Source organism: Hippoglossus hippoglossus, chromosome 4, assembly GCF_009819705.1.
Source record: "Hippoglossus hippoglossus isolate fHipHip1 chromosome 4, fHipHip1.pri, whole genome shotgun sequence".
Taxonomy (NCBI): Eukaryota; Metazoa; Chordata; class Actinopteri; order Pleuronectiformes; family Pleuronectidae; genus Hippoglossus; species Hippoglossus hippoglossus.
Window position 1 is genome coordinate 24347287 of NC_047154.1, and position 72089 is coordinate 24419375.

The following is a 72089-nucleotide window of genomic DNA, read 5'->3' on the forward strand; positions in this document are numbered from 1 at the left end:
TTGACTTTTACAGCGGGGACAAGAGGGGTCAACATCAGGGAAAATCTTGGCAAGTTTAGCCCTGGTCCAGTGAACTCTCAAGAGGATTTTAAGTTGAATTAAGCTATGTCTAGCGCATGGGGATGATGTGTGTACTAAGTTTAGCGCAGCCTCCCATTGATCCTCTCTCATTACTTCCCCTAGGTCTTCTTCCCAGAGTGTTCTAGTTTCTTGCAGTGACTGGGGGGAGATGTTGCAGATTTGCTTGTAAAGGACTGAAATTAAGCCTTTACGGTGCGGAGACAAAGTGAGAAGATTGTCAGTTGCGTTATCTGATGGTAAATTTGGAAATGAGGCAATGTTTTTCTGCACAAAATGTCTTACTTGGAGATATCTAAAAAAATGTGATTTTGGCAGGTCAAACTTCTCGGAGAGTTGTGCGAATGATCCAAATTTGCCCTGAAAAAAGAGGCTAAGTGTGGAAGTAATGCCTTTTGCCATCCAGATTTTAAAAGCTGAGTCCAAGGTAGAGGGTGGGAAATTGTAATTATTGACAATTGGGGAGTGAATTGACATTGTAGACAGGTTGAAATGTCTTTTAAACTGTGACCAGATTCCAACTGAGTTAAGGACAATTGGGTTGGGGAAAAATCGGGTATGTGGGGTCGGAGGGGACGGAGCGCATAAGACAGAGCGCAAATGGACCGGGCTGCCTGTGCACTCAAGATGTATCCAGGCCTCACTGCTGTCAGGTTGATAGTCCTTCATCCAGAACAATATTTTCTGGATATTACAGGCCCAATAATAATACATAAAATTGGGCAAAGCCAAGCCAGCAAGCCCTTTGGGTCTTTCAAGCGATTGCCTTTTAATCCTGTGTGATTTACCATTCCAGATGAAGGATGCTATGCATCGGTCCAAAGTTTTAAAAAAATTTTTCCTTATCAAGATGGGAATGTTTTGGAAGAGGTAAAGAAATTTTGGTAGCACAATCATTTTAATTAGGTTAACTCGGCCGACTAAGGAGAGTGGCAGGCTGGACCATCTCACCATATCCTGTTTACACTTTTCCAAGAGCACCCCAAAGTTCTTTATAAATAGCAGTGGAAAAGAGGGCGTGATTTCTACTCCAAGGTACTTAAATCCCTTCTTAACTACTTTGAATGGGAAATGTGATGGGGAAATTTGAGAGGCCGCCTGATTGAGAGGGAACATTTCACTCTTCTGGAGATTAATTTTGTAGCCAGATATTTTCCCAAACTGATTTAGAGTCTTGACAATTGAGGGAACTGCAGTTATAGGGTTAGATGTATATAATAGCAAGTCATCTGCATAGAGGGATAACTTGTGAGTAAGTCCACCTCGCACTATGCCTGAAAACTCATCCGATTGCCTAAGGGCAATGGCTAGCGGCTCTATTGCAATGGCGAAGAGGAGGGGCGACAGGGGACAGCCTTGGCGGGTGCCTCTACCCAGAGAAAAATATTCAGACTGCTGACCGTTGGTAACTACTGCGGCTAAGGGTTGAGCATACAAAAGTTTTATCCAGGATATAAAAGCTTCACCAAATCCAAATTGCTTGAGCACTGAGAACAGGTAGTTCCATTCAACTCGATCGAACGCCTTTTCGGCATCAAGTGAAATCACCATTTCAGGAACAAGTGCTGAAGGGGAATACACGATATTTAGGAGTCTTCTCAAGTTTGAGCTAGAGTGTCTATTTAAAATAAAACCTGTTTGATCTGTGGATATTATGTGTGGTAGTAACCTCTCCAGTCTAGCGGCTAGGATTTTAGACAGAATTTTATAATCGCCATTCAGTAAAGAGATAGGGCGATAAGAAGCGCATTGTAGTGGATCTTTACCTTTTTTAGGGATAAGTGTAATAGCAGCTTGTCGTAGGGTTGGTGGAAGCTCTTTAGACGACAAGGATTCATTAAACATGGCTTGAAGCAGTGGGGATAGTTCAGGCGCAAATTTTTTATAGAAGTCTGAGGTAAAGCCATCTGGCCCAGGTGTTTTATTGCATTTTAAAGATTTAATAGCTTCTAAGATTTCTGTGTTTGAGATCTCTCCCCCAAGTGGTGAATTGTGCTCCGGAGGGATAGAGGGAAATGTGAGTTTATCAAAGAAGCTCTCAATTTTTGGGGAGTTTTCATCTTGCTCAGAGCTATATAGGTCACTGTAGTATTGTTTAAAGACATTGTTAATCCCCAAATGGTTGGTCATGATCTCACCATTTTCACCATGGACCTTAGGTATGAGGCGAGAGGAGGCGGATTGGCGGGCTTGTTGGGCTAACAGTTTGCCAGCCTTATCACCAGATTCATAAATATTATAACGGGCCCTGGTGAGTAGATAAGTGGCTTTGTCTGTGGTCAGTGTATCGTATTCTGTCTGCAAGCGCAGCCTTTCTTTATAAAGACTTGGAGAGGGGGATGAGGCGTACTGTTTGTCAATATCAGCTAAGGCTTGGGAGATGGTCTCAAGTTTGGCCATTCTTGCTTTTTTTATTCTGGAGGAGTACTCAATTATCTGCCCTCTAAGGAACGCTTTAAGCGCCTCCCATATGGTTGAGTGGGACACATCTGGGGTAGTGTTAGTTTCTATAAAGAAATTAATCTGGGAGGAGATGTGATTTACAAACTCTTCATCAGCCAATAGAAGTGGGTTAAGCCTCCAATGGCCAGAGGGTCTGAAGCAATTGGGCAAGCTCAGTTGAAAGGATAAAGCTCCATGGTCTGAGACAGAAATGGAGTGGTATTGGCAAGAGTCTGCATTCCCCACTAACCTGTTATCTATCAGAAAATAGTCAATACGGGTGTAAGTATGATGGGCACTGGAGAAGAAGGAGAAGCCTTTTTTATTGGGATATTTAAATCTCCAAATGTCTGAAAGACCAGATTGTGCACAAAAACCATTGATGACCTTGGCTGATTTGGTGAGAGCCTGAGGTCTAGCTGAGGATCTGTCTAGTGTGGAGTTGAGCACACAGTTAAAATCGCCTCCTATTATCAAGTTGTAATTGTTATGGGCAGGTATGGCAGAAAAGAGTTTAGTAAAAAAGTTGTGGTCATCAAAATTTGGGGCATAAACATTGACAAGAATTACAGGAAGATAGAATAACTGACCAATGACAATGACGTATCTCCCATTGGTGTCGGCAATCACCTCTTCTGCTTGAAATGCAATATCTTTATGTATAAGGATTGCGGCCCCTCTGGCTTTAACGTTAAACTGTGAGTGGTACAGTTGTCCAACCCATCTTCTTTTAAGGTAACTGACAGCATCAGTTTTTAAATGAGTTTCCTGTATAAATGCAATATCCGCCTTTAGCTGCTGGAGATAGGATACTATTTTCTGTCTTTTCACTGGGTTATTTAGTCCTTTTGCATTAAGTGAGACACACTGTATGGAACGACACTGAGTGTTAACTCTGGATGTCATTTTGTCTAGCACAGGAAATGAGGTTTGAGATCAATTGAGAGTTGTGGGAAGCCATAGTGAAGTGAGATGATGGCGAGGGGTGAGGGTAATGCACAGAGAGGAGGGAGAGGGGGGAAATAAAAAATACAAATGAAAGAGAAAAAATAAATAAATAAAATAAAATAAAAAGGCTGGGCTGAAAAACTTGCTTTAGCAAAAAGCACAAAGAACACGTGCTACCTATGCTTAAACTCTACACTTTGTACTCTGTTATTACAGAAAATATGTTTTTCATTAAAAGGGTATGTGCACAACGCAAAGTCACTTGGAATAACACCTTTTAAGAGTATCAGGAACAGTAACAGTAAGAGGCACAGTTTGCGGGTGGCGTGTGCCACCCTTTCTAGATTTTGAAAGATAAAATAGCCTAACTATGAAGATATAGTATAGAATAGTCTATTTAGCCTCTTAAAAAATGTAGTACAACATAGGAAGGGAGAAAAAGCGTTTTTCAAGCATCTGTACATAAAACGAAGTTAAACGACCAGAATTAAGTCACATTAACATAGTAGACAACCAAACTTGGCATATAACTAGAGCATTTTCTTAACTTTTTTTTAAATCCAACAGGGCTTTTTATGCATCACATAGCAGTCAAGGTAAGAAGAAGAACGACCATTTATAATGAAAGTTGACTAATATGAAGTCTTATGGAGTAAGCTACGGTCAGAGTTCGTATAATAAGATGCATCTGGAGTTAGCTTACTCACCCACGCTATGTTTCAGCCTGCGTGGAATTATCCCAGCCCTATTTGCCTGTACGTCTTTCCACAAACAAGACAGCTTCGTCGGGTGAGAGAAAAATATGCTTCTCCTGTCTGTCCTTGTCGGTAACCTGGAGCTTGGCAGGGAACAGCATCCTGTAGTTGAATCCCGCATTTTTAAGTTGCGACTTCACTGGGATGAATGCAGCTCTCTTCCTGGAGACTTCAGCGCTGAAGTCCGGGAAAAAGTGAATTTGTGATCCGCGGAAAGAAACGGAGGTGTCCTCTCTTGCTAGCTTCAGAATGCGTTCCTTGGTCTGGAAGTGGTGAATTCGCACGATGAGGGGACGTGGTCTGGAGTCAGCTGGATTCTTCCTGACCATGGCGATCCGATGAGCCCTGTCAGCGATCGTTGGGGTAGGGAAAGCCTCCACACCAAATGTTTCTCTCAGTAATGTGTCAATGAATGAAGTGGGATGCAGTCCTTCAACTTTTTCAGGCAGTCCTATTATGCGAATATTGTTTCGCCTGGATCGGTTTTCTAGGTCATCCAGTTTAGCTTTCAGCTCATCGTTGTCTTTTGAGAGCGCTGCACAAGAGGATTCAAGTCTCTCAAGTCTTGTGTGCATGTCGTTGTGCGAGGTTTCCAACTGTTGAATGGTTTCGTGGTGTTGGTCGATAATAGCTCTCTCAGCCGACAGTTGAGTAGAAAGTTTTGCTATAATGCGTTCCTCCATGGACGTTAGCAATCTCTCCATATCTGGCAGGGTTAGCAGGTTGCTAGCCTCAGAGTCCGGTTGTTCCGCTAGCTTATCTGAGTCGGCTTGTTTTGTCTCTTTATCTTGTTGGTCTGCCGTTTGGCCTGTTTTTCTATTCGTCTTTTTCATACTCTCAGCTAAAGTCAGCGTTAGCACCAATAGATGAATGGAATTAAACGGATTAAAAAAGGATTTTGACCGAATGTGAACAGAGTATTCCCGGTTTGCAACCTACTTCGCCATGCGTCAAACCGGAAGTCAGAATAGATATAATGATAATAAACTGTAGAGTCAAAGCATGTAGTTCAATAATGTAGCAAACATTTTCTTTGACTAAGCAAGTTAAACCACTACAGTTTAGTAGGCGCGGCGCTTCAGAGCCCGGTGTAAACCCGGCGTCAGTGTACCATAATCTGGATGCCAGATTGGCAGGCTGCAGAAAACATACCAATGAATATCGGCCAATGTTATCGGTGAAAGTCAAGTTTATTGCCGATACGCCGATAGCAGTAAACGAGGCGAATATCGGCCGCTACCGATATACGGCCGATACATCGGTGCACCACTACCCTCCATACTGTTATCCCTCCTTCCTTGTTTTTAACTTTCAAAATAAACCGAGGATCAGAGAAACAGATGATAACAGTTAAATGTGCAGTTAATTGTTTGTTTTCTTCCTCTCAGTGCAATAAAAAGTCAAAGTGGAATACTACAACACACTTTCTTGTCATTTTGAGCCAGAACAGTTTTTATTAAAATGACACACAGCACGATGACATACATCAGTTCCAGTAGTTATGACCGGACCGATTCACGACCCCTCAGTGTTTATCACATCCATTGGACTGGAAATCCTTTATTGGCACGAGGGCAGGTGCACCACGCCGTCCACGCACATAGGACGCATCCCCAGGGAGCCGACAGGTCTTCCTCTGGTGCAGCTGAACTCGATCACATCACCGTGGGTTGAATACAGTTTATCCTTTCGGCCGTATCTGAACCTAATGTTACGTCCCCTCATAGCTTCTTCGTCCACAGTGCAGGGTCCTGAAACAGATCAAACACATCAGACTCCAAATACATATATATATATATATACACACAATATATATATATAACCACTGCTGGACTCAGTTCAAGAAAATAAATTAGAGTGGGAAACTCAAATCCACTGACCCTCATGTAATCAGCAACATTTTCTATCACAATACTCAACATATAGAGCGTAAATTATATATCAGATTATATATCCTTCATTCCAAGCATAATATTATGACTTTTTCTTTTTTATTATGACTTTATTCTCATTACTTTACATTTTCATTCCTGGAACAAAAATATGACGTTTTTATTTTTTGTAATATTATGACTTAACTTCAGTTTGTCTGTGTTTTGAGTTCACTGCCTCTCCCGTAGATTTGCTATGCAGCAGTCATCCAAACACTGGAAATTAAAACTAGTGCTACCTGTAAAAGATGTGGTTGTGACTTACTGAGGCATATTATCTCTCCGGTCCATTCACCGTTGTTGCACGTTTTGAAGGGTCCTCCCTGCATGGTGTAGTAATTCTGACAGATGTATTCAACCCTTTCATTGTGTCTGTAGCTGAACTTCATAGAGTTCTTGGTGTCTCCATTTGCAAGAGGCGGTGGTTGCTCACAATCCAGAGGAGCTGAGGGAGTGTGGCACATGACAGAGAGAACACGTTTGGTTGTTACACTTTTAATATTAAGACATTTTACAACTGTCTTTGAGGCAATAAAAGCAACTACTGGCAGCTACTGCCCTCGATTGAATGAATTCTGTGGGAGATGCTGCAGAGAAAGTAGAAAATTCCTGGATCAGCCCAACTGTTCTGATCCACACCAAAATTTTCCTTTCACCAAGTTACGCACAAAATCTGTTCAGTAGTTTTTGCGTAATCCTGCAAACTAACTCAACAGGGAAACAACACGAAAACATGATCTCCTTAGTGGAAGTAATGATTAAGATCACGTTTGAGATCTGTCTCACAAATAAACATCTGGGTTAACTTTGACGTAACAAACCACTGGATCCTGACAGAGATCCTCACCTCCACATGTTGGAAAGTGATCACTCCACCGTCCATTTGCCAAACATTGGAACACACTGGAAATTAAAACTAGTGCTACCTGTAAAAGATGTGGTTGTGACTTACTGAGGCATATTATCTCTCCGGTCCATTCACCGTTGTTGCACGTTTTGAAGGGTCCTCCCTGCATGGTGTAGTAATTCTGACAGATGTATTCAACCCTTTCATCGTGTCTGTAGCTGAACTTCATAGAGTTCTTGGTGTCTCCATTTTCAAGAGGCGGTGGTTGCTCACAAGCCAGAGGAGCTGAGGGAGTGTGGCACATGACAGAGAGAACGTGTTGGTTGTTACACTTTTAATATTAAGACATTTTACAACAAAAAAGAAAAAAATCAAGATTCATGAAAATGGTGCGGTTTCCAGTCTTTATGCTAAGCTAAGCTAACTGTAACTCACTGTAACTTAAAGAGCAGACGTGAGATTTGTTCTTCTGAACTAATTCTTATCAAGAAGTTGAACTCAAATGTCAAACTATTCCTTCGAGATTGATTTCTAAGTCCAATCATTCTTAACCAGTTCTGTGATCTGTTAAGTTTATAGCTGTTATCTTTTCACTCTCTTTGCACTTTAGCCTTAAATTGACAACCAAGAAAAACCATCACAGCATCTGCAGCAAACTGGAGATTCTTGGTTTCGGCTCCAGAAAGAAAATAATTCAACACGCTGTGTTGTGACTGCCGACTCTAACTGGATGATCTCTCACTGGTTCCTGTGGGGTGTTACGGTTTCCACACGGCGGCCAGCAGGTGGTTACCGGTGGATTAGTCGTGGCTCATGCATGTGTGCGTTTCTCTCTCACCGTTACATGTCGGAGCTTCTCCGCTCCACTCTCCGTTTTCATTACAGTAGATCTCTTGTGATCCACTCAGGATCTCCGAGTTGGACTTGCAGCTGAATCGAACAACGTTGCCAACGTTTGCTTCCTCCGGGTCCCCGATCACCTGCACGTTGTTGCTCACGTGGATCACTGGGCACTGTTGGGCTGGAAGGGAAAACACGATAGAGAAATACATCGGATGAGTGGAAAACCTTTGAAATGGAGGTAAGCGGTGCACTACGGATAAATATTTCCAAAGGGGCTACACAGAAAAATAAACAGTAAGATCACATGACCACATGACCTCGCTTGAAAAAATACGAATGAGAGAGAAAATCAGCTCATGAGAAAAATTCCTTTCATGTATGAAACGTACTCTAAATTCAGCGATAACTGGACATTATAATTTAAACCCAACACTGTAAATCAAACAGAATAAACTGAAATACTTAGTTTGGCAAAAGTTTATAACTTACGTTTACATTTCGTGCCTCTCGACTGCCATTTACCCTCGATACAGAACAGTAGGAAAAAACCACTGTAACCAGTACTGCAGCTCACTCTTATTTGTCTCCCGGCGACGTAACTGGCCTCCAGACCAGTTGTGTCGAAATTGGAATCAAACAAGGGCCCATTTAGAAAATCTTGAAGTGTACAATCTGGGAGAGGTTCTATAGAGAGAAATACATAGTTGTACAATTTCTGTGTTCAGCATCGATAAAATCAAGGAATTACTTGAATAATCAATAATCAAGAAATCCTTGGTCTTACCTTGACTTTTGACGAAGGTCAGCGTGTGCATCCAGAAAAATAGGACACAGCTTCTGGTTATTACGTGCATTTTATCCTCATTACCCTGAACTGCCAAACAGAAGAAGAAACTGGAGACTGCAACACTATAATACACAGAAGGAACTGTGCAAAAAGAGGCTGCTCAATGATTTACACAAGTCTGATCCTGCCTCCAAATATAAACTCAGGCTCACAGGGGAAAAGAAAATAGAGGAAACACACACACACACACACACACACACACACACACACACACACACACACACACACACACACACACACACACACACCAGGATATGTTCCTAATAATATGGCTCTGTACATATACAGCATACGATTTATATTGTAGAATGTTTTAAATGAGTCAGAAATTCACTAAAGGAAAAAAATAACATGATTGATTAACTAAAAGTAATTCTATTTGTCGTAATCTTTCTTGTTTAACATCTAGTTTAAAAAAATAATTCCTGTAAAAGTTTGTTTTCTCTTCCCTGTGAATCATTAGCTTGAATCAATTGAGTAAACAAAATACACTGCATTTGATCAAGTCAGCTCAGACTCGCAACGCTCGATGAAAAGTACGATCGTTCTGTCAGAAAATCAGAAAATAAACTTCATTTCCTCAGATTCAGTTTATACAAATGTGTTGTTGGCCTTGTGTCGGTGGAAACATCTGCCAAAAAACTGAGAGGGACAAATATTGCAGCTGCTGCCTCAGTTTGGACAGTTCAGCACAGTTAAGCAATGCAGGACTCTCCTTCATTTCTCAATGCGTCTTTATGTTATTCATCTGTTGGACAGAAGCTGTTTGTACAACTAACGCAAGTTATGACTATAACTATGGATCTATGAGACTGAACGATGACCGTCACCACGGTCTTTACCTTGAATGATGTCCTCATCTCCCTATCCTTGAGACCATATATCAACAATGTCACGTGAGTGACCTTAGGGGGCTGCGCTCGCCGCCCATAAAGCTCCCCGGTGAGCGCGGCCGCCTCCTCCTTGTCTGAACGCCTCAGCCTGTTCTGAGTGACAAGAGAGGGTGACGGTCATCGTTCGGTCTCATAGATCCATAGTTATAACTTACGATCTATTTTACGATCTAACTTACGATCTATTCTCAGGGTTGCGAAGAACAGAGGACTCCACTGCCTCACATCCTCGCCCAGCAGCTGAGAGCAGCACCGCGGAAGCTAGTGGTGTGGGGGAAGCCACGTTGATCCTGTAGAACCTAGAGAACGTGCAGGGAGCACTCCATGTTTCTGCTGCACAGATTTCTGAAAGAGGGACCCCCTTCAAAGCAGCCCAGGAAGTGGCCACACTCCTGGTGGAATGAGCTACCAAGGAATCTGGGAATTCTTGAGATAGTGCATCTACGCCTAGAGGACCTCCCTGGCCTTTCAGAGAGAACCACATCCTGCAGTGGGTTGTCTCTGCTGATGCGAATAGATCGGCCCGAGCCATGCCAAACCGACTCCATAAGAGGGATACAACTTCTGGATGAAGCCTCCACTCTCCTGGGAGAGGACCAGTCCTGGACAGGAGGTCTGCTGCTCGATTTACAATCCCTGGGATAAAGATTGCTTTGAGTGAAGCCAGATGCTGAAAGGCCCAAAACAGATGTTTCTGTGCCACCTGGAGGCAACGCAGGGACTTTGTGCCTCCCTGGTGATTTATATGATACACAGTTGAAGAACTGTCTGTTCTTATCAAGACATGCCTGCCCTGAATGGAGGAAAGGAGAGCCTTCAGAGCAAGGTGAACCGCTCTCAACTCCAGAACATTGATGTGTTCGCCACCCCAAGGGGGTATCCACGAACCGCGCACCATCCTACCTTCCCAGACTGCTCCCCAACCTGTGACGGAAGCATCTGTCGTCACCACTGTCCTCCTCGATGGAATGTTCCCGAGGGGGACTCATTGGAGCAGGAGCACCCGGTCTGCCCATGGGCGTAAGGCTTGGAGACATGCACGTGTCACACGAAGTTTCACGTGTCTGTCCAGCTTCGGGTCGCGCTTGAAGGCATTCAGCCACCTCTGCATTGGCCGGGCCCTGAGGAGGCCCAGAGGAACAACAGATGCTGCGGCTGAAATCATCCCCAGCATCCTCTGAAAGTTGATAAATTCTAGCTGCCTGCCGAGACGGAATCATTCCAGGAAGGCTAGAATCCTCCTCACCCTCTGAGAGGTGAGGGATGCAGACATCGTAAGTGTCATGGTGTGTGAGGCAGTTGGACCCAGACGCAGAGTTTAAACTTAAAAAGTGTAATTTTAATACAAACGAGTCTTTAACGGACAACACAACTGGGAGCACAAAGGGAGAAAACACAGGAAGCTTACACAGGGGATTCAGAGGTGCAGAGGCTCAGGAGACACGGGATACCGAAATACAGGGAGAGCAGGGCAGGAGATCTGGACAGGAGATTAGGACGGGTAGACACGAGTACACAACTACATACGACAATAGACAACGATCCGACAAGGACAAAGGGGAGCACAGAGACTTATATACACACACAGGGAAGGCAGAGGCAATTGGACACAGGTGGACTGGTGCAGACAATCACAGACAGGAAGTGAAGAAAGAAAACACAAGCAACAGAGACTACAAAATAAAACAGGAAACAGAACACGGAGTGTGAAAACATGAAACAGGAGGAGATACTAAATAAACTGAAAACACCTTGGAAATGGTGGAAACTAAGCACTGGAAAATACCAAACCCTGACAGTAAGGGAATTCAAACAAAGTCCCAGAAAAGTCACCTGCTACCTTGGCTCGAGGTTGCTTTTTGCATTTACCTTGAAACCCAAGGACCGTACATGCGAGATCACCCTCTGGGTATCCTCTACAACTTGGCCAAGAGATGGAGCACAAATCAGCCAGTCGTCCAGGTAGGGAAGGATTTTTATTCCTGACATCTGGAGAGGAGACAAGGCAGCCCCAACCACTCTGGTGAACACCCGTGGTGAGAGGGAAAGGCCAAATGGCAGGACCTTGAACTAATAGGCTTGCCCCTGGAATGCAAACCGAAGAAAGGGTCTGTGGTTTGGACAGATGGGCACATGGAAGTACGCGTCTTCCAGGTCTATCGAGGTGAACCACTCCCCTTTTTCGATAGATTCTAAGATCTGACCCGTGGTCAGCATCTTGAAAGGAAGTACCTTTATGAAGGCGTTTAATCGCCTTAGGTCCAAGATGGGACGTATTCCGCCATCTTTTTTCGGCACGAGGAAATACGTGGAGTAGAAGCCAGTGAGCTGTTCGTCTGGATCTACTATCATAATTGCATCGTTCTCCAGAAGGGTTAAAATTCAGGATTTGAGCCTGGACTGGGTCCCTGACCATCGTCATGCGGAGCCTGGAGTAAGGGGGGGGGGGGGGCGAAACTGAATTCTGTACCCCTTTGATACTGTAGCAAGCACCCATGGGTCTGACAGTTTCTTCCCAGCTGCCCAGGCATAGCTGAGAATGAAATTCGGCGGGTGTCCCCCCACCCCTAGGCAGTACCGCCCTGAGGTCCTGAACCTCTGGGGGGGGCGCTTCCACTGGGGTGCATCCCTAGCCGAAAAACGGGGATGGGACCCACGTCGACGTTGTGAAGGCTGTTTGGAGTCACCAGAGGCTGTGAATCCTGTAGCCTGTCGCCTGCCATACACCCATGGCTCCTTACGAGCCCAGGATGATGATTGGTGGGGAGGCTGGGAGCCCCTAAGTTTATACCTGGTAGTCACAGCCCCTCTGAACGTGCGCTGTACAGACTCTCTGGTACGCCGAGACTGTTCAGCCTTATCTAACACACCCTGGGAGTCAGGATGAAAAACGTGTGCTGGCACGACTGGCATATTGGTCAGTTCTTTCCTGATATTCTCGGGAAGAGTTGTCTGTGCCAACCAGATCTGCCTCCGTGACATCATGGCAGATGACATAGCTGCACCAATGTCCCTTGTAAGTTGGGAATGAGTGACAAGGGCAGAGTCTATCAGGCTCATGGTGTCCTGGTCCTCTGGGTTGGCTGTTCTCCTAAGAGCTGCCAATAAAATGGTGAGTGCATTGCCCGAACGGGCTGCTCGTGTGGCTGTAGGGCATTCACGGTGGCCATCACCGGCAATAACGACACAAATGTGAGGACATTTGTGTCACTTTTGTGAATTAAGAATGAATAAATAAATAAATAGATAAACAATAGCGCCCAGCAGCTACAGATAGCTGATAAAGGGGATCTAATAAACAGGCTGATCACAGCTGGCCACTATCACATAAAACAAAGGAAGGGGTGAAATAAATGTAATTCACCTGAAAATGCCCACTGTATGCCTGCAATGGCAGAAAAAAAGGGGGGGGTGGAGAGAGACAGTCCAGCCACTGCGAACAGGGCTTAAGGGAAACAAAATTAGCACCTAACAAAAGGTGATAACTAAGAACCAACTGTATTTTATACAGGGAACACAGGTAAACAGCGTGATTTAGTGATCATGCTTCCAAACTTTTCTACTCACTCCTGTTAGAGAAAAAACTCTGTATGGAAAAAAACAGCGTGAGATGAACAACACTTACCTGAAGGTGCAAACAAGAGTAGTTAGTACCAGGTGCAGCGAATTAAGCTGCCTGAAACAAAGAGCAGAGTTTAACACATGCAGTGTAACCCTCTGCCTCGCTATTAGAAAAGGGGGAAACCACATACAATCCTCAGGGACACAAGGCGCCTGCACAAAAGTGGCGGATTGATAAAAGTGGAGTCCCAAAATATATCACTTACCTGCCGGTCTCGGATGAGGCGAGTGAAGCAAAGAGGAGGCGGCCGCGCTCACCGGGGAGCTTTATGGGCGGCGAGCCCAGCCCCCTAAGGTCACTCACGTGACATTGTTGATATATGGTCTCGAGGATAGGGAGATGAGGACATCATTCAAAGTAAAGACCGTGGTGACGGTTTGAGTGAGGTCGAAATAGATCTAACTAAAGCAAGTACCCCTGACTAGTCAACTGAAGGACACAGCTGTGGAGGAGTTGCTCAGCAGTGACCCCTTGAGGTTCTGCATAGACATTGCTCCACAGAGACAAAACAGAATAGATATAATGATAATAAACTGTAGAGTCAAAGAATGTAGTTCAATAATGTAACAAATGTTTTCTTTGACTAAGCAAGTTAAACCACTACAGTTTAGTCTTTACCGTTGTATTTCCATATGCAGCTGAATATAATCTTCGACACTGATGAAGAAATAATTCCCAGTTAGAAGAAGCTAATGTTTCTTGAATCTGGTTGATGGAGTCAATCGTTGGAGCAGAGAGACCGGCGGCGAATGCACGGAGCAGACGTCAAGACAGATGGCGCCGAATATTCAGATGATGCGAAATTACAGACGAGCCGGATGCAGCCAACACTCGGATGTGTTCGGTTCTCTGGAAAAAACAGAGTTCGTTTGAATGCAGTTATAGAAACTATGTGGTAAATGTTGGGTTTATTCATCATTGCACTGGTTCCTCTGAATGAAATGACAGGATGATATTTATAAGAATAGAATAGAAGATATTTATCTGGGCAGAAATTTGGCTGCAAAGCAAAACACACGTTGTGATAAAATGGGTTTAAAGACTGATCATTAATTCAGATATACATTCACACATAGATACATACTACTAGTAACATAGATGAAAATACAAATAAATTGAGTTTATAGATGTAAACATCTGAGGAAAAAATGTACAAAGTAATAATGTCTCCAAGGTTGATTGAACAAGGGTTTATATCACCAACAAACACAAACTTATCCCATCTTTTTGAGATACGACACTTTTGCCTAAAGATCAATGATAAAAATTTTAAGCAAAACTATGCAACTTAAAACAGCAGCTTGATTAAAGTGAGTTTGATGTTTGAGTGAGTGTGAACATGCAGAATGTTTCAAAGAAGCCATTAAAATACGCAGAGTTCTGAACAGAGTTTGGTGGATTTGTTACAGCAGTAGCTCCTCGGGATCAGGAAGCAGAGGATCATGGGTAATATCAGTTTGTGTGGGACTACGCAGTCAGAGCCATTGATTCCTGTAAGTTTCTGTCTGTTGTGTGTCTTTAATCATTTTGCTGTGTTGTGGTGTGTTTGTGTTATTATTTCTGTTTTCAAACATGGACATTTTAACCCTTGTGCTGTTCCTGGGTCGGATTGACCCAGAGTGTGTGTGTGTGTGTGTGTGTGTGTGTGTGTGTGCGCGTGCGCGTGGATGAGTGCGTGCGTGTGATCATACGCAAGCCCTGGCCGGTTAGGGTTAGGGTGACCCAAGGATTGTCATTATCCAATTCTCCTGGGGTAATTGAGACCAATGGATTGTCATTCTCGATTGTCATGGGAGGGGTCATTTAGACCCCCAGAGAGGGCGCTGTGGTGCTCTGTGGGGTCATTTAGACCCACACCTGATTCCAATTGAAATCAAGGGGGGGTACATTAGACCCACATATAAGTCTCAGTGTGCCACTCTCTCACGGACCATGGCACGATGTCGCGTCAGCAGCGTTTCACCAGAGAACAGGTTCTCCAACAGCTATTCTCCCAGCAACCATCCTCTGAACCCGAAGAGGACGCGAAAGAGCCAGACCGAGAAGCGGACGGACAAGGAGATGGAGAAGCAGACCGAGAAGCAGACAGAAAAGCAAACCGAGAAGAAGACAGAGAGGACGGAGACGGAGACGACGGCGACGAAGACGAAGACGACGACGGTGACTACGAAGACGACGACGGTGACGAAGACTACTACCCAGTGGGTGATGCTTCTGCAGATTCTTCATCCTTGGAAGAAGAAGAAGAAGGAGGACAAGACCACGGCGACACCACCACCGGACTCGTGGAAAGAGAGACCTTCCCGTCAAGAAACGGGGAAATAACATGGTCCTCGAGGGTGTACGGCAGAGAGGAGGGCCACTGCTCCTCCTCCTCCTCCTCCTCCTCTTCCTCCTCCTCTGCTGCGGCTCAAAGCGGGGTCCCCTGGGGCCCCACGATCCACGCGACATCCCGCACCGGTGACCTAGCCTCGACGTTCCGCCTGTCCGCAAATACGGTGACGAATGGAAAGGGATGGACGAGACCGACCTGCGCGCCTACGTAGGGCTGCTGATCTTAGCGGGCGTGTACAGGTCCCGGGGCGAGGCCGCCGCCAGCCTGTGGGACGCCGAGAGCGGCCGGGCGATATTTCGTGCCACGATGCCCCTAAAACTCTTCCACACGTACTCCAGACTGCTGCGCTTCGACGGCCGCGAGACGAGACGCATGAGACGAGCCACGGACAAATTGGCGGCCGTGCGAGAGGTCTGGGACGCGTGGGTGTCACGGCTACCGCACCTCTACAACCTGGGGCCCGAAGTGACCGTGGACGAGCAAATGGTTCCGTTCAGAGGTTAGTCTTTTTTTAAAAATATATTATTATTATGTTATGTTATGTTATGTTATGTAGATAGCGGCTGCTAGTCCTCATCCTCATCTCATCTCCTCTCATCTCTTCTCCTCCTGTTTTTCTCCCTAGGCCGGTGTTCGTTCCGTCAGTACATGCCCAGCAAGCCGGCGAAATACGGGATCGAGTCGTGGGTGGCCTGCGATGCGAAATCAAGCTACGCTTGGAAGATGCAAGTGTACACCGGAAAGCCGAGCGGCGGACGCCTAGAACGGAACCAGGGGTTGCGGGTAGTGCTCGATGTAACGGAGGGACTGCACGGTTGTAACGTCACGTGCGACAATTACTTCACCTCCTACGAACTCGCGCGGCAGCTCCTGGAGAGGAAGCTCACCGTGGTCGGCACTGTTCGGAAGAACAAGCCCGAGCTCCCGACCGGGCTGCTCGCGGTCAAGGGAAGAGAGGTGTTCTCACCCAAGTTCGCATTCACGCCCACCGCCACTCTTGTGTCCTACATCTCAAAGTAAAACAGGAATGTGGTGCTCCTGAGCACACGGCACCCTGAGGCCGACATCAGCGACTGCGAGGACGGGAAACCGGTCATCGTCCTGGACTACAAACGCAACAAAGGTGGCGTGGACAACCTAGACAAGGTGATCGGAATGTACAGCTGCAGGAGGATGACCGCGCGCTGGCTCCTGGTCATCTTTCACAACATTCTCGACGTCTCTTCCTACAACGCCTTCGTGATATGGAGAGAGATCAACCCAGACTGGATGCCGGGCAAGCGGAACAAGCGGAGGGTGTTCCTAGAGCAGCTGGGAAAGGCTCTCGTGACTCCGTTCATCGCACGAAGGGAGCGCATCCCCCGCACGGACGCGTCCGCCGCGGTTGTGAAGGCTGTAAAAGCCGCCGCCGCCGCACAGAGAGCTGTAGACTACGACGCTCGACCCGAGTGTCCGGCCTCCTCCATAGCCCTAGCAGCAGCCCCACTCTGGGCGAGTAAGAGGAAGAGGTGTCAGATATGCCCCAGGAAAAAGGACTGTAAAACTCACACCGTGTGCCGCGGGTGTAACAAATACATCTGCAAGGGCTGCTCATTTGTCTATTGCCCTACGTGTGCATCCTAATATGGGGTGGGCTATGTGAGGGGGCCAACAGCCGGGGGAAGCAGGGACAACACAAGGGTTAAGATCCAACATTTATCCCCATGAACCAAAGAAGAAGATTATTAATCTCAAATCAATAAGTGACCTTGACAAAATCTAAGATTTCTTTATTGACAGAAATTCAGTGTAGCAACAATCCTGAACTGTTTATATCACACAAATGCCAACATGTTTGATCTAATATATATATATATACTCACATTATTTTTTATTAATTTGCAAAAATAAAACCTGCTCTCTGGGACGTGACATACAGTAATTAATGTATTTTTTCCAGTATGAAGCAAAAACCTAAGCTGTCACCTTCTCCCCTTTTAAACCAAATCTACACCAAAAGTCTTAATTTCTCAGGGAATCTCACATTGAGAAATGTCTGGTTGGACTTTGTGTGTCTGTTTCCAATAAATACTCTTTGACAACTGGACGTTCCTGTTTGTATTTTGCTGTCCACAGTTTGTCTATCGATTTCTACCCCAGTGGGTTTTTCTGCTGTGGCCTAATAAAGGACGGTGTCAGACTTTTCCAGCCAAAGTCCATTTCTGTGCGCTGGTCCATTTCCAATGATCCCTCCGTACTGTTATCCCTCCTTCCTTGTTTTTAACTTTCAAAATAAACCGAGGATCAGAGAAACAGATGATAACAGTTAAATGTGCAGTTAATTGTGTGTTTTCTTCCTCTCAGTGCAATAAAAAGTCAAAGTGGAATACTACAACACACTTTGTCATTTTGAGGCAAAACAGTTTTTATTAAAATGACACACAGCACGATGACATACATCAGTTCCAGTAGTTATGACCGGACCGATTCACGACCCCTCAGTGTTTATCACATCCATTGGACTACAAAGCCTTTATTGGCACGAGGGCAGGTGCACCACGCCGTCCACGCACATAGGACGCATCCCCAGGGAGCCGACAGGTCTTCCTCTGGTGCAGCTGAACTCGATCTCTTCACCGTGGGCTAAATACAGTTTATCCTTTCGGCCGTATCTGAACCTAATGTTACGTCCCCTCATAGCTTCTTCGTCCACAGTGCAGGGTCCTGAAACAGATCAAACACATCAGACTCCAAATACATATATATATATATATACACAATATATATATATAACCACTGCTGGACTCAGTTCAAGAAAATAAATTAGAGTGGGAAACTCAAATCCACTGACCCTCATGTAATCAGCAACATTTTCTATCATAATACTCAACATATAGAGCGTAAATTATATATCAGATTATATATCCTTCATTCCAAGCATAATATTATGACCTGTTTCTTTATGAATTGCATCTTTATTCCTGTAATATTGTTACTTTATTCTGATTAAATTAAATTTTTATTTTTGTAAAATTATATTATTATATATATATATATATTTGGTTCTGCTGTGCAATGCAGCTCTTGTGCTGAAGTTCTTAGGCAGGCTCTCACGTCGCTGCCTTTTGGAAGCTTTTAGCAGTCTGCTCCAGGCAGGCCTGCTTGAAGGTTGGTAGAGCTTGTGGTGAGGAAGTTTCCCTCACTGGGTGAGTGGAAAGCTGCACCTCTCCTCCACTGAAGTTGAGCAGAAAGAGAGGTGAGCTCCTCTCGGAGAGTTGAGTAGAAGGAGTTGAGTCGAAAGAGGAAGAAGAGAGAGAAGAGACGGGGGACTGGGCTTATATTGGCCTGGTGACCTCATGGGTCATGGGGCCCAGAGTGACCAATAGTGGTAGAAACTTGTGTCGAGGGTCAGTTTTCACACCTCTGTGTGACGTTGAAGCATCCTGGGAGACAGAGCTCTGGAGGCTCTGGTTTGTCTCCAGAACAAAGAACATGTGGTCAGGGTTTGACTACACATGTAGGCCGAACTGTAGTTCACAAATACCAGGTCCCAACACACTGGAAATTAAAACTAGTGCTACCTGTAAAAAATGTGGTTGTGACTTACTGAGACATATTATCTCTCCGGTCCATTCACCGTTGTTGCACGTTTTGAAGGGTCCTCCCTGCATGGTGTAGTAATTCTGACAGATGTATTCAACCCTTTCATTGTGTCTGTAGCTGGACTTCAAAGAGTTCTTGGTGTCTCCGTTTTCAAGAGGCGGTGGTTGCTCACAATCCAGAGGAGCTGAGAGAGTGTGGCACATGACAGAGAGAACGCGTTTGGTTGTTACACTTTTAAAATGAAAACATTTTAAAACTGTCTTTGCGGCCATAAAAGCAACTACTGGCAGCTACTGCCCTCGATTGAATGAATTCTGTGGGAGATGCTGCAGAGAAAGTAGAAAATTCCCTCAAATGAAGTTATGTTTTATTTTGGTCATGTTTCAGTCTCTGTAGATGTTGATTAACATTGAAAAGTAATTTCTTTCCCTTCACTCCTTTGTGCAGCTGAGAAACTGAACTTAGACCCTGGATCCTACAGTTTAAATACAGTTTCTAATTGAAATAAGATTCCTGGGTCTCTGGTTGGTAGATTACTGATGAATAAAGTGGCTGATATGAGTTTGATGACCAACAGTTATTCCTGTGTTCATGTTGCAGGCACTTTGGGATCGTGGAGTAAGATGCAGGGTTTACAAGGCAAATATCTACTGTTGCAAAGATTCAAACTATAACAAACGAAAATACTTTCATTCGTTTCTTCCTTTCATTGACTTTGTTCTGGAAAACAGCCGTTAGAGTTAAACACATAAATCCTGACTTCACCAAAATCTCAATGAACACATTCAGTAAATTACTTAAATTGACATTTGCAGAAGTTTAACTTGATGATACCTTCACACAATGGATCTGGTGTCCAGCCCTCTCTGGTGCACGTGGCCTTGGTGGCACCACCCGTTCTCGTGTAGCCTCTTTTGCACCGATATCCAACCTCATCCCCCAATTTCTTCTGTTGTCTCCAGTAGTTGTCGTACCACCTATCCACGAGCGGATCTTGTCGATTGCTGCATGTAACCTCTAGAAAAAGAGAGGGACTGGTTCATCTCAGGTGATCGATATGACACTCAGAATCATTATCTCCGGTGAGTTAGTCGAGAGGCCACATTGTTCCATACCTTGGCATATGGGGCTGAGAGACCACTGTCCACCATTTTGGCATGAGACCACTTCTGATGTTCGCAGGGGGTCAGAAATCCAGTGTCTCTGTCCACATGTCACTGTGACTGTGTCCCCAGGTGAAAACACGCTTTTGTCAGAAGAGTCATACTCGGTTCCATGGAGTGACGGCAGTTGCAGTTTGCATGTTATCGCTGCGTTTGCTGGGAGATGAAGTACATGTTCTGGTTAGTTTGCTGTAACCATGACGTCCATGCATCCCTACAGCACCAGTCTTCACCTGTAAGGGTGCTGACATGACACATTTGGGTCATTGACTTCATACTTACGTTCACATGCAGGAGTGGGGCTCCACTCGGCTCTTAACCCGAGTTTTGTGCACATTGAGGGTCTGTCTTCAGTGGGCTGGAATCCTGGATTGCACTGGAAAGGCAGGATGTCATCTTCCTTGTACTCTTGGATGTCTCCAGGCACTCTGCCATTTTCAATCACAGGTACCAGACAACCTTTCCCTGTTGAAGAATAACACACAACATTTGCTCACAGAAAAGCCAAATCAAATTGTGACCACAATGCATCGGCTATCTGCTTTTTAAAAATGTGTCTGCATTCATATGCACAAAGCTGTTGATAGAGATTAACCAAAATGTCGCCTGGGTCTAAAACACCTAGAAAAAGTATCACTGTTTGTATTTTGGGCAGAGAAACATTTGACTTGTGTGATAAAAGAAATTCTCCGGACGCCAAAATATTGTTTGTTGGTCCGAATATTGTTGACGTCGTCGGGCACAGAGATTGAGTCAATGGTAACCTCTGGCCTGAGTGAGTCTGAAATGAGTACCTATAGAAATAGGTGAAAACAGAAGTAGTGTAGAGTTTGCATGGTGTAAAGTTGTGTATTTAACTATTAAATGCTGTGATTTCCTCACAATAAAAACTAGAATGGTCCGTAGAGCTCATACCTCCAACAATCCCCTTATAAAACCACTTTTAAATTCACTATATCCAGAATTTTATTTGTATCTGCACCAAATCACACGCACTGATTTAAAAATCAAGATTCATGAATCGTTTTTGAGAAAATGGTGCAGTTTCCAGTCTTTATACTAAGCTAAGCTAACTGTAACTCGCTGTAACTTAAAGAGCAGACGTGAGATTTGTTCTTCTGAACTAATTCTTATCAAGAAGTTGAACTCAAATGTCAAACTATTCCTTCGAGATTGATTTCTAAGTCCAATCATTCTTAACCAGTTCTGTGATCTGTTAAGTTTATAGCTGTTATCTTTTCACTCTCTTTGCACTTTAGCCTTAAATTGACAACCAAGAAAAACCATCACAGCATCTGCAGCAAACTGGAGATTCTTGGTTTCGGCTCCGGAAAGAAAATAATTCAACACGCTGTGGTGTGACTGCCGACTCTAACTGGATGATCTCTCACTGGTTCCTGTGGGTTGTTACGGTTTCCACACGGCGGCCAGCAGGTGGTTACCGGTGGATTAGTCGTGGCTCATGCATGTGTGCGTTTCTCTCTCACCGTTACATGTCGGAGCTTCTCCGCTCCACTCTCCGTTTTCATTACAGGAGATCTCTTGTGACCCACTCAGGATCTCCGAGTTGGACTTGCAGCTAAATCGAACAACCAAAGTTTGCTTCCTCCGGGTCCCCGATCACCTGCACGTTGTTGCTCACGTGGATCACTGGGCACTGTTGGGCTGGAAGGGAAAACACGATAGAGAAATACATCGGATGAGTGGAAAACCTTTGAAATGGAGGTAAGCGGTGCACTACAGAGAAATATTTCCAAAGGGGCTACACAGAAAAATAAACAGTAAGATCACATGACCACATGATCTCGCTTGAAAAAATACGAATGAGAGAGAAAATCAGCGACTCTGCACTAACGAGAAAAATTCCTTTCATGTATGAAACGTACTCTAAATTCAGCGATAACTGGACATTATAATTCAAACCCAACACTGTAAATCAAACAGAATGAACTGAAATACTTAGTTTGGTAAAAGTTTATAACTTACGTTGACATTTCGTGCCTCTCGACTGCCATTTACCCTCGACACAGAGCAGTTGGAAAAAACCACTGTAACCAGTACTGCAGCTCACTCTTATTTGTTTCCCGGCGACGTAACTGGCCTCCAGACCAGTTGTGTCGAAATTGGAATCAAACAAGGGCCCATTTAGAAAATCTCTAAGTGTACAATCTGGGAGAGGTTCTATAGAGAGAAATACATAGTTGTACAATTTCCGTATTCAGCATCGATAAAATCAAGGAATTACTTGAATAATCAATAATCAAGAAATCCTTGGTCTTATTTGTATCTGCACCAAATCACACACATTGATTAAAAAAAAAAAAATCAAGATTCGTGAAAATGTTGCGGTTTCCAGTCTTTATGCTAAGCTAAGCTAACTGTAACTCGCTGTAACTTAAAGAGCAGACGTGAGATTTGTTCTTCTGAACTAATTCTTATCAAGAAGTTGAACTCAAATGTCAAACTATTCCTTCGAGATTGATTTCTAAGTCCAATCATTCTTAACCAGTTCTGTGATCTGTTAAGTTTATAGCTGTTATCTTTTCACTCTCTTTGCACTTTAGCCTTAAATTGACAACCAAGAAAAACCGTCACAGCATCTGCAGCAAACTGGAGATTCTTGGTTTCGGCTCCGGAAAGAAAAGAATTCAACACGCTGTGTTGTGACTGCCGACTCTAACTGGATGATCTCACTAACGAGAAAAATTCCTTTCATGTATGAAACGTACTCTAAATTCAGCGATAACTGGACATTATAATTCAAACCCAACACTGTAAATCAAACAGAATAAACTGAAATACTTAGTTTGGTAAAAGTTTATAACTTACGTTGACATTTCGTGCCTCTCGACTGCCATTTACCCTCGATACAGAACAGTAGGAAAAAACCACTGTAACCAGTACTGCAGCTCACTCTTATTTGTCTCCCGGCGACGTAACTGGCCTCCAGACCAGTTGTGTCGAAATTGGAATCAAACAAGGGCCCATTTAGAAAATCTTGAAGTGTACAATCTGGGAGAGGTTCTATAGAGAGAAATACATAGTTGTACAATTTCCGTGTTCAGCATCGATAAAATCAAGGAATTACTTGAATAATCAATAATCAAGAAATCCTTGGTCTTACCTTGACTTTTGACGAAGGTCAGCGTGTGCATCCAGAAAAATAGGACACAGCTTCTGGTTATTACGTGCATTTTATCCTCATTACCCTGAACTGCCAAACAGAAGAAGAAACTGGAGACTGCAACACTATAATACACAGAAGGAACTGTGCAAAAAGAGGCTGCTCAATGATTTACACAAGTCTGATCCTGCCTCCAAATATAAACTCAGACTCACGGGGGAAAAGAAAATAGAGGAAGTGACCACACACACACACACACACACACACACACACACACACACACACACACACACACACACACACACACACACACACACACACACACACACACACACAGCAGCGGCGGCCTCACATGACGCATACAGCTTAACAAAAGCTTGGAAGTCCAGGATATGTTCCTAATAATATGGCTCTGTACATATACAGCATACGATTTATATTGCAGAATGTGATAAATGAGTCAGAAATTCACTAAAGGAAAAAAATAACATGATTGATTAACTAAAAGTAATTCTATTTGTCGTAATCTTTCTTGTTTAACATCCAGTGTAAAAAAATTATTCCTGTAAAAGTTTGTTTTCTCTCCCCTGTGAATCATTAGCTTGAATCAATTGAGTAAACAAAATACGCTGCATTTCAGCAAGTCAGCTCTGACTCAGCCAATCTAAAGTAAATATGAAATAAAAAATAAAAATAGGCAAAGCAGCTTTTCAGCGCAACACTCGATCAAAAGTACGATCGTTCTGTCAGAAAATCAGAAAATAAACTTCATTTCCTCAGATTCAGTTTATACAAATGTGTTGTTGGCCTTGTGTCGGTGGAAACATCTGCCAAAAAACTGAGAGGGACAAATATTGCAGCTGCTGCCTCAGTTTGGACAGTTCAGCACAGTTAAGCAATGCAGGACTCTCCTTCATTTCTCAATGCGTCTTCATGTTATTCATCTGTTGGACAGACGCTGTTTGGACAACTAACTAAAGCAAGTACCCCTGACTAGTCAACTGAAGGACACAGCTGTGGAGGAGTTGCTCAGCAGTGACCCCTTGAGGTTCTGCATAGACGTTGCTCCACAGAGACAAAACAGAATAGATATAATGAGAATAAACTGTAGAGTCAAAGCATGTAGTTCAATAATGTAGCAAACATTTTCTTTGACTAAGCAAGTTAAACCACTACAGTTTAGTCTTTACCGTTGTATTTCCATATGCAGCTGAATATAATTTTCGACACTGATGAAGAAATAATTCCCAGTTAGAAGAAGCTAATGTTTCTTGAATCTGGTTGATGGAGTCAATCGTTGGGGCAGAGAGACCGGCGGCGAATGCACGGAGCAGACGTCAAGACAGATGGCGCCGAATATTTATTTAAAAATAAAGTGAGTTTATAGACGTAAACATCTGAGGTAAAGCAATATTTTGTGAGTTTGATGTTTGAGTGAGTGTGAACATGGAGAATGTTTCAAAGAAGCCATTAAAATACGCAGAGTTCTGAACAGAGTTTGGTGGATTTGTTACAGCAGTAGCTCCTCGGGATCAGGAAGCAGAGGATCATGGGTAATATCAGTTTGTGTGGGACTACGCAGTCAGAGCCATTGATTCCTGTAAGTTTCTGTCTGTTGTGTGTCTTTAATCATTTTGCTGTGTTGTTGTGTGTTTGTGTTATTATTTCTGTTTTCAAACATGGACATTTTAAGATCCAACATTTTTCCTCATGAACCAAAGAAGAAGATCATTAATCTCAAGTCAATAAGTGACCTTGACAAAATCTATTAAGATTTCTTTATTGACAGAAATTCAGTTTAGCAACAATCCTGAACTCTTTATATCACACAAATGCCAACATGTTTGATCTAATATATATATATATATATATACTCACATTATTTTTTATTAATTTGCAAAAATAAAACCTGCTCTCTGGGACGTGACATACAGTAATTAATGTATTTTTTCCAGTATGAAGCAAAAACCTAAGCTGTCACCTTCTCCCCTTTTAAACCAAATCTACACCAAAAGTCTTCATTTCTCAGGGAATCTCACATTGAGAAATGTCTGGTTGGACTTTGTGTGTCTGTTTCCAATAAATACTCTTTGACAACTGGACGTTCCTGTTTGTATTTTGCTGTCCACAGTTTGTCTATCGATTTCTACCCCAGTGGGTTTTTCTGCTGTGGCCTAATAAAGGACGGTGTCAGACTTTTCCAGCCAAAGTCCATTTCTGTGCGCTGGTCCATTTCCAATGATCCCTCCGTACTGTTATCCCTCCTTCCTTGTTTTTAACTTTCAAAATAAACCGAGGATCAGAGAAACAGATGATAACAGTTAAATGTGCAGTTAATTGTTTGTTTTCTTCCTCTCAGCGCAATAAAAAGTCAAAGTGGAATACTACAACACACTTTCTTGTCATTTTGAGGCAGAACAGTTTTTATTAAAATGACACACAGCACGATGACGTACATCAGTTCCAGTAGTTATGACCGGACCGATTCACGACCCCTCAGTGTTTATCACATCCATTGGACTGGAAATCCTTTATTGGCACAAGGGCAGGTGCAGCACGCCGTCGAGGCACATATGACGCATCCCCCAGGAGCCGACAGTTCTTCCTGTGGTGCAGCTGAACTCGATCTCATCACCGTGGGTTGAATACAGTTTATCCTTTCGGCCGTATCTGAACCTAATGTTACGTCCCCTCATAGCTTCTTCATCCACAGTGCAGGGTCCTGAAACAGATCAAACACATCAGACTCCAAACACATATATATATATATATATATATATATATAACCACTGCTGGACTCACTTCAAGAAAATAAATTAGAGTGGGAAACTCAAATCCACTGACCCTCATGTAATCAGCAACATTTTCTATCACAATACTCAACATATAGAGCGTAAATTATATATCAGATTATATATCCTTCATTCCAAGCATAATATTATGACTTTTTCTTTTTTATTATGACTTTATTCTCATTACTTTACATTTTCATTCCTGGAACAAAAATATGACGTTTTTATTTTTTGTAATATTATGACTTAACTTCAGTTTGTCTGTGTTTTGAGTTCACTGCCTCTCCCGTAGATTTGCTATGCAGCAGTCATCCAAACACTGGAAATTAAAACTAGTGCTACCTGTAAAAGATGTGGTTGTGACTTACTGAGGCATATTATCTCTCCGGTCCATTCACCGTTGTTGCACGTTTTGAAGGGTCCTCCCTGCATGATGTAGTAATTCTGACAGATGTATTCAACCCTTTCATTGTGTCTGTAGCTGAACTTCATAGAGTTCTTGGTGTCTCCATTTGCAAGAGGCGGTGGTTGCTCACAATCCAGAGGAGCTGAGGGAGTGTGGCACATGACAGAGAGAACGTGTTGGTTGTTACACTTTTAATATTAAGACATTTTACAACTGTCTTTGAGGCAATAAAAGCAACTACTGGCAGCTACTGCCCTCGATTGAATGAATTCTGTGGGAGATGCTGCAGAGAAAGTAGAAAATTCCTGGATCAGCCCAACTGTTCTGATCCACACCAAAATTTTCCTTCCACCAAGTTACGCACAAAATCTGTTCAGTAGTTTTTGCGTAATCCTGCAAACTAACTCAACAGGGAAACAACACGAAAACATGATCTCCTTAGTGGAAGTAATGATTAAGATCACGTTTGAGATCTGTCTCACAAATAAACATCTGGGTTAACTTTGACGTAACAAACCACTGGATCCTGACAGAGATCCTCACCTCCACATGTTGGAAAGTGATCACTCCACCGTCCATTTGCCAAACATTCAACTTCTGATTTGCCCCGAAGAGTGTGACCACGCAGGCGGCAAGAAAACATCAACTTTTGTCCTGGTGTTAGTAGATTGCCTGGAATGTGGACGTTCACGTTCACTGGGGCTCCTGTGAATTTACATGTGTCTGATTTGGAGAAAGGAATTAAAGTGTTATCAGTTGGTTAAAATGCAGCATTAACACTCGGAGATTGGACTTGAGGTTTTGGGTGTCATGAGCCCATGTGTTGAAAATCATTGAAATGTTACCTCTGTATAGAAATATTATGGAACTATTCAGTAAAGTTTAAATCTAGATGTTTATTAATGATCCTCCAGTGAGAGAGGACGTACCAGAGCAAGTTGGAAAGGGGGCGCTCCACTGCCCAGTCTCTAAACACTCGATTTGTCCAGAACCTTCCAGAATGTACTCATCGTCACAGTGAAATTTTAACTTATGTCCAATCTTCAGTGTTTTATTTCCTGGTGATAATCCATATGCCCTGAGACTAGGATGCATCTCTCCGACTTCACAAGTGATGTCTGAAAAGAGTGAAAGAGATTTTACAAAGTTGAAATTTCTCCAAGCTTCATAAATCATAAATCATAAATATTTTGTACAGTATAATGAATTTTTTAGGGTTAGTTTAAAAGAAGTTTAACCTTCACAAGTGGGGACCGGATGATTCCACTGTCCGTCTTTCCCACATATCAGCATCGCGCTGCCGTTCAGATATTTCCCACTGTTGCAGCTAATTTTGAGGAAGCGGTCAGGAAGTATGGGACCGTCGTTCTCTGGTAAACCTATGACTGTGATCTCTCCATCCGCAGGGGGCTCACAGCTCAGAGCTGAGTAAACACAAACAGTCAGTCAGGTCCCAGAGGAGAGGAAACGCTCAGGGAGGCAACAACGGGATGGAGAAATGAAAAGAGCTGCTTTTATCAATAAGAATCAGAGATTTAAGAATGGGAGAATCTGAATTTTAACGGAGCCGAGCTGCAAAGAGGTTCCACCTTCCCTTTTAATCAAATCCTCAACGTTACTGTGGAAACATGAGCTTACAAACTACTACAAACCTATCATTTATTTCAATGACGTCCAGTTTTAACCATAGGCTGTTAATAAAGATGGAGGACGTGTCTCCACTGTCTAGAAATGAAGCCTGTTCCATCAAATAACTAATTCAATCCCAAATTACTGAATCACTGGGATAAGAACATCTAAGATGACAGAAACCAGCTTTTGGCCCATGTCCCATCCACTAACATAGAGGACTCTTGACCAATACTGCAGCCAGACACCAGGGGGCGATGGAGATGCTTTGGCTTCTCTTTTGGGAGCTGTCACGTTGTTTATCTTTATTTTCAGTCTGTGGTTTCAACATTATTTTTCCAGCTTAGTTTTATTGAAATGTAAATGCTGCGCATGGTGGACAGGTCAAAACACTACAATACCCATAAGCCCCGGCTGGCGCATGTGCACGAATCACAGAAAGGTCAAAGCAGTTGGAGTTGGGACCAAAACACAACAAAATAGGTGCTGAACAAAATGTATGATACAGATTTAGTCAAACTTAAGCTTCCACACACCAATAGACAGATACTTAACTGATCCTGAGGGAAATCAAAGAAAGTCAACGGCAGGATTCAAACCCACGTCTCCAAGGTTTTGTAGCACGTCGTGATGATTGGATGTTTTCATACTTATCGTCTACGTAATGTTAAGTTTTCCATTTTTAAAGCAGTCGTTCCAGAACAAGAACCATAAGTAAAAAGTCTGCTGTTGCATGTTTACATTTTCCAACAAATATTTCTCCTGCACGACGACAAACGTTGGACTTACGATCACATACTGGCACATGATTGGTCCATTTGTCCAGATAACAGGTGCGCGTGTCCACCTTGCTCACCATTTGATACCTGCAACACACACAGAGGAGACGCTTTCTGCTTTCAGGGGAAAAAGGAAAACAACCTCATCCATCAGACAAATATAAAAAGGACTGAGCCGTGTCGACATCATTCCACGTCCGCCCACCCTTCATTGCAGAAGTATTTGATGGTTGCTCCGAAAACAAATTCGTCGCCGTGGGTAATCTGATAGTAGCCGTTGGGAGTGTCGTCAGGAAGTTGACATGGCTTCACTGGAAAAAAGAAAAATGAAGAACTGTATCGACCAGTTTACACAGAATAAGTCATATTCACGCACACATTCACACAAAGCACAGAGAGTACACAACTCTCTCCACCCTGTCACACTCATGACCTACGTCAAACAAGGGCAGGAACCAAATAACTCTTTGGCAAGGAGACAGCAACTTGTTCATTTTACACATGAAATACTAACTAAAGTGCTTGAAACTTAATCCTGCAAGTGCACAATAAAGAAACTCAAACATCATCTGCAACAATGCTCCAGACGGTTGTCAGGAGCCATTTGGTGGAAGAGCTGGGGATCAAACCACCGACCCTCTGTTTGGTGGACGGCCCTCTCTACCTCCTAAACCCCAGTCAGCGGATTAAAACATTATTTATTAACCAACTGGTTCCTAAAATATTTTTTTCTTTTTTTGGGGTCAAGTGACAGTGACGTGATTTTGTTCCGACTCGTCGTGATAAAAACATTTATTTTGTGCAGCAGCCGTGTTCCTGGTCTGTTGTGTTGTTGGAGAAGAACAATAATCAGAATCTTACGTCACATTTGTTTTCGTTAAATGAGACAAATGTATTTCAGATCCGACAAACGTCTCTTTGAATCTCTTTCATGTTTCCCTCCGATCAGAAATCGATGGATCTCGTGTGTTGCAACGAAATGCAGAAGGAGAGAAATTGAGTGAACTCACAGTAGCATGGTCCCTGGTGAATGTCTATCCAGCCGTCGCTCGAGCACATATATCTGATGGTTGGACCTGATATATAACCAGTTTCACATGTGAAATGGATCACGTGTCCTTGTAGGTACTCGGCTCTTTTGGTCTCGTCTGTGGCGCTGGCGTGAGGAACGACTGGGGGCTCGGGACATGCTGACAGACAAGGACATGACAACACGGGTGAGGAAGAAACGTGTACAGATCCCAGTATTCAAAGTCTTTTCTAAACACGCGTACAGAAGAAGTGATATGTGAGTGGAAAACAAATGGGCAATTTTTAATAAAAATTATGAATTCTCTCATTGCTTCTCGGCTCCTCGTGCGAATACAAATTCAAACCACGACACCTCAGTATTTAGAAAAAGTCCGACTTACCATTCTGTGACAGAGAAACCTCCACGTTGCCCCACAACTGGAGCAGCACAAGAATTAGAGACAGTCGCATTTCAGTGGTGCGGCTGTGCCGAGTCCAGCTGTTTTCTGAGCTGAATTCGTGTGTGTGTCTCCTGAGGGAGCACAGGGGGTCACGGCATGGGACTGCCCAGAGGGAGCGAGGCAGCATGAGCACAACATGACGCGTAATCAGAGTTAAGTTGTGAAATATTCATGATTAATCAAATTAAATTTGTCGCTTTTTGTTCCACGGGGGTTTTGATAAACGTCACGTTAAACAATCCCATTCAATAAAGACTTTAAAGTTTAATGTCTGATAGGATTGTGTCTAAAAACACGTTGCACTCAATGTGGCAATAGCATTGATTCCACGGTGCAAAGTCCATTGTTATCAGCCAGTGAACTGTTTATTTACACTTGATTGATTAATAAATCAAATATAAATGAGATTTTCTGGAAACCACGTGAGTGTTGTTTAATCTTCGTTAATCCAGGACTTTGTGTCGACCTACATTCACACATTCAGAGAACATGTGACTGCAGTTTCAGCTTCTCTTCATTGGCCTCTGATGAATGTTAGATGTTAGAATGAATTGATTTTATTATTTTCATGACCTTCACCCAAGTGCATTTAACTTGAGCTGGCAACACGAGGAGCTCGGGTCTGAATTCACTGTTTAATGTTGATCTAGCTTTGAAAGTTACCGACTGGATTCAACTTTTAACATGTTTTATTTAAACAGTTTTCTCCTCTGTAACATTTGTATTCTGATATTTGTGCTCTAACGCTGTTTAATCGCTTTTAATTGTTTTTTTGTTGTCTCCCCTTAATTATTCAGTTTTATCTTCTAATTTAACTTTTATTATTATTCAGTTTTTTGTTGTTGTTGTATCCTTCACCTAGAATGAACCGTAAAATCCCTACAGTCAGTTATTGCATGTGTTCTCCCCCCCTTTAGTTTTTATTACCACAGTTTGTGTAGAAGCAAAACAAATAAAATAAAATCCTCTGGAAAATTTGTGTTGTGCGTGTTCTGTAATTTACTTTTGTGATTTTCCTTTTTCCTGTTTTTGAAATTTGCAAGATTATTATTTTCTGCCGAGATGAAACCTGTTAAAAAAACCCTGTTGACAGACACACACTCTCAGTCCCACTTCCTCCCACTGTCAATAATTTAACTTCCTAATTGTTAATCATTCATTTTAAGTCCATTTTCATCTCGCGATGAATTCCATCTGATTCTCTCTCATTATCATTATTTTGTATCTTTTATACAAAAAGAATTCTTGCAAAGATTTTGATTTGATCATTTCATCACTTTGTTTTTATTCATACTTCATACACACACACACACACACACACACACACACACACACACACACACACACACACACACACACACACACACACACACACACACACACACACACACACACACACACACACTTTCCATACTGAAATAATTAAACCACCAAACAAATCCTTAATTCTTAAAATTCACCTCTTTTATTCAACACAAGCTTCACGACATCAGATCACATTATGGCACATTCCCAGTGGGACACATGGACACTCCAGCGGTTGCATGTAGCAGGATCTCATGACGTTGGTATGAAAAACAAAACGTGGTTTTCTTTCTCCTTAATCTGATCAAACAACAGATTTTAATGAATTATTCTTTTCACTTCTTTGAACGACGTTGAAAATCAGGATCACTGGTCTGGAACAGCTGTGGAAGAAGATTTCTATGTTATATTTTTGACAAGTTTTACAACGCTTTATTTTGTCTAGATTAAGTCAAACTGTCATATCTCCTCTTTAAAGAAAATGCTCATCACACCATTTTTCCTGGGTCATTTTAGACATCCTGGATCCTACAGTTTAAATACAGTTTCTAATTGAAATAAGATTCCTGGGTCTCTGGTTGGTAGATTACTGATGAATAAAGTGGCTGATATGAGTTTGATGACCAACAGTTATTCCTGTGTTCATGTTGCAGGCACTTTGGGATCGTGGAGTAAGATGCAGGGTTTACAAGGCAAATATCTACTGTTGCAAAGATTCAAACTATAACAAACGAAAATACTTTCATTCGTTTCTTCCTTTCATTGACTTTGTTCTGGAAAACAGCCGTTAGAGTTAAACACATAAATCCTGACTTCACCAAAATCTCAATGAACACATTCAGTAAATTACTTAAATTGACATTTGCAGAAGTTTAACTTGATGATACCTTCACAAAATGGATCTGGTGTCCAGCCCTCTCTGGTGCACGTGGCCTTGGTGGCACCACCCGTTCTCTTGTAGCCTCTTTTGCACCGATATCCAACCTCATCCCCCAATTTCTTCTGTTGTCTCCAGTTGTTGTCGTACCACCTATCCACGAGCGGATCTTGTCGATTGCTGCATGTAACCTCTAGAAAAAGAGAGGGACTGGTTCATCTCAGGTGATCGATATAACACTCAGAATCATTATCTCCGGTGAGTTAGTCGAGAGGCCACGTTGTTCCATACCTTGGCATATGGGGCTGAGAGACCACTGTCCACCATTTTGGCATGAGACCACTGCTGATGTTCGCAGGGGGTCAGAAATCCAGTGTCTCTGTCCACATGTCACTGTGACTGTGTCCCCAGGTGAAAACACGCTTTTGTCAGAAGAGTCATACTCGGTTCCATGGAGTGACGGCAGTTGCAGTTTGCATGTTATCGCTGCGTTTGCTGGGAGATGAAGTACATGTTCTGGTTAGTTTGCTGTAACCATGACGTCCATGCATCCCTACAGCACCAGTCTTCACCTGTAAGGGTGCTGACATGACACATTTGGGTCGTTGACTTCATACTTACGTTCACATGCAGGAGTGGGGCTCCACTCGGCTCTTAACCCGGGTTTTGTGCACTTTGAGGGTCTGTCTTCAGTGGGCTGGAATCCTGGATTGCACTGGAAAGGCAGGATGTCATCTTCCTTGTACTCTTGGATGTCTCCAGGCACTCTGCCATTTTCAATCACAGGTACCGGACAACCTTTCCCTGTTGAAGAATAACACACAACATTTGCTCACAGAAAAGCCAAATCAAATTGTGACCACAATGCATCGGCTATCTTCTTTTTAAAAATGTGTCTGCATTCATATGCACAAAGCTGTTGATAGAGATTAACCAAAATGTCGCCTGGGTCTAAAACACCTAGAAAAAGTATCACTGTTTGTATTTTGGGCAGAGAAACATTTGACTTATGATAAAAGAAATTCTCCGGACGCCAAAATATTGTTTGTTGGTCCGAATATTGTTGACGTCGTCGGGCACAGAGATTGAGTCAATGGTAACCTCTGGCCTGAGTGAGTCTGAAATGAGTACCTATAGAAATAGGTGAAAACAGAAGTAGTGTGGAGTTTGCATGGTGTAAAGTTGTGTATTTAACTATTAAATGCTGTGATTTCCTCACAATAAAAACTAGAATGGTCCGTAGAGCTCATACCTCCAACAATCCCCTTATAAAACCACTTTTAAATTCACTATATCCAGAATTTTATTTGTATCTGCACCAAATCACACGCACTGATTTAAAAATCAAGATTCATGAATCGTTTTTGAGAAAAAGGTGCAGTTTCCAGTCTTTATGCTAAGCTAAGCTAACTGTAACTCGCTGTAACTTAAAGAGCAGACGTGAGATTTGTTCTTCTGAACTAATTCTTATCAAGAAGTTGAACTCAAATGTCAAACTATTCCTTCGAGATTGATTTCTAAGTCCAATCATTCTTAACCAGTTCTGTGATCTGTTAAGTTTATAGCTGTTATCTTTTCACTCTCTTTGCACTTTAGCCTTGAATTGACAACCAAGAAAAACCATCACAGCATCTGCAGCAAACTGGAGATTCTTGGTTTCGGCTCCGGAAAGAAAAGAATTCAACACGCTGTGTTGTGACTGCCGACTCTAACTGGATGGTCTCTCACTGGTTCCTGTGGGTTGTTACGGTTGCCACACGGCGGCCAGCAGGTGGTTACCGGTGGATTAGTCGTGGCTCATGCATGTGTGCGTTTCTCTCTCACCGTTACATGTCGGAGCTTCTCCGCTCCACTCTCCGTTTTCATTACAGGAGATCTCTTGTGATCCACTCAGGATCTCCGAGTTGGACTTGCAGCTGAATCGAACAACGTTGCCAACGTTTGCTTCCTCCGGGTCCCCGATCACCTGCACGTTGTTGCTCACGTGGATCACTGGGCACTGTTGGGCTGGAAGGGAAAACACGATAGAGAAATACATCGGATGAGTGGAAAACCTTTGAAATGGAGGTAAGCGCTCCCCTAATCCCCTAATTTAACCACTTTTAAATTCACTATATCCAGATTTTTATTTGTACACCAAATCACACACACACTCTAACTGGATGATCTCTCACTGCTTCCTGGTTCCTTCGAGATTGATTTCTAAGTCCAATCATTCTTAACCAGGTCTGTGATCTGTTAAGTTTAAGTTTATATCTGTTATTTTTTCACTCTCTTTGCACTTTAGCCTAAAATTGACACTTCTTTGGACGACGCAGAAAATCAGGCTCACTGCTCTGGAACAGCTGTGGAAGAAGATTTCTGTGTTTACTATCACACCGCAGCAAAGAGTAAATCATGCATCCACTTCTATGTAACAATTTGAGGTTGAAATTAACAAGACACGTTATATTTTTTAAGTAGGTTAAGTAAGTTTTACAACGCTTTATTTTGTCTAAATTAAGTCAAAATGTCCTATTTCCTCTTCAGACGTCAGATTCAGACTGATTCAAGTTTTAAATCAATTTATGTCACATTTCATATTTTCACAAAGGATCTTTTTCATTTGAAGAAAATGCTCGTCACATCTTTTTTCCTGCGTCATTTTAGACATGACGCACTTTAAAAACATTTTCCCGACTGCGTCTGAACCGAAACTATTTTAACTTTGTACAACACAATAGAGACATTTTGAAATGTTCCCAAAACTAAAGGTTTCATTAGCTTATGCATCATTTTATAATGCACTCTTGCAGAGACAGCGATTGGGCGAGTGGGCAGTGACCTTGTCTCTCGTACCCGATGGACAGAAGAAAAGGACAAACTAGTGGAATTGTGGCAACTGTATTAGTACTTGTTTAATATGACACATATGTTTGTGTGGCCCTGCGATAAAGATCCAAAATGTTGTAATGTCAGATTTGAAGCTTTATGTGGAATTAAAGATTAAAGATACGTACGTGCACACGTGATGTTGTGCATCTCCCAATTCCCATCGTTGCATCTAATCGCGGCGTCTCCCTCCATCTGGTAATTGTCCCGACACTGATACGTCACTTCAGAGCCGGACAAGAACTCCTTCTGATACAAACCCACAACAACAGCGTTTTGAACCTTCGGTGGAGGGCTGCAGAGCTCGGCATCAGCTGAAAGAGACAAGATAACATGCACAGTTACAAATGATGTTCCTCCTACAAGTGCTTACATCTGATAAGACAGCAGTGGACTCACGTGCACAGATTGTTGTGAGTGACAGTCCTTCTGAATTCCATTCTCCATCGTGACAGGTGAAGCTCTCCACCTGGCCGGTGAATCCCGTCTTACAAGTAATCGTGACACTTTGGCCGTCTGCATGATGACTATTTAGAGACCCCACCTCCCCGTGAGAGATCACAGGCACTTCTCCACATGTGTTGTTCTCTGGAGGCGACACCATAACAACCAGGTTTGTATGTTGTTAGTAAGTAATAATAGTTATTTGTCTATGTTCACAGTTATTTTGCATCAGCGCTTGTAAGAATTAGGCGTCCCATGGGGGTGCGGTAGTGTGCACCGTCTCAAAGTCACCGGTTTGAATCCCGGTTCGCCTGGGGGTCCTTCTCTGTGGAGTGTTTTGCAAGAATTTGAAGACTTGACAAAATCAGACATTCTTATTGACGAGAGAGAAACTCCAATGTTTTCTACAGAAAATGTTGGATTGTGGTTGTTTTGTTGCCACAAACTAACATTTTACCATAATTTTGTCCTAAAACACCAACTTTTTAATAGTTTTGATGGTCGGTTGACTGCTCATTTTTGCATTTTATAACTTTGTTGAGCGGGTGCTTGGCTCAAACTGCCAGAATCAACCCTAGCAAAGACATAGAAGTAATTAAAAACCAGCATTTATCTCCGATAGTCAGAACTGAAACTTTAGAAATGTTAAATTCAACTTCTGGTTAAGGAATATAAACCGTCCAGCTGTACATGAAAACTGCTAAACTGCTTGTACTTTGCTTTAAGCTGGTTATAACAAGACATTGTGTGTATTACCGATGCATAGATCAAGTCCAGACCACAGGCCACCATGACACTCAGCCTCAGCCCACCAGCCGTTGGTGAGAAACTTATAACCTTCATCACAGGTGTAGTACAGTTTGTCACCGTACGGACCGGCAACAAATCCATGAGGAACTTCAGCTTTCGGACAATCTGTGAGAAAACATACAGAATCAATCAAAAGAAACAACACCCAGTGGTTCCAGTGGTTCCAGTGGTCCCAGTGGTTTGTGGCTCAAGGGAGGACAGTGTTGGTCACTTTGTTGCACATGAAACTATTTGAGAAACTACGAGATAGATTTTCTCTGTTATTTGACAGGAGCTCGGAAGAATAGTCCCTGTGTCTGTGGTGAGTTTTGCTGCAGCGCCACCAGCAGGTCAAACCTTGCACTGAATTAGAGTGAGGATACTCAACTCGAGCATATATAATAATAATAATAAAAATAATAACACACTTTTTTAGCACTTTTCATACAAGAGCTGCAGCTCAAAGTGCTTCACATACAATATAGATAAAAATAAAACATGTTAAAATGTGAATCATATAAAAGAACAGCTTCTTAGAAATATAAGAAGATGTTAAATGACATTTAAAAAAAAAAAGAAATTTAAAAAATGCCCTCTCCTGCGTGACCGTCGAGTCGTATGGTCTCACCTGTGCAGCTCTGAATCCCGGTCCAAACACCTTTGTCACAGACGATAGTGAAACTTATCTCGACATCTTTCCTGCAGCCGTACTGGACTCTTTCACCGTGCCTGTAACTTTCCCTGTCATTGTGGATAATGTCTGCTTCTCTGATGTCTTGTTTTTTACACTTTTTCTCTGCAAGAAATTAATTTTGCCGAGATGTTAATTTGTGGATATTATACTAAATGCATGTGTGTAAAACATGAAAATAGTATTCAAAGGGAAAAGCAGACAAAAAGAAACACTAAATGTGTTGTGTATTTCCTCACCTCTACATTGTGAGGATCCGCTCCAACCATTTTCTCTACAGGTGCGATAAAACTCTCCCTCGTAACCGTCCTTGCAGACATAATTGGCTCGATCATTGATCTTGTATTTGTCTTGAGGGTCGATAATATCTGCATTCGCGACATCATGTCTGTCACATGTGATAGCTGAGAAAGTAAGAGTGAAAAATCCATGATATGTACATTGTTGTCCACGTTGGCTGTGTTACCGTCAGTCGTATGAAAATCACTCCTTCAAGGAAGCTACTTCCTAATTATGATGTAAAGAATGTGCCTGTAATGTTGAAATTACATAAATGAAGTTATGTTTTATTTTGGTCATGTTTCAGTCTCTGTAGATGTTGATTAACATTGAAAAGTCATTTCTTTCCCTTCACTCCTTTGTGCAGCTGAGAAACTGAACTTAGACCCTGGATCCTACAGTTTAAATACAGTTTCTAATTGAAATAAGATTCCTGGGTCTCTGGTTGGTGGATTACTGATGACTAAAGTGGCTGATATGAGTTTGATGACCAACAGTTATTCCTGTGTTCATGTTGCAGGCACTTTGGGATCGTGGAGTAAGATGCAGGGTTTACAAGGCAAATATCTACTGTTGCAAATATTCAAACTATAACAAACGAAAATACTTTCATTCGTTTCTTCCTTTTAATTGACTTTGTTCTGGAAAACAGCCGTGAACACATTCAGTAAAAAATAATTAAATTGACATTTGCAGAAGTTTAACTTGATGATACCTTCACAAAATGGATCTGGTGTCCAGCCCGCTCTGGTGCACGTGGCCCTGGTGGCACCACCCGTTCTCTTGTAGCCTGTTGTGCACCGATATCCAACCTCATCCCCCAATTTCTTCTGTTGTCTCCAGTAGTTGTCCCACCAATCCACGAGCGGATCTTGTCGATTGCTGCATGTAACCTCTAGAAAAAGAGAGGGACTGGTTCATCTCAGGTGATCGATATAACACTCAGAATCATTATCTCCGGTGAGTTAGTCGAGAGGCCACGTTGTTCCATACCTTGGCATATGGGTCTGAGAGACCACTGTCCATCATTTTGGCATGAGACCACTGCTGATCTCTGCAGTTGGTCAGAAATCCAGTGTCTCTGTCCACATGTCACTGTGACTCTGTCCCCAGGTGAAAACACGTTTTTGTAAGAAGGGTCATACTCGGTTCCATGGAGTGACGGCAGTTGCAGTTTGCATGTTACCGCTGCGTTTGTTGGGAGATGAAGTACATGTTCTGGTTAGTTTGCTGTAACCATGACGTCCATGCATCCCTACAGCACCAGTCTTCACCTGTAAGGGTGCTGACATGACACATTTGGGTCGTTGACTTCATACTTACGTTCACATGCAGGAGTGGGGCTCCACTCGGCTCTTAACCCGAGTTTTGTGCATTTAGAGGGTCTGTCTTCAGTGGGCTGGAATCCAGGATTGCACTGGAAATGCAGTAAGTCATCTTCCTTGTACTCTTGGATGTCTCCACGCACTCTGCCATTTTCAATCACAGGTACCGGACAATTTATCGCTGTTGAAGAATAACACACAACATTTGCTCACAGAAAAGCCAAATCAAATTGTGACCACAATGCATCGGCTATCTGCTTTTTAAAAATGTGTCTGCATTCATATGCACAAAGCTGTTGATAGAGATTAACCAAAATGTCGCCTGGGTCTAAAACACCTAGAAACAGTATCACTGTTTGTATTTTGGGCAGAGAAACATTTGACTTGTGTGATAAAAGAAATTCTCCGGACCCCAAAATATTGTTTGTTGGTCCGAATATTGTTGACGTCGTCGGGCACAGAGATTGAGTCAATGGTAACCTCTGGCCTGAGTGAGTCTGAAATGAGTACCTATAGAAATAGGTGAAAACAGAAGTAGTGTGGAGTTTGCATGGTGTAAAGTTGTGTATTTAACTATTAAATGCTGTGATTTCCTCACAATAAAAACTAGAATGGTCCGTAGAGCTCATACCTCCAACAATCCCCTTATAAAACCACTTTTAAATTCACTATATCCAGAATTTTATTTGTATCTGCACCAAATCACACGCACTGATTTAAAAATCAAGATTCATGAATCGTTTTTGAGAAAATGTTGCGGTTTCCAGTCTTTATGCTAAGCTAAGCTAACTGTAACTCGCTGTAACTTAAAGAGCAGACGTGAGATTTGTTCTTCTGAACTAATTCTTATCAAGAAGTTGAACTCAAATGTCAAACTATTCCTTCGAGATTGATTTCTAAGTCCAATCATTCTTAACCAGTTCTGTGATCTGTTAAGTTTATAGCTGTTATCTTTTCACTCTCTTTGCACTTTAGCCTTAAATTGACAACCAAGAAAAACCGTCACAGCATCTGCAGCAAACTGGAGATTCTTGGTTTCGGCTCCGGAAAGAAAAGAATTCAACACGCTGTGTTGTGACTGCCGACTCTAACTGGATGGTCTCTCACTGGTTCCTGTGGGTTGTTACGGTTTCCACACGGCGGCCAGCAGGTGGTTACCGGTGGATTAGTCGTGGCTCATGCATGTGTGCGTTTCTCTCTCACCTTTACATGTCGGAGCTTCTCCGCTCCACTCTCCGTTTTCATTACAGGAGATCTCTTGTGACCCACTCAGGATCTCCGAGTTGGACTTGCAGCTGAATCGAACAACGTTGCCAAAGTTTGCTTCCTCCGGGTCCCCGATCACCTGCACGTTGTTGCTCACGTGGATCACTGGGCACTGTTGGGCTGGAAGGGAAAACACGATAGAGAAATACATCGGATGAGTGGAAAACCTTTGAAATGGAGGTAAGCGGTGAACTACAGAGAAATAAACAGTCAGATTCCTCAGCTCTCACCTTCACACGTAGGTACAACGCCATCCCAGCCTTGTGCCAAGCAACGCCGGTGGCTAGTCCGACTGACCATTTGATAACTACGGCGTAGAAAATGGATAATAAATAGTACTGAAAAACACAACATGAGTTTATGACTGTAAATATTTCCATACCCCTTTTGGCAGGTGTATAGAACTTGTGATCCAAAGACGAAATCATCTCCTACCGCCAGTTGAAAATCGGCAAACGGGGTGTCACCGGGATGACCGCATGACCTCGCTTGAAAAATTACGAATGAGAGAGAAAATCAGCGACTCTGCACTAACGAGAAAAAATCCTTTCATGTATGAAACGTACTCTAAATTCAGCGATAACTGGACATTATAATTCAAACCCAACACTGTAAATCAAACAGAATAAAACTGAAATACTTAGTTTGGTAAAAGTTTATAACTTACGTTGACATTTCGTGCCTCTCGACTGCCATTTACCCTCGACACAGAGCAGTTTGAAAAAACCACTGTAACCAATATTGCAGCTCACTCTTATTTGTCTCCCGCCGACGTAACTGGCCTCCAGACCAGTTGTGTCGAAATTGGAATCAAACAAGGGCCCATTTAGAAAATCTTGAAGTGTACAATCTGGGAGAGGTTCCATAGAGAGAAATACATAGTTGTACAATTTCCGTGTTCAGCATCGATAAAATCAAGGAATTACTTGAATAATCAATAATCAAGAAATCCTTGGTCTTACCTTGACTTTTGACGAAGGTCAGCGTGTGCATCCAGAAAAATAGGACACAGCTTCTGGTTATTACGTGCATTTTATCCTCATTACCCTGAACTGCCAAACAGAAGAAGAAACTGGAGACTGCAACACTATAATACACAGAAGGAACTGTGCAAAAAGAGGCTGCTCAATGATTTACACAAGTCTGATCCTGCCTCCAAATATAAACTCAGGCTCACGGGGGAAAAGAAAACAGAGGAAGTGTACACACACACACACACACACACACACACACACACACACACACACACACACACACACACAGCAGAGGCCTCACATGACATTCCAGGATATGTTCCTAATAATATGGCTCTGTACATATACAGCATACGATTTATATTGTAGAATGTTTTAAATGAGTCAGAAATTCACTAAAGGAAAAAAATAACATGATTGATTAACTAAAAGTAATTCTATTTGTCGTAATCTTTCTTGTTTAACATCCAGTGTAAACAAATTATTCCCGTAAATGTTTGTTTTCTCTCCCCTGTGAATCATTAGCTTGAATCAATTGAGCAAACAAAATACGCTGCATTTCAGCAAGTCAGCTCTGACTCAGCCAATCTAAAGTAAATATGAAATAAAAAATAAAAATAGGCAAAGCAGCTTTTCAGCGCAACACTCGCTCAAAAGTACGATCGTTCTGTCAGAAAATCTGAAAATAAACTTCATTTCCTCAGATTCAGTTTATACAAATGTGTTGTTGGCCTTGTGTCGGTGGAAACATCTGCCAAAAAACTGAGAGGGACAAATATTGCAGCTGCTGCCTCAGTTTGGACAGTTCAGCACAGTTAAGCAATGCAGGACTCTCCTTCATTTCTCAATGCGTCTTCATGTTATTCATCTGTTGGACAGACGCTGTTTGGACATTTTGTTTTCAGCGTGTGTCGCTGACATGTTGTACAAACTCATTCCTCTCAACATTTGTTATCTATTTGTGACAGAAACCACAGAAACCCTCCCTATAAATTCCTAAAAGTTCTTATTAACCACTCTCAGGGGTTTTAAGTTGGTTTCTAACCAAACATCTGTATTGTCTAATGAAATAGAATTTACTACAGGAGGTCAGGGCAGCATCACAAGCATCTTTATATACATTTCTATACTTGGAGCTAATTGCTCAAAGTACAATTAGCCCGGACTTTGAGGCATATTGTTTTATTTTTATGAAATGTTTTTGGCCAATTTAATAAACGACCTTCCAATAAAGCAACAAGTCTGGTTGATAAAATAAATAGAAAAGGTGCAAAGATAAAAGTCAGTTAAAAGGTTAATGTTTGCACAAGTGTGTGCGGACAGAGAGAGAGAGAGAGAGAGAGACTCATGTCGGCCATCTTCCATTTTACTGATCCTCAGATCTGTTCCTCTTCACTCTGACATGTTACGAGCTAACGTTAGCTACACAGTCGCCACCTGGTAGAAACTGTGTGTGTGAATCTATAAGAACTAGTTTGTGTCGTGTGACACACAATGAATTAGGTTCAAGTCAATTCACACACCACAACTAACACTTGGCCTTTATCCTGTGAATAAGTTTGAATTTACAAAATCTACAATTCTTTCTTTTTTCCATTTACTTTGTCTAATTAGATAATAAATTCGTTCAATTGACCGAAATAATAATAATAATGATATAATTATGAGGACAATAAAAATGTATAATCATTTTGCTTTGTTATTCATGTTAATTAAGATCAGGTGGGTGATTATATGTTTTCAAAATGTCAAAAAGGAAGAAAGAAGATTTACTTTAAAATAATTGTTGCCATGATTTTTGTGTACAGTAGCATCTGATTATTTATTGTCAGTTTGTAAAGGTGTATATGTCCCATATTTGTACACAATATATGTTAGTTATATATATATATATATATATATATATATATATAGAGAGAGAGAGAGAGAGAGAGAGAGAGAAGCACTAACTAAAGCAAGCTCAGCAGTGACCCCTTGAGGTTCTGCATAGACGTTGCTCCACAGAGACAAAACAGAATAGATATAATGATAATAAGCTGTAGAGTCAAAGCATGTAGTTCAATAATGTAACAAACATTTTCTTTGACTAAGCAAGTTAAACCACTACAGTTTAGTCTTTACCGTTGTATTTCCATATGCAGCTGAATATAATCTTCGACACTGATGAAGAAATAATTCCCAGTTAGAAGAAGCTAATGTTTCTTGAATCTGGTTGATGGAGTCAATCGTTGGGGCAGAGAGACCGGCGGCGAATGCACGGAGCAGACGTCAAGACAGATGGCGCCGAATATTCAGATGATGCGAAATTACAGACGAGCCGGATGCAGCCAACACTCGGATGTGTTCGGTTCTCTGGGAAAAACAGAGTTCGTTTGAATGCAGTTATAGAAACTATGTGGTAAATGTTGGGTTTATTCATCATTGCACTGGTTCCTCTGAATGAAATGACAGGATGATATTTATAAGAATATTGAATAGAAGATATTTATCTGGGCAGAAATTTGGCTGCAAAGCAAAACACACGTTGTGATAAAATGGGTTAAAAGACTGATCATTAATTCAGATATACATTCACACATAGATACATACTACTAGTAACATAGATGAAAATAAAAAATAAAAATAAATTGAGTTTATAGACGTAAACGTCTGAGGTAAAGGAATATTAACAGCTCATTAGCTTATTTGAATTTCATCTTAACATGTTTTTATTGGTATTTATACTTCATGTAAAGCACTTTGAGCCACATAGACAGAAGATAAGAGATCACTTCAAGATGTATATGAATTATAACATATATTTAAGTATAAATCAGTTGATGAGTGATGTTTTAACGTGTCAAGGTCAGAGACGCAGCTGAGAGGAAAGCATGAGAACAGTGGATTTAAATCCCACTGGGCCGCCCACACTCCCACAGGGGCAGAAGCACTGACTGTGGGTCTGTGGTGATGGTAGATGTGTTGTTGAAGCTACAAACAAATCCCAATCAATAAAATAGTAAATTAATGTGTGGAGAAAGGGAAAAAATACTTAATTTGCACATGTGGCTGCAAGCTGATGAGTAAAATCTTCAGGGATCACATCTGTCTGCATCCTCTCCATGTTTCTCCACTAGAGGACAGAATCGGTCCATAAGGACGGCGCAGCAGCAAACTGAAGGGGAAATGTGGCAAAAAGAAGAATAAGTAAAAATGCAAAAATCAATTGGAATATTTTAAGTTACAGATTTCCTATTATTAGAGCTGCGGTTATATGGGAATAAAAATGCACAACAGCTGTTTTTTTTACTTCCACTCACCCTGTAATTTACCTGAACTCCGCCGGGTGGTTGTGGTCGCAAGTCAAGAAGCTAAATGTAGAGAATATAAAGAGGGAAACACAATAATAATAATAATATTTAGTACATTTCCTCTCCTCTATTCCAGCAACTCTGTGCTCAACACTCATTTTATACTGTTTATTCACACAGAGAGAACTGAGAGCTGAGTTCTGACACCACATCTGAGCTGCGTGCAAATTCAGGGGCTGCATTTGAAGACCGTCTGCGTCACAGCGGTGCGACTAAGCTTTCAAATTTCGAAGGTTCCCTCAAATGCGTCCCTCCATCCCTGAGGAAGCAAGGCTCTACCCGGTGGATCCTTCCCTGGCCGAACCTATCCCAGGACTCCTGGCATTTCAGTGATGAAAGAAGAGGTAATGGTGCCGGCAAGGGACAAGAGATATGTAACGCTTGAACTCAGCCGAACAGCAGGGCATTAAAAGTTTCTCGTCAAGTCCAACTTCAGACGCAGATCACGAGAAGCCTCCATTGACCTGAACGTCTCATTTCGGTTCGGCCTTCGACAAAGAGCGCGTCCGTCCTGAATTGAGACACAGAGCTGTGGACGTCGGCTTCACACTACAGCAAAACACGGGATTGAAAAATGTCTCCTGTCTCAATTTCCCTCCGAAGTTTGACTCAAGCTAAATATGAGGATGAGGTGAGATAATCCTAAATTTCCACAATGAGGAACCCATGCTAACCCGAACCCAAAGAAGACATCAGCTAAGTAATAATAGGTATTGTTATAAATAGACCACTAATATTAAACTGGCCTAATACTGGTGGTACATTTTTCTGAAACTATAAATATTCTCACCAGCAAAGGAAGAAAGTCTAATAAAACTAATTCGACCAAACTTCTATCGAGTTCATAATTTAGCACGTGTGAAATATAAATGATGTTCGAGCATTAACGACATGAATAATTTACCCATGTGACATAATTAACCTCATGAATATTTCTGCTATACTTCTTTTTTTTTTGTTTTAACTCCAGCAGAGTTGTGACTCTGTGATTGTCAGAGCTGGTCAGCTGACCCGTGTCTTTATGGGTCTGTCATCCTCCGCAAACGCTGTCGTGCTCCTGGTTCGTCGCTGTAGCGGTTAGCGTGTTGTCTTTGGCTGCCAGGATAATCTGAGCCCTGTTTATTCAGCAGGATGAGCGTGAAAGTTTTTTAAGCCCACAGCAAACAAACAGCCGAGCCCTCCCTCGGGATTCCAGCTTAATGTTAATGATATACAGTAAAGCACTAACTACTTTTTTTTTTCACAGGTTAATGAACTCGCGGTGCTTTTTTTTTTTTTTTTCACCGAGCGAGAGATTTTCTTTCCCGACTCTGCAAAGGGGCTGATGTGTGAAAGTGACAGATTGTCGTGATAAGCTCGGTCTCGGCTGCCGTCGGCTTTCTGCAGAGCTGCTGCTCGTGTATATGTTCCACTGCTTCTCCTGCTTTGATGCTGATGTTTCTTACAGCGGACTCTCCAGAGAGAGCCTGTTAAAACACACGGCTGACCGACTCAAATCCCGTCTACTTCTCCTGCACAGCTGAGGCTCCTGCAGCTCTTTGCTCACAAAGGAATAATGAATGATTCAGGGGTGATGAAACAGGAGGTCGCTCCAGAGTTCACATCCTTGTTTCTTAAAAGAGCCAGAATGTGACCCACCATCGCACAGGGAGCTTTACTTATTGAAAACACGAGGGAGGCGCAAACCTGGCTGACAGCTGACGATCTATAAAACCTGCAATGTTCATTAACCTGATCTTATTTACACTGAGTAGCAGCAGTGGAATTAGTATTCAGAGCCTTTACTTAGTTCCATTACTGAAAATATTGGCGAGAAGATGTACTTTAAATGTCAAAAGGGAAAATTCTCATTCTGTTTTAACATATGCGATGTTACTAGATTATTAACTGTATTAACTGTGAGCAGCCTGATGATGAAAGGGGAGAATGTCTTCGCCATTTCACGCTTGTACTTTCTGTATGAGAAATGACAATTTCTAAGATTCGTATATATAATTTATTTCTTATTCCTTATGTTTAATGATAAATAGTCTTTTCCTCTGACACAGGATTCTTTACAATCCTTTGCAAATATTGTTTTTCTATCTTAAGTGTTGAGGTGAATGCGTGACTCAGTGTTGGATGATATGTGACACAACTAAATCACCGATGTTCCAGCGGCCAAATGAAATCTCAGACAGATCAGTATTGACTTTGCTCTTTATTCAACATACATTTCCACCATATTTCCTTTCAAGAAAAGTAAAAAATGCAACAAAAAATACCGTGTTTGACTGTGGATGTGGGCGACGACTGTTTCATAGTGACATCACAAAGTCGCAGGAGTCCAACAGATCAAGGACATCTGCATCTCTGTGTGCATGAAGCACTTAAATAGATTCAGGGATTTACATATCACCCAGACCTGCTTTATAATCCAGGAAGACATTCAAATCCCACTTTCTACAATATGAAACTTTTAAGCACTTGCTTTTACTTTTCCGACGAAGACTTTTGGCTTAATTTGCAGGTAAGGTTGATTATTTGTGTCCAAACCCGACCAGAACCTGACAGTCTGTTTATTGTGATTCCCCCAATTACAGACACATGCATTGTAAAAAAAAATCCCTTAGGTATCCCAGCCAAGGGGACTGAACCCATCAGGACCCCTCAGGCCGGGTATATCCTCACTCAGTTGTTTAAAAACTCTGAATTTGCACTTTTCTCAGTCCTCCAGTTTCCCAGATAAGCAGCGAAATATACAGCGCTGCTCTCTCTCGGCAGACTTTAAGCATGTTTTAGTTCAGCAGTCTTTTATCAGCGGCAGAGCAGTCGGCAGCGTGACACCGAGGGCATAAAACACCACAGTGGAATGAGTTACTGAATACTCCAGTCTGACGCTGGACTCATCATCTCCGGGGGAAGGTTTGGAATAAGAAAGTCACCGATTTTGTGGCCTAAGCTCACGAATGATGAATAGCGCTACCGGAAAAGAATATAATACATAAAGTAGCTGCACCATTGGGACTAGGAGTAGTTAAAAATGACAACAAAATATAGAGGACAGTGATGTTATATGGTTCGAAAGTAATACTGCAGTTAGAGGATGTGGGATGACTTTGCAACTCAAACAGCAGACTGATTTGTTTCTGGCCTACACCTAATCCCCGGTACAGTCAATTAACTTTAATTCCTCAGCGAGGGAGACGGCGACAGGGTTTTCCTGTGGTCGACTAACCTCAGTAATAACTCTTCATTAGTTCAGTAAGGGCTGAAAGGGAATGAAAGGATTGCAGTGTGCGATTCTCCCGCTGAGCTCAATAACGTTCCTGATTCGTGCGATGAATACCTCGCACATATCTGTAAGAAATACCACGGCTTTGTCCCCGAGGCGCTAAACGGCACGCGACGGATTTCTATGCACGGAGAATTATTGTTCTACACGCGTGTGAACACGTGAGTGATGTTGCACGCTCAATTTACGAACAGTTGCCTTGTGGTTGACATTGTTTTCCCTCGCTGACCATTCGCTGATCAGATTGATAAATGAACATTTAGAGGCAGGAAGAAGAAAATACTTTGTGTAAGTACACTTGTGTATTGAATCCAGTGACATCTAGTGGTGAAGTGTCATGTTGCAGCTGCCTACCCCTCACCTCACCCTCCCCTTCCAAACATGAAAGAGAACCTGTGGCAGCCTTCAGTTGTCATAGAAACTCAAAAAGGTTTGTCCAGTTTGAACTACTGTAAAAAAAAACAGTGCGGCCTCCGTAGAAAAGGCTCATTCTAGGGCAAAGAAAACAATAATTCATACAATTTAGATGAAACCCAATAAACATGACTGATTATTTTATATTCAATTTCTGCCAATAGATCTCTTTCACCTAAATCTTACACACCGGACCTTTAAACAAGGCTCGAGTTCATTTGATGAAGGGAGGTCAGTGTTGCCACTTGTGTTTGTCGACTTGCAGATGAATCCTTTGTGTTTGACAGGTTCCCAGGTGGAGGTGTGAAAGTGTGGATGTCAAAGTCAAAGTGAACTTTATTGTCATTCAGGCCGTGCAAGAATAATACGAGCATTTTAGAAGATGTGAGTTTATGGCAGCTGAATATACAGCAGATGTAATTTTCTCTTTCTTTTAAACCTTGTGTCTTGCAGCCAAAAGACCAAATATTGTACTTTAAACTTGTTGGTTAAATTTCCTGGAATCCTGCCGTAGCTTTTACCTGGAACCGACTCACACCGTGGACTCCCCCTGATGTCGGTCTCAGTGGCTCCCCCTGGAGACGCCATCTAGAATCAGTCACTCTGCGGGGGGTCAGAGCACAATAGAGCCAACTCACTGACTGTGCTGTTATTTATAGACGCTCCTGCGCTCGTGCTCAGCTGCAGCGTCACGGGAAAGCGGGGTCAGTGTGTATGTTTGTGTGCGTCCTGCCTGATGTTGTCGTTAATGATCTCGGGCAGGGGCACGTACACTCATCACTCATGGCAGGAGCGGCTGTGTGACGCTCTGGGTTAGAATAAGTCCACGTGAACACTGACTGTCTTTGAGGTGATGACAGACGGGATTCAAACCTCAAGCGGAGGACACGAGGATTATTATTATTATCATTATTCATGAGAAATGAAAGGAAGATAAGAAAATTACAGGTTTCCAGAAGCATTAGCATATGATATTTCCCCAAAAATAATAAATTAATTCACGGCTCCATTCACAGCCTTTTTTCTGGGGCTTCTCTTCGCTGTTTCCCGAGCCAGCTCCATGACAACCGAGCAAAATCAATCCACCGCTGAAAAGGAGACGCGGCTGAAACCTCCGGGAAAAAAAAAAACCTTCATTCTCCAAATATCATTGTATTATTTATAATCAGCTCCTCTGTGATTTTGTATTTAATGGTAAATGGAAATGATAAAACAGTTCATGTGCAGCTTTTCAGGCCTTGACGACCAATCGAAACCTCTCCACTGCCAGTCACCTTCACCCATTCATACAGACACACAACTGTACAGGCGGCTTCATTCATCCGTTCACACGCTGACGCTATTATTGACTTCAAGTTCAATTCAAACCTTGTCTCCTATAAATATAAACTGGAGCAGTAATCACGTTCTGTAGCAGATGTAATTGAGTTGTTAACTTGTTGTTAACTCAATATGTGTTGATACTGAGCTGCCGTCTCCAGTTAAACAGATTTGTTCACTGTTGAGTTCTGTCTCCTGATGTTTTACTCTTGTAGTGTAGTTGTGTATAAAAACAATTTCTAGAGCCCAAGCAATATGGTATTTTGTGGCCAATACTTATATTAGGATGTAAAAATACATGTTTGACACTGATATATCTGCCAATAGACCAATATAGCTTTATATTTCACAGTTTACACATTAACCTCATCACAAATACAACCATATAAATAGAACAATATAGAAAATGAATATATATTTTGTAATGAAAACATTTTTCAATCTATTTTGGCGCATATCGGCAAACAGGCACTGAAACTGATATGTTTGTGATCAGGTGACTTTTTTTTTCCAGCTTTCCAATGAATCAGTTGTGCTCTAATTATTTCTAGGACACAGGGTTCAATATGCCTGAGGTAGGAATTGATGATGAGACCAAACTACAGACTCAATATATAAAAGGTGGTTGATAATCAAGTCTAATCATAATTCTACTTTATCTTTGTCTTTTTAAATTTATCATCTATGCCACTTACTGGGTTTTATTTCTAATATCCCATCTTTTTATCCACGTTTGTGTTGTGTTCCTTTGCCACTTTTTTTATTCACGCTTCAAAGACACTTTTCACATCATGTCGAGATCGGTTCAGAGAGATTTTCTTCTCCTGCAACAAAACCACATTGTTGAACGACTGTTGGTGCTACTGCCTGTTTCAGTGCATCAACCACCAGGACTAAACGGTGCCGTCGGTGTGGAAGTCCTTTAAACCGATGCATAAATCCCCCTCATTTCTTCATGGACTGTAATACAGAATAATGTCCTTTAAGCAGTTTAAGTGTCCAGAATATTACCTGCATCCACACCGGCAGTGGCAGTGTCTGCGGCGCCGAGAGAAACTCCGTCGTTAAGCTCAGGGCTCGAATTTATGGTCCCATTGATGTTGAGAATCAAAAACCAGGAACTCTGCCGTTTTTCTGTGGAGAAGTTTTAACAAGGGAACTCTGACCCAGAGAGGCAGAGGTGAAAAGATTTATGAAACATTCATGAAAAGATTTCACTCAAGGAGATATAATGTTAACTCAGCTGAAAAAAATGTTCCTGGAGCTGGAGCAAGAATCCAGAAAAGTGCTTTTTCGGTAAAATTAAAAAGTTTGTACGACTAATTGTACAGCCTCGTGTATTGTTTTGATCTAGATTCAGTTTGAAATGTATCTGAGATAGATTGAAACTGTGACTATTATTTCTCTCTGTGTATCCAGTTGTGTTTTCTTCTGTCCATAAATAACTGATGTGATGTTTTATTGTTTTTTTGAGACTCTGTTTCGTTTGCATGAGTGTTTGACGAAGCCCCCCCCCCTCAGCCAACACTGGCATTTTCTTTTCTGACCTTTGACGTTTTGTCTCTAACGCTCTTTCTCTTCAAACTTGAAGCGAGTCTCTGTGACTGTCACCTAACTCCAGACTGGGTTATCTGGGAGACTAGTGTTGTCACTTGTTATCTGCTTTTTTTACGCTGCTGGTGATCAGCGGAGTTGGGTCGAGCGAGTCTCTGCCAGACCGTGTCTCCTTAACGCCTCAGCCGGGTTGTCTGCAGAGGCACGGAAGACCTCGGCATGAGAGCGTCGTGCATCGAGTCCGGCTGAGCAGCTGAGTTTGTCTGTTTGGAATCAGAGCTGCAGGTGATGCACACGACTAAAGGAGGGATTCAAATTTTTTTTAAATAAAAATATGCAAAATGTAGATCGTGCATAGCTGGTCCACTCTGACATGTATTGGGAGACCACTCTGGAACTGTTTAATCTTGGAGCCCATTGGCTGTCGTCTGAAGTCTACCGGACCCCCAAAAAACGAACAAATTCTCATATTCACATGCAGAATCAGTTTATTACAAAACATCAGACGCCTCAAATACGTAGTGTGATATTCCAACATCTACGAAAAGGATTGTCATGGTTCAGTATCGTGTGGTTTCGAGGGGATTTCCAGACCCTTCCTCTCTAGCACCACCTTCAGGTTGTGATTCTGAGGTAAATATCTGGACAGGTATTGGTTGGATTGCAATGAAACTGTTCATGTTTGAGGGTCCGTTCTTCCAAATTCAACAAAATAAAAGCTTTGTCACATGTTCTAGCCAGAGTTCCCTCACTCAAACCCAGGTTGATGAGGAACATGTACTGATGTTTGGTCTTTGGGCTTTGACCCCGTCACTCCTGATGAGGAGGCACAGCTCAGCACAGACGAGCTTCTGCAGTAACAAGCTTGAGTCGACATGTTCGCAGGTTTATTATGTGCCGGGATTTTTCAGACACGAGTCCCTGACACTTCTTCTTCCCCCCCAGTGCAACCGAGATAAAAGAAATGTTCTGTGAGTGTTGAAAAGTGACATTTGCAAAACTCCACAGCAACGTCTCGCTCGAACAAACAAAGCTTCAGTGACTCGGGACAGTTCTCAAACTCACTGTCAACACTTCGGTGGAAAATAGTTTTACTTTAAGGTGTTTCGCACTTTGCTGCATTTTTCAGGACGAGGTTTACGGTGGATAAAAATGTTGTTGATATTCAGCCACACTAATGGGCTGACATACAGGAGGCTCCATGTTAGTCAAAGCTGAAATATCTGAAATAATACTGGATGGATTATCATGAAATTTGGTCTCATGTCCCTGAAAGATAAATAACAAACATTTTGACTTTTACTTTAGAGCCACAAGACTCAGCGATTTTCCTGAAATTTGATTTAGACATTCATGGTTTAGATATTCATGGTCCCTGGAAGATAAACCACAATGACTATGATCCATTGTTACTTCAGTGCGAAAGACACAACGAATATTGGATGGTTTTTGTGAAATTTGTTCTAGATATTCATGTCTTCCTCACTAAAACGCAAAATGTTTTGGTTTTAAAACGAGAACAAATTAGTTTGGATGAAAGGCTGGTGCACGACATTCCCTTAAAACCAGAGAAATAAAACATGTTGCATTGGCTTCAACCTCGCTGAGGTTTCACACTGCCGTTGTCAAACTAGTGTGATTCTCCTTCCTGTGGGATCCAGCGGGTCACGTGATCAGCTGTGCTTCCTTGTTGGGAAACATGTGCACCTCTGTTTACATTATCCCTACAAACATCCTGTGGTCCACACTTCACACCTCTGCCAGGGAATGTCAGCAGAGGGAAAACACAAAGCCACAGAGAGCTCGAGCACATTTGTAGGCAGCAACACATCCGACTGGACATGTACACAGAGAGAGAGAGAGAGAGAGAGAGAGAGAGAGAGGGGGGGGGGGGGGGGGGGGAGAGAGAGAGAGAGCTACATGAAAAGCTGCTGAGTCTCATCCCTCCTCCTCAGTCTGAACATGCACAGATCTTTCTATTCCCTGAGCTCAATGCCTCTGCGTTTGATCTCGTCAGCTCCGAGCGGCTCTCCAGGACGGGTCACCGGATGAGAGCCTTGGACCCGGCTCCTCCGCCGGGAAGGAACCTGGACCTCAAAGCGAGGGCAGCGAGAGGAGCTCAAACCCCGGGTCTTTGGGGAGAGGAGACATTCTGCTTATCAGGGGCTTATCAAGCCATCGTGGGTTATATGCACAGTCAGGCCTCTGGGAATTGGCATTAAGACTGAAGAGGTAAGCGGGAGGGTGAGATGGAGAGGAGGCTGAGGGAGGGGAGGAAGAGGGGATGATGGGTCAGTGAAGCAGTGGGGGGGGGGGGGGGGGGTTTGGGTCTCGGAGGAAAGAGAATAAAAGGGATTAGTTTTAGATTAGATGAGCTCCATTGTCATGAAGCCAGACATGTCTTTGAGTCTTTAATCAGCTTCTCTCCTCTTTTCTCAAAACAAAGAGACGGAAGAAGAGCGAATTGTTGGGATGAGATTAAATTTTACTCCGGGACTATAAACACTTGAGGGGCTCTTTAATTTCCATTAGAGGCCCTGATGCTCATCTGCTAATTAAATATGCTTGTAGAGCGTCACAGTTGCACCTTGACAGTGTCGTGTGTTTCCCCACTTTCACTCACATTACCACATGTTATAAAGAAAATATAAATATATGAGGATTAATAAATAATTTGGTTAACCTCAGGTTTTAATGAGATATGGTTTGAATATTTAAATACATGGAACATTATATTACAATACGTTGCTCAAAGTCAGTGAAAAGGAAGTGATGTGACATGATGGGAACTTTTTCCTGACAATCCGTGTTAAGCGGATTTTTAAATGCGAAACAGAATCGGCAAATGCTGAGATTTGAAAATGCAGGAATCTGCTCATGTGTATTCAGAAATTTGTGCGTTATCAGATTTGTGTAGAAAAATCTGTGAATTTGAAAAGTCAGCAGTTACATTTCAGACGGGCGTCACCACTCTCGTTTTACACAACATCTGAGAATGTGTTTTTCAGATTTGTCCATATCCACAATGAGGCAGGCGAGGCGGCCATTTTGATTACTTTTCTTCTGCGTCTCCACACACACGCAGATAACGTTAATATTAATATTAGCTCCATACGTTTTCAGCAATTCTTGGACATCGGTCGACAACTGATTTCAACCATTCAAAGATCAAAACGTTCAGCTCCTTCGAAGACATCCCTGCGATCATCTTCCATCTTTGTGCTCCACCTGCAGTTGTTGTATTTTATATTTGATATGTGTCTGTGGGAAGCCTCTGGGGATTTCAGCTGGATTCAGCAAAGTGTTTCAGCAGCTCAGCTTTCAAACTGCATCGTCAGCAGGAAATGCATGTTAGTTTCCACAATGAAAATCAGTTTGGACCATAAACACTTCACACAGCTTATGAAGCACATTACTTTATTATATACAATGTATAAATCAAGATTTATTACTTATATATAAGGAATAAGCTACTAAACTTGTACATAGGGAATATTTCTGCGTGTTAATGTCACTTTAAAACAAAATGTATATAGAAATATTCTGGAGCTCAGGCCTCACAACTAATATAGACACAGATATGAATAGACATACTTTTGTGGAAGAGACACAGATATCAGCTGAATGCAAACACACTTTGAATGTGCACGAATCAAAACCATATCATTGATCCTACACGCTGCCGATCAATGCTTCTTCTTTCTCCATTTGTTAGCAGGTTGACAGCAATTCTGACTTTGTTAATGTGTGTGTGTGTGTGTGAGAGTCGGTTTTATGTTCACGTCGAAACAGAAACTCGATCTTGAGTTCAAACGTTGAAGGACAGAAAACGTACAGCTGAGAAACCCAGACGCACAGAAAGCTCTCTGTTAGCCTGCACTAATGAGGCCTGACGGGCTGCAGCGAAAAGGTACAACAAGAACTGTATTCGGGGCCAATTATATCATCTCTCCAGCAGGGGAACTGAAGTATATATATTGTGCTGGAAGAAACCAGCCAGAGAATAAAATGCCTTACAGATACACAGATGTGAACATCAAATTGCATCAATATCAAGGCTGGAAGAGTGGAGGCCTCTGAGTCCTGCGGGGATTCAAAGAGACTGTTTTAGTATAGCGGAGGAAAACAAACATTCTCCTTGTGAGGATGGCGGTGCACCAAGAGCTCAAAATAGAGACATCAGCCTCCGTATCTCCCCTCGGTTCCACACACCAAGTGCGGCCGAGGGATTGAACATGTGAAATGTTTCGATGAGGCAGGAACTCAGATGACCAGGGAGCGACAAAGCTGTTACAACGCTGGCGTCTCCCGGTGAGTTTGTGTTTCGCTGGCTGCAGGCGGGCGAGGGTCTGGGCTCAATCCAACACGTTAACTGAGGCGGTCACAGCAGGAACATCCTGTAAGTGCGACGCCTCCACTGCCGCCGCATCCAGGTCACACCGTGCAGATTTCCCACATGACGACTCTATGTTTATCCTGTGGGACGTGTTTACTGTGGTTGTGTGGTGGTTTATCATAAATACTTTTTTAAACATGAAACCCACAAAGGGCCACAGTTGGGAAATCCCATTTAGACGGAGCCCTCCGAGGGTCACGGCGGATTTTATTTCTGAGAATTACATAAGGTTTTGCTAAAGTAACGCAATAATAATCCTCAGTATTTTCACCGTGACCCTTCAGCGGCTGCGTCCATTGCATCTGTCAATTGATCACATTCTTTAGCCCTTGATAAAAAAGTACACGTGAATATATGTGTGTGTACTGTAGGTGGATATTTATTTACTGTGAAATACATTCATTAAATTAAATTTCAAGGTATTTTACATGTGTGCTGTGACATATCTAGGTTGGTCATCAAAGTAAGGTTCATTCTCACATGTTCACATATGAAGAAAAACTACAAATAGCTTTACAATGTATTATATGATCCACGAGAACTGTTCTTAGTGCGTTTTCTCTGTTAAAATTGGAAACTACAACCAATATAAAGTTACAAATCTCCAGTTTAAACCAGATTTTACTTTATCTGCAGTGTAATTATCGGGAGAGAATAAAATATTTTCACATGATTAACAGACACGGAGCCTGACATGTCAATAACAAAGTTATAAAAGCAAATACCATTTTCATTTGTAAGTTAGTTTGAGATAATACAATTTTACAGAAAGGCTTAGACAGCTGTGTATAAACATATTTTAGTCTGAGCCGCAACTTCAGAAGCAGAGGAGTTAAAAAGAAGGAGTGTTCGGGTGGATTGACAAACTGGTTCACAGAAACAAAACCTTCAGTTTGTGCCTTTTTGGGCTTTTTATGCTTCTTTGGTGTAAAGAAATCTTTTATCACAGAACCTGAATAATACATGAAAGCTGTTGATGCAGCTTTTCCCTCTGTGACTGGAAGAGAAACCTCAATATTGACAGTGCAAACAAAATGTGCTCTTTCAGCTTTTGTTTTAATCATAACCGGGTTGTTCAAACTGGAAATATCCACTTGAGGCAGTAAAAGGTGGTTGAACACGACATCCGATGTACGATAGTTATTGTATTTGTAGGATCATTTTGCCGTCTCTACGATAATTTGATCATTTTGTGACACTTAGTATTTTCATTTGTAATCTGGATAGTAAAATATGGATCACGTCTTTGTATAAGTATCTCTACTCGTGCGACATCTTTTCAGCAAATCATGCTCATGAGGATGAACGTGACACATCGTGGGCTTAAAACAAGTGCTTCCTGTCTCATGTTTCAAAATAAGAGCCCTAAAAACCTACTAAATCGCTTAGGAATCTCGACACAGCTTCGAAACGATACTTTCCCTCAAAATACGATAATTTAAAGCTTCTGGTACGACACTTCAACATTTCCAACCTCATCAACTTTTAAGCTGATATTAAATTTCTGTCTGTATTTTGAAATGTTGAAGTGGATAGCGGAGGGTGAGTTTCCAAGTCAGATATTTCAGCTCTGTTTTTGTTCTCCACCACCTCCTGTGGAAAACATCAGACTCTTCAGTTGCCAAATGCAACTCTGTGTTCGCCTGTTCTCTGATTGTGTGTCTGCTGTTTCATGCTGACCAGGTTGTGTGGTATTAGTGCGTCTGTTAAAGGGGTCATTCTGTCCTGTGTTTGAATGTTTTGTTGGACAGTTTGTGTTTGTGGAGTCTCACCTCGTTGTTCCTCTCTTCTTTGCTCCCTGAGTTCTGTTCTTGCACATTCACTTATTTCCTGTTTTATTTTCTTACTCACCCTTACGCCTCATTTCCCTGCACCTCACTTCCTGTGTCTGTCTGGTTTCCCTCCTTGTTGATGACCTGCCATGTCCTCATTAGTTTCACCCGTGTCTCGTTACCTCGTGTATTTAATCCCTCTTTGCCGGTTTGTCTCCTCAGTTTGTCTGTTGGCGTTCTGGTGGTTTTCCTCATGATTGTTCTGTGTGTGTTTGAATAACCCATGTTTGTTTTCCATTACGTTTTGCCTCAGTGAGTTTCCTTTGCTCTTGTTTACCAGAGCTGCTGCAGTCCCAATTAAACACTTTGTTCTGATCCGTCCTTGTGACTCAGCTGCATCTGGGTCTTCACTCGTTCCTGCACGCCTCACCGGCTGATGAAGATCATTAAATCAGGATTTTAATTCTGTTTGAAACAACCTGTACGGACACAGATGTTCAGTTGAGATCAATAAACGTGAGAAAACACCAGCTCAGAATGTGACAGAGCTGCTGTTTGGACAAATAATCCAAATGAGTAATGACAATGTTCCACTTTGGTTGAAACAGGCACTCGCGTGGGTTTAATTTTCAAAACAACCGTGTCACATTTACACTTTATTGCGGGTTAATTGAAACCTGCTGCAAATGTAATGAGCAGGATGCAGCTGTAACGATCAGATGTCAGATGCCACAAAGAAAAAAAACAGAAGGAGAGACAGAGTTGAATATTTATTTCGTCTCTTGTTCCTCGTCCTCAGGATTTATAACGTAAGCTCATATTTCAGGTTGTGTATTTCATGTTGGGTTTGATGCGTCTGGAACATCTCAGGTCATTTTCAGTTTTTTTCGAGGGGAGGATCGCATCGTGCAGTAGTTTCTTGTTTTGTCACATGCGCTAACGTAGCAGTGGAAACGAACCTTCGCCGCTCATGTTCCTGTGCGAGCAAGAGGGCGAGGAAAACATTCACTTCCTGTGGTGAAGCAAATCCATTAAATCCAGTAAAACTTTGGGGAACTTTGATCCACGGTATTCGCCGCAATTCAAATTTGTGGACAAGGAGCTCACTCTTACTTTTAAAAGAATAGATATTTATATTGATAAGTTAGAGATTCAGTCTTTCAACACATAAAGCTAAGCAATAAACTCCAATACCACAGATATGACTGAAATTCAAAGTTATTCATACAAAGTGAGACATGCAAACCTTTTTCTCATCTGTAAAAATCACTTTAGATGTGTTTTTGCATTCATGTTTGCATCATCAAAAAGCCCTGGCCCCTCAATCAGTATTCCATCTGGCAGCGGCGCAGCAAATCAACCAATCACAATTAGCCCACGAGTCGTTAGGCTGACAGAAGTGTGCGTTTCATCTTGTTCCCGTGTCTCCGCTGATATGAAAGCTCCTGTTGTGAAGCGCTAACTTATCTTCAGAGGTGTGGCTGAGCTGGATGTTAATAAGCACAAGACGGTTTCTCCTTCTTGTTGTGGCAGCATCAGGCCCCGGCGCAACATATCGTCTGTCTTCCAACACCTCGGCTCCTCCTCTCTGAGAAATTGCAGATCTAATGGGAACCAATATGGGCCGATGGTTAATGCATGAGAGACGTTACTCCAGACTAATGGCTGCTGCTGCAAAGTGCACGAGCAGAGCGGGATGAGGAGAAAGAGCGGTAAGAGGCAGAAAGGGAAAGAAATGACAAAAGTGATTGAAAGAGCAGCAGAGATGAAATGAGGGCAGGGGTAGGTTTAGAAATGTTGAATAGAGGGCGGCCACATGAGGGCGGCACATTGTTTAAATGTATTTGAGGCCCCGAATCATGGAAATGGTAAAGTGAACAGTATTAATGGTCAGATGTCTTATTCGGTGTATTAGATTCGTGTCGGTGAATGGAGATAATTTGTGTTGCTTTGTTTTGCGTTGCTTTGTGGATTCCCTGTGTTTTGTACCTGTTTGCAGTCATTTTGTGTCTTTGTGGTCGTTTATCTTCACTTATAAGTTTTAGTGTCGTCATTTACCATATATTACCATATATGTTTGTCATTTTATATCTTGTTTTGGTTTTATTTAAATTGATTTATCCGTGAATACTAGAGCCAGCCACCAGGGGGCATTCCAGAGGATTTTTGCTCCACTTTAGGGGGCTGTCAAGTCGTCCATCTTTACATACATGCTATGGCCAAGCTAAGAAATCATTAATCTCAGTTGCTGTTCTTTGTTCTTAAAATTTACTGCGACCAAGCAACCGACGGCAAACAGACCATCTGCTTCCTGTTGACGGCGACATGCACATGCTGAGTGTGCGTGATCTCAGGCGTGTGAGTGCAGGCAAACATCGTTTATGATACACAGATAAAACGCTCGTCAGGGGGGAGAAGTATTAGCGTGGACGTAACCTGACAAGCAATCTACCAATCCACCTCCTGACTCAGGTGGGAGGAGATTGCCATCCTCTCCTCCGTGCTCTCTCCCATTTGGGGGCGAACGAGCGATGGGAAGAGACATTACAGTGATGTGATCTCAGTCCACACCAATCTTCTATGTTCTGCCCATATTTAAAGGCTCCAGGGTTCCTGGGGGCGAGAGGAGGCGCCGGTGCCCAGGACTGTGTCACATCCAGCGAGGTAACAGATAATAAGGAGTGGGCGTCTGACAGATGACCTGCATTAGACGCCGCGTTTCAGCCGAGCCGGAGAAGGAGCGTCGTGATGTGGGTTGAGTGGAGGGAGCAGGAAATATTCATGACTCGCAGACGAAAATGACTTTAAGGAAACCTTTTTTGCGCCGCAGCATTCATCAAGTGTTAATGAACGGCTGAAAGGGTACAAATGCAAATGCGAGGACTGGGAATGGGGAAAGAGAGAGAGAGAGAGAGAGAGAGAGAGAGAGAGAGAGAGAGAGAGAGAGAGAGAGAGAGAGAGAGAGAGAGAGAGAGAGAGAGAGAGAGAGAGAGAGAGAGAGAGAGAGAGAGAGAGAGAGATGGGGAGCGAGAAAGAGGGGAGAGTGAAAACTATCATCGCTGTGATGAATGAGGGTTGGTGGCAGGAGCCCTCAGGCGATCACTCAGTCACAGAGACAGGCTTCTGTGGCCCTAACTTCATTATCATGACACAGTCACATCAACACACTCCCTCAGATGAGAGCGCGGCAGAACTCTATAAAGAATCAGTTAAACTGGTCGAGGTTCACCGGCTTGTCACAGGCCGAGAGGACGGCTCGGTTCTATTCAGGTTAGAGAGACCTGTCAGCACTTCCTGTTCGCTCGCTGACTCTCTGCATGTCGGGGGGGGGGGGGGATAAACTGTGGGAAAAGCTGAATTCAAAGTGCGCATAATCATATTTTCCACAAATATAATATACTGCAGCCTTTAAAGTCAGGAAAAACCAACCCTGACTCGTGGTCATAAGAAAACAACAGCCTCCCATATCGGCAACATTTTTCTTCGCCGCCTCAGTAAGAGGTTTTGTGGCCTTATAAAAGCCACCTCCACCTTTTTGCTCCCAACCAACACTCATAACTTGTGCGGCCACAAAAAAGTCACAGAAGTTACGAGCACTGCTTTTATTGGTGGCAGCCGAGTCGCAGGGCAGCGCTCCGGGTGTAAAAGTAAACGACCGTCAGGATAGAGACCGGCGCTCCGTGCACCATCACATATTTTGGCAGAAAGCAAATATCTCACATCAGTTTCAACATATTCGCGACTCACCAAATGCATAAATTATCAACATGTCCTCATTATATGTGAATAAATGTATCTGGTTGCAATTACACGTCCTATAATACATGTTTATCTTTGCAAATTAGTCGCATATAGACATATGACTAATGCTGTTGTTAGATTAGAGTAATGTTTCCTTTTCTCATGTTCAGATAAGTACTTTTCAGTTATGTCGCTGTTCTGTGATTTCTGGTATTCCCTTCATTCCATGTATAGATATGTTCTTTTCTATCTTTCAATATTATTGACACTTGTACTGTTTACTTTCTCATATGTAACAGAAACTCCCTCAAAGTTGTTTATCCCATGATGATACATTTCTACATTTGTCTGGACTGATCAAAAACCTCCAGTATGTGCAGCATTCAGTCGTTTCATAGAATTTAATCAGCAAGTGCCGGAACCTGCCCCCTGACAGACGATGACACAAACTCATTTTGGTTCTGGTTGTTGACGACACTTTGTGCTTTCCTCTGTGAGCCTTCTTCAATTTATTACATTAAGTATGATGTCCTGCAGCTTCGCAGTCTGAGAAACAAAGCTACAGTTTACAAGGTGAAACGTGAATTTGTTTCTCATTGGCCGTCGGACCTCTTCGTGTTCCGTATCAACCCATGCAGAACGGTTCCACTTGGCGTCCTTCAAAGAACCCGCTGCCAACAAACAAGCCTTTTTTGGCACCCTGAGCTGTGGTATTTATCATAATTGGAATTCATATCCAATTTTGCACCCGTTGTTTCATCTTTGTCAATTTTGTCCTTGGGTTCATTTTGCTTTACATTGATTGCCACCCTCCCCGGGGCGATTTGCAGCAATCTGTGTCTGAGTCCTCGGGGGTTTGATCGATGGGGTGCTGTGGCCCCCGGCGCCTCTTTGGTCGTACAGTCAAACCGACGCAGGCGTTACTGTGAGATGCGAAGCGACACGTGAAACTGTGACCACTTGTCTCTGCCTCGTCAGACACTCAAGGCCTCTCCACAGCCACAGTGAAACGTGGTCAACGGCTCGAGGAGGCTTTCAGAGGTTAATCATTGACAAATGCAATCTTCCTAATGCTTTGTGTTGCGTGTTTTTATGGAAGAATAACAAACGTAAAGGTAATGAGAAGGGACAGTTTCCATGGAGGCTGTAAATTGGGAGCCCAAAGATACGTTTTGCAGTTAATTGAAACGTGGGAGGTGGGAATATAAAAGGTCCATATCAAATATTTATGCAGTGAATTAGCCTCTTTTCAAACGTGAATGAGAACATTGCATAAAACATGCATGAGAGGAAAAGGTCATTAGGAAGCAACGTACACCATTTGCAGCGCACAGGGAAAAATACAGTGGAGGAGAGAAAATGGCAAAAGAGATATTAGATGGAGTAAATCGTGTTGAACGTGAAGCTACATTAAAATGCAGAGTGCAGTATATGTATTTATGATTCAGAGACATGGTCTAGACGGAGAATTCACAGTATCTGCGCTGTTATGCATCACATGTAGTCGTCATCTAACCTTCAAACACAGAACAACATGGAAGGCGAAAAGAGGAAACTTCATCTGCACACACCCGCCATTGATTCCTGATGAGTCTGGAGACCAAAGGGACCTGACTAATACCTGAAATTAGCGGTTGTGACAAAACTGCTCACCCCCACCTCCCCCCTCCCCAAATTACTGACATCTGTGAAAAGCAGGAAAAGGTTATCTCAGTTAACGTAATCATCATAAAGCCAATGAGCCGTCAAGACCACACAGATAACCAGCTGGAGGGAGCCAGGTCGAGATGCCTCAGAGCAGGTGTTGTTTGTACACGCTGAGAAAATGATGGCTCTCAATAACGCGGGGAGTGCAGTGTAAAGACGGTGCGTCTACGGCTAAATGCTCGAAGATCCACAGTTTAATTTAGAATGTTATCGTTGAAGACAGAGAATAAAGGATAGAACGAGGTGATTTGTGCTTTAATTAGGCCGCGAGAGAGAAAGATGATCAATCCTGATTTAAAAAAGGAAAACAATGGTCTCAATGGTGGCTGTGAGGCTGCATTTAGGCAAAACAATACTTTGAGTTTACCTCCGAATGTTAACATACTCATGTGATGAAAGGAGTTGTGCTTAGTCTGTTGATTAATCCACTGGTGTGTGTTTTACTGCTAAAACCTGTAATAAACCAGAGTGAAATCTTCCATCAGTGTTAAAAACCAGGGACACTTGCACATTGGAGGATTTTCCACTTCCCTGCGACCGAACCAGCTCGAGCTCAAAGTGCAGGATGCAAGCCGACCACGTGTGTTTGTGCAAGATGTGCTTCTACCTGTGTGGGCACATAGATCACTATCTTGATCATCGTGACTATAAAATAACAGTAAAATTCTGCACCATTGACTTCTGACCAGGTTTTTTAGTTGGATTTTGTTATTCTTCTACATTTCCCCCCTTTTTTCCAGTCCATAAAACTAACTAGCTTTTTGCATTAGCCCCACGTTCACCGTACAAAAATAAGAGAAGCAACAATTATCTCATCTATCTCAGCAAGACATAAATGAGCATTTCTCCCTAATGTCAAATTTGCAAATTCATTCTGAGGAGAGAATGAAGCAAATGTCATATTGCATCTCATATTTTTAAAGATATTTTCAACAAGGGCTGGTGGATGAGGCCAAAAATGTTCGAGATAATATCGATAGTTATCTTAATCACTTGATAAACATCAAAACAAATCTGAGGTAGATCAATTATGTGTTGTACCTCCTCACTGTCCTTGCACAATGGTTAAGCAATATATTACTTATACTATATATATATTAAACCTTTGTTAAATTGGTATTGATGGAAATTACATTATTATTCTATCGTCTTGCCCTGATTTCACCAAAACAGTCTGGAGCAAAGTGATGGACCGTGTGACGCTGCCATATCCAGAGCTGCACTGTGAGCGGGAGCACGACACAGGGTTTTAAAGAGAGAAGGATAATCTCCACACAATCAGGTGCTCGTCCAAAGTGTAATCGGTTTTAAAAGTAAGACGTAAACCAGTCACTGCTCAGCCTGTGTTCAGGTCAGACCGTGTGGACAGCGATCCCCGGGGGGCTGAGCCGTTCTGATAGGAGTTAAAAGTCCTTTATTAAAGCATGAGGGAGCAATGTCTTTCAGTCGCCCGGACAAAGAGTCTCCTGGGTCCTGATGCAGTTGTTCCTCACACTTTAATAAAAGACTTAATGTGCATTAGAGGCCCGCGGATCTCTCGGGGTTTCCGACCACAGGGATATGTGGTCTGAACGTAAACTGAGCAATCATCGGTCCATCACTGCCGTCCTGGTCTGAGTCGCCCTCTTGTGAAACATCCAGCAGATCCTCCAATACTCAGCAGATTCGACATTGTGTTCTCATTGATCCTTAGAGATGTTGAAAGTGATGGAGGATATTTGAAGCTCAGATCAATCCTCCACTCCTCTGAGACTTGTGTTGTTACTGTAACTCAAATGTGATTTGTTCATTTGATCGTGAGCAGGTCTCCTCAAAAACTACTGAACTGATTTCTTTTCCACTTTCTTTAACATGACGAGATGGGACGTTGGCCTAGCGGAGGTTTACGTTCCCCGAGCGAACTTCTAGTTTTAATTTGGCCCTAAAAATTGTTGTCAATGACCAACACACTGGAGCCCAACTATGTTTTTAGAAAGCAAATAAAAAGCCAAAAATATAGAAGCCGTTATGAGCCTTCCATAGAGATTTTGGTATTAACATTTACCGATATTAAAACTTTTCTTTCACAGCATAAACAATAAACAATGCAGAAAAGACTTGCATTTGTGATTCTATTATACGGAAACGCTTCTATGGAATTGGTTTATTAATAACTATTTATACTAATGTTTATGGTTAATCTGTCTCAAATAAATGTCTTTGTCATAAGGGTTTATTAACGACGTAACGGATGTTATTTAATAGATAGATAATAACCTGTGACTTGAAGGTGCACAATTATGCACAGTGGAATTTAATTCGCTGTTGCAAGTTGAAAATTACATAAAAGTGATTATCTGAATAAATGGTTGCATGCTAACAAGCTAACTAACGTCTGACTCTGGTATATTGACGAGTGTGGCGAGGCTCGCGGCTCCTGAGCCGTTTCTTTGATTATACTCTGTTATACAAGCTGAGGTTTGGCGCGTACGAGACATTTCAAGGACGAGTCGACATCAAGAGCAAGAAAGACCTCAGCAGAAAACACGCATCCGTCTGTCAGAACGCTGCACAAAACATCCATGTGGTGTTGGAGTGATGCTGTGACAATCCCACGCAGAACCGCAAATTACTTCCTACGCTGCAGGAACGCCTTAACATGCAGAAGCCCCCCCCCAAAAAAACAGGACCTGCACGACAACAACAAACCCAGAAACGTACACAGGCTCAGCGGGCACATTGTGTCTCCATGTGGCCGGGCATCAGTCTGTGGTTTTTACTAATGGCTCAGATGAGACATGTTTTCAGCATCAGGAGAAAAACCTTCGTTAAACGCAGCGAGACGAGCTGATCCTCTAACCAGCGATTACTGCCAGGCTGAGGGAGAGAGGGAAGAGCGTGTGTGTGGGTGTGATGTGTCAGAGCTTTACCACATACACAACAGGGCACAGACACACACATTCAGCTGAAACACACAAACACAGGTGACCAGACCGTCGTGGCTGCTGGAAACCCTGTGACAACCCGGTAACAGTAAACTCCCTAAAATCCCATTGGCTCCCATTTGAACCAATCAGACACAAACCCGCCCTTTATTTGTTTTTGTCTTTTACATTTTCACTTGTAATTATGAAAATGTGTTATTTTGAAAATCTCTCGCAGCTGCTCAGTGTAGAGAATCTGGACGCAGCTTGTGAGACGGTGTGTGAAACAGACACAGAACAAATAAATGAGAAAATTATTCACCCTGATTTCAAAACTCCAGCGATCAGCCTCAATTTGCTCGGTCAACTTTTGAATGTGATATTCAAACCTATATCTGGACACCACAGGTCTACCTCTTTTTGTTTCCATCCTGTGTGTGTGTGTGTTTGATTGCGGGTATGGAGACCGGTGCTCCGCCATAAATATCCAGTTCCAACCTCAACACTCCTGCCAGATCGCAGCCTCTCGTCTCACACACACTCACACAGTCGGACTTCTGCCCCCCTGCCTCCAGCTCGGCTCTGCCCCCCCCAGCTCCAGCCTTCCTCCTGACCTCCCGGTGCCTCCCGGCGCCCCCAGCTTCCCCCACAGCCATGATTTCTGCTCAGCTTCAGCTATCACACACTCTACCTCCCCCCCCCACACACACTAATCTATATGTCCCTGCCTCTGCAGAATCATTTCCATGCCCAGTGCGGGAAAAAGAATAATCATGAAAACTTTATAATCAATCAAAAATATTGTAACGAGATGGTCGACAGTGTGAGAGCAAAGGCTCATGGGAGGAAGTGTCCCGATGTAGCTGTGTCTCAAATCAGGGGCTGCTTCCTTTTAAAGGCTGCATTTGAAAACCAATTGCGTCACAGCAGCACGACTATAGGCTGTCCCCATTTTGAAGGCTTTGAAAAATGTGGCCGACGAACGCGTCCTTTCATCCCCGAGAAACAAAGGTGTCCAACGGGTGGATCCTTCCCGGTCCAGTTTATCCCAGGATTCATTGTGCTTCAGTGACAAACAATTTTTCAATGAGGTGATGGCGCCGGCAAGTGATGAGATGTTCAATGCTTGAGTGGATTATGGTCTGTTTGGTCAATGGCGTCAAAACTACCCTTAGAATAAATCATAATATAATTTAAAATGTTGCTCTAGTCTACCCTTTTCCACACAAACTCAATATTCATTACTCTTCTCAATTTATTTCACATAGACTGCACAGATTTATATATATATTATATTCGTGCTTTGTAATAAAACAGAGCCATTGTTGGTGCAATTAACAGAATTATCTCGAGCTCTCGTCTAATTTGTGCACGTGTCACATTAAACTAGGATGAATATGAACAAAGACGGTTTTAAATCTTGCAAACATGTGACCTTGATGCAGGAAGCACCAGTCGCTGGGAGAGGGAGAGGGAGAGAGGGAGCGAGAGAGCGAGGGAGCGAGAGAGAGAGCGAGCGAGAGAGAGAGCGAGAGAGAGAGAGAGAGAGGGAGTTCATAGAGGATTTTCATGGTCATAGAAACAGCTTGACATTTCAGAAAGTGCACTCCAAGACCCATGCATGGTATAAATGTAAAAGGGCAAACATCCATAGTGAATGAAGTCTTTTTTTAGAAACTATAAGCAGTATTTTGTATTTCCTTATTCATGAATTACAAAGTTTCCACAATAAATTGAGGCAAAAAAAGTCAAAATGTACAATGTGTAACTTCGGCCACTAGGGGTCGCTCAATCAAAACAACGACGATAGTTTTTGTTTTGGCAACCAACAATCATGATCCATAACGAGCCAACTAGCGTGTTTTTCCCTCATCATGCGTCGTTTGAAGCTACAGCAGAGACGGAAAAATCCACGCGTAAAGTGGATATGACGCAATTTAAAAGACAAAACGTCCTGTTACTCTGAATTAAACTGGGGATTTGAACACAAGTTAACAAAATATATGTTGTTTTGAGACATTTTAATGAAGAAATGTAGAATTATAATGAAATAACATCTAAGTAATTATCTAAACGTGTTCAAATGAAACCTCCCCCCACCGTTTGTCCACAGACCTTTTTAAACTGCTTCCAGTCGTACGTGAGTATAATGGCACTGATTCAAAATCCACTCAACTGCACAAACACGTTCTAATGTGCAGCAAGTCGAGCGTTAAAAAGTCACTGCTCCTAATTGATATAAACTCGACACAAGTGGCCGCTGAGGCAGAGCGGTCAGAGTTCATCATCACCAGCCTCGTGCAGCGTCCAGCTCCGTAACGTCTCTGCCACCGATCCTCACATGTGCTGAAGTGCAACGTCCTTGCTGAGGTTAGCGACCATGAAAGGACCCTGGAGTCCGACCCTGAACCTTCCGGGTCCACAGCTGAACGATTACGCAGCCTCGGGCCCTGTGATGAATTCTGATCAGGCAGAGCTGCTGTGTATATCCTTCACTGTCAACCAGGAAGGAAAACAGTCGCTCAGATCATCACCCAACATGGATTCTCCAGAGGTCAGGTCCTAAAGCAGGAGTCCAAGAATCCACAAACCTCTTTGGGACCTCAAGGTAATTTACCTGTTAATCAACCTATAGGAGCCAGAGTCTGACTGCGGCATTTAGCCCAAAATCATCACTGCTTTGGGGGTAAGACTTTCTTATGATCCAGGAAGGGTGGAGCTCACAGTGCTGAACATCTCTGACTCGTTTCCAGTATTTTTAATAAAACAACTAGAAATAGGAGCAGTTACTGAAGTTTAACACGTCACTTCCTGTCTTCCTGTCTGCTGCTCCACCTCTCGTCTGAATAATGCAGAGGATTTGTTGATGATGTGAACGCGTCTGAACCTCCCGCTGTGTTGTGCATGTGTGAAAGGCAGAGACAATTCTTAAAAGCCATGTTTCCATCTAAATAACTTACACTGCACTTTCTCGGGTCCTCAACAAATCACAGACAAAGTTTGAAGTTGTTCGTAAGAGCAGCTGCCAGACAGATGGACTCCATTTATACTCAGAGGATTATTTTTTACGCGTGTAGTTGCATGAGGTATCAGTAAATGAGACACTAAACAATGAGAAAGAAAATAAGACTCAACAAAGCACAAAAATAATTCCAGATGTAGTTCCTTTAGGCAGGGGCGTTGCCACAGGGTGGTTAAAACAGGTAACTGCCTGGGCCCCAGAGCTGAGAGTTGCAACGCTAATCGTGCAGGGCCTCCCAGCTCTAATTTGCCTGGGGCCCCCAAAGTCCCTTGAAACACCCCTGTCTTTAGGGCTCTGTAGTTTCAAAAGGTGTTTGGTTGAATGGAACCAACTGTGGGGCCAAGTCCATCAGAAAAAGCCCTTGTGTTGTGGACAACAGGCTGCCAGACCGCTGGAGAATAATCACCCAGGACCGACTGGCAGCGGAATCAGCAGCCAGACTCATCCCAGGTAAAAAGACGAGAGAGCGAGAGAGAGCGAGAGAGAGAGAGAGAAAAACCTCTCTGTTGTTTTCACGGTGAATTGAAAAAAGAAACAGCCCAGGAGAAAATCCTCAGGGGAAAGAAAGCTCTGCCATGGAGACAGCAGCCCGAGGCTGAGGCACAAAAAAGTGGAAGAGCACAAGATCAACCGCTTTCACTGGCGCAGCACATTCACATTCGCCAGAACTCACAACCACGTTGTCATGAGATGCGACTGTTTTGAATATGGGATTTATTTCCACTGTGCTGCTGTTCACAGGTGTTAGTCTCTGTCATTTCTGAAAGCAGAGGCTGATTTGAATAAAAAAAAAAAACCCTGCATGGATTTGAGTCATTTTCATCCTGTGAGTCCTGCAGAGTCAGAGCAGATTTTCACAAACCTCTGGTAATCATCTGCAGGATGTGGACCAAGCTCAGAAGCTCCAATGTGTTCAGTAAATACGGTGGAAATTCAATTATTGTCCGTTTCTCTCAAATGAAAAATTCCCCATTTGATGGTGGACTTTTGAAATACGTCATGTTTTGTGTTTCACAGTGAAAACCATAGACCCCTCTCCACTTCCTCCCACAGTATCTTGAGGCACTGGACTCGAACTCCATGTTCTCCACTGTAACACGAGCGTTAAGGTCGTGAAGAGTGAATTGATGGGTTGAGTCGGAGGCTGTTTTCCATAAAAGGGCCGTGAAAACTTTGAAGTGAGACTTTTAACGGAACGCCCCCGAGGCTTGGACTCGTTCATTAAAGGTAAGGGACATCCATTTTTGATGTTACCAGATCCCAACAACACAGGAACCTTTTGATGTGTATTACAGAAGCAGGGGGTTTGATTCCCAAGAGATAAACTGGATGAGGAAATGCTGCCTTTGGTACTTTACATCATTACACATGAAGGAGCTGCTTTATTCAGCCACACGGTCAGTTTCACAGATTCAGCTCCAGACAGATTTTTTGGGGTGAAATAGATAAAGTGACTTATTAGAGCCAAGTTGTTAACCAACTAAAAGAGATTTAGAACTTTTTTTTAATGAAAAATTCAACTGTTTATGACAAATAGATGATTGAGCGCTTGCAGCCACTCCATCATATATAATCATAAAGGTTTTCCAACTTAGTGTTATGGGCTGTTGCTTCATTATAGATCTGTGTGTTCTGCACCGCTGTCACTGACACGTTGTCCCACCTGTCCGTGGACCTTCAAAACGTCCATGATGTTTTTACCATCCTTAAACACCAAATCCTCATCACGTGATACGACTCATTCTGTGATCTGACTCCATGATGAACGTGGGAGCTACTGCTGATAGAGTTATGTGATTAGTACGTGTCTGAACAACACACACAGGTAACCACGACTACCGCGGCAGCCCTACTTTTAGGCGTATGTGCAAATCCATGCAGACGATGACTGACGTTGTGCAGTTTCTGCTGCGACTCAACCACAGAGACAGCCACAGCGGTGGAGTGTCGTATTAACGCTGTGAAGACATTAACGAGGCTTTACACTCATGGAGACCCTGGTCGTCAAATACCTCTTTATCTCCCCGGCGAGTTCAGGACCATGTAATCATCTGTGTTTACATTCCGCCCGGCACTAATGCAACCTGCTTTATTAAGCTGCACAATGAGCTCAGACAAGGTGGATGACAGAGGTCTGCAGTGCCGCCGCCGCCAACTTAAAACACAGCACAGGTTCGTCTCGGTGCCTGGAAGCACTTACACTCCTGTTCCTGTCAGGTTCGCTCGTACCAGTGTTCCCGACTGGTCATTCAATTTCAACTTGATGAATGCCACCTGTTCACTTTCAGTAATAAGTGTCCCGCTGCCATTATATATATATAACATATTATATTTATATAGCAGTGTTAGTAGTTTAATTTGATGAGCTTTTAAAATGACAAACTGATTTCCTGTCATTTCAGAGTGCCAGATAAAACGTTTATATGACAGAAAATTGCTTATATTAGAAAATGGGCGAATATGACACATTCTCCCTCATATGAGCGATGATCTTTTTCATAATTTCCAAACTATTTCTCTCCATTGTAAATTTCTGACAAGCTGTGGATTCAAACCTTTGTATCTGGTCACAACTCAAAGAAGCTACAATAAAAAAACTGTTATCCCGATTGTGTGAGAGGTATTTAAGATTGTCTATGATTTCATGATATTTGCTGGATTTCCTTTTCATTATCGCTTCAAAACTGGGTAATAATTCATTCCCTCTCTACGTGCACTGTATTTTCTGTTCCCTTTCAGAGTCTCCTCAGGATCAAATTAGACGTTTTTACTGGAGTGTACCTTCTGAGCAGCGCAGCCAATAGACTCTGTTGTGGACAAAGAAAGGAAGCGCAGCATTCACGGCGTACAGGGCAGGAGCCGGGATTTTCTTTTGTGTCTGGCTTTATTACAGAGAAGATGAGCCTAAGTCGGGCAGACAGTGTGGAAGCGTCAAGGTTGCACAGAGGTTCCCTCCGAAAACATTCACTCGGATACAATTTTAAAAGCCCCTCCTGTAACTAATCCATGAAATAAGCAAAATCCAGACAATCTCCTCACTGAGAGGTGTGTGTGTGTGTGTTTGTGTGTTTGTGTGTGTGTGTGTGTGTGTGTGTGTGTGTGTGTGTGTGTGTGTGTGTGTGTGTGTGTGTGTGTGTGTGTGTGTGTGTGTGTGTGTTTGTGTGTGTGTGAGAGAGACTCTGGTGGAAGAAAGAGCAAAGGCAGATTTTTCACACATCGGACATGTTTACTGGATGTCGTCCAGACTGGAGTTTGCACCAGCAAACAAGTGGATTTTGTGCGTCACTGACACCATTGTTTTGCTCAGGCGCACACACACACACACAC

At 42.6% G+C, this 72089-nt stretch overlaps 2 protein-coding genes, 1 long non-coding RNA gene and 1 pseudogene across 4 annotated transcripts; all 4 read right to left on the reverse strand.

Annotated features, from left to right (window-relative positions):
• Positions 1–5632: 5632 nt before the first annotated feature.
• LOC117759764 (complement factor H-related protein 3-like) lies at positions 5633–8819 on the reverse strand. Of its 2 annotated transcripts, none has more exons than XM_034582115.1 (5): positions 8629–8819; positions 8334–8528; positions 7840–8022; positions 7107–7286; positions 5633–5974 (listed from the first exon to the last, which is right to left on the reverse strand). In XM_034582115.1, exons 1-5 carry the CDS (start codon positions 8696–8698, stop codon positions 5784–5786), a joined length of 819 nt encoding a protein of 272 aa, XP_034438006.1. In that variant the 5' UTR covers positions 8699–8819; the 3' UTR covers positions 5633–5783. The 2 variants fall into 2 exon arrangements, with proteins under 2 accessions (XP_034438006.1, XP_034438005.1); XM_034582114.1 differs by lacking the exon at positions 7107–7286 and adding an exon at positions 6420–6599 and having other exon boundaries at positions 8629–8814.
• A 940-nt stretch (positions 8820–9759) lies between these two features.
• Positions 9760–10749, reverse strand: LOC117760588 (annotated as a pseudogene).
• A 7171-nt stretch (positions 10750–17920) lies between these two features.
• Positions 17921–41483, reverse strand: cfh (complement factor H). Its single transcript, XM_034583711.1, is given in 33 exon segments — positions 17921–18244; positions 19128–19307; positions 19958–20140; positions 20239–20433; positions 20569–20751; positions 21774–21877; positions 21879–21966; positions 22273–22471; positions 25948–26132; positions 26571–26750; positions 27152–27331; positions 27538–27726; positions 27847–28032; positions 29027–29103; positions 29222–29327; positions 30027–30206; positions 30429–30626; positions 32681–32863; positions 32962–33156; positions 33292–33474; positions 35670–35855; positions 35941–36129; positions 36742–36900; positions 37403–37570; positions 37705–37869; positions 38460–38639; positions 38738–38932; positions 39068–39250; positions 40273–40455; positions 40566–40642; positions 40718–40823; positions 41003–41185; positions 41298–41483. Coding segments are annotated over 33 exon segments (5409 nt in total). The 5' UTR covers positions 41368–41483; the 3' UTR covers positions 17921–18053.
• LOC117759765 lies at positions 31931–32817 on the reverse strand. The gene is made up of 2 exons (XR_004613552.1): positions 32681–32817; positions 31931–32176 (listed from the first exon to the last, which is right to left on the reverse strand). It is a non-coding gene; the product is annotated as an uncharacterized LOC117759765 (long non-coding RNA).
• Positions 41484–72089: the final 30606 nt, after the last annotated feature.

What these genes read in the sequence shown, in the direction of transcription:
- LOC117759764 (XM_034582115.1), bottom strand. Translation starts at nt 8,698, where the DNA reads ATGCACGTAATAACCAGAAGCTGTGTCCTATTTTTCTGGATGCACACG. An exon ending in GAGAGGCACGAAATGTAAAC is followed by an intron (nt 8,023 to 8,333) that starts GTAAGTTATAAA and finishes TTTCCCTTCCAG; the next exon opens with CCCAACAGTGCCCAGTGATC. An exon ending in AGAAGCTCCGACATGTAACG is followed by an intron (nt 7,287 to 7,839) that starts GTGAGAGAGAAA and finishes ACACTCCCTCAG; the next exon opens with CTCCTCTGGCTTGTGAGCAA.